The sequence below is a fragment of the Rhinolophus hipposideros genome (assembly GCF_964194185.1).
Source record: "Rhinolophus hipposideros genome assembly, chromosome: 7".
In the NCBI taxonomy this organism is placed as follows: domain Eukaryota; kingdom Metazoa; phylum Chordata; class Mammalia; order Chiroptera; family Rhinolophidae; genus Rhinolophus; species Rhinolophus hipposideros.
In genome coordinates this window covers 51468263-51540351 of record NC_138053.1, presented here as the reverse complement: position 1 = coordinate 51540351, position 72089 = coordinate 51468263, and the positions used below count along the sequence as shown (strand labels likewise).

Sequence of the window (72089 nt, the reverse complement as noted above, 5' to 3'; positions counted from 1 at the left end):
AGGATGGCCAAACGTGATGGTTAATTTTGTGTCAATTTGCTTAGGCCATGGTACCCAGGTATTTGGTCAAACACTTGTCGGTGGAGGTATGTTTTAGATAAGATTAACAACAGTAGACTTTGAGTAAAGCAGATTACTTTTCATAATGTGGGTGAGCCTCATTCAATCAGTTGAAGGTCTTAAGAGAAAAAGAGGTCCCCTGAGGAAGAGGGAACATCCCATTGGTTCTGTTTCTCTGGAGAACCTCGACTAACACATTAAATATTATTAACTTTTGTTTCTCCTGAAAATCTTTCCCTTGTCCCCAGCCATAATATGTTGTAACAAAGCTGTTGTGAAATCCTGTTTATCAATTGATTGTGCCTTTTCTTTCTCCACATAGTCCTATGTGACCTCCTGGTCACAGTCACACTGACTTTCATATACAGGAGCACAAAAGGGCAAAGGAATGGATGCCGACAGATTCATTAGCACCTTCCTATATATACTCAGTCTATTTACCAGAGAAGCAAGCACTGAATATGGTAAGGGCCAAAATAAAACTCAGTTCTCATCCAAAGAAACTAGCTCTGGAAAGAAAATTCAAAATAAAAATGGTTGTGAGATGTCATTGTCCCAATTTTGAGAGGAACTGTAGAAAGAACAGCCAACATTACACAGCAACTTCAGATGGTGCCTACGTAAATCCCAAGCAATATTCTATTTATAACCCATGCTAATTAAATGTTATCACTTAACATTCATGATTAACTAAGATTTTCTGGCTATTGTCAAATCACAAGTGAAAGGCTTTTAGCTTCCTTTAATTTTTCTCAATGAAACCAATTTGGAAGTCGCTTCAAAGCAATGTCTTTAATTGGAAAGTACTCATGCATGAATGAACAAGTTTCCTCATGTCATTGATAAAATGTGCTCTATCCAGGATGGCAGAAACATCTGGAATGTAACTGTGTAACAAGACAAGAGCAGAACATTATGGGGCTGCGGAAATACAGAAAATACATTTTTTTAAAAATGTAGTAAATTTAGGAAATGAACAAAAGAGCCAGTAAAATATATAGCTTCATGGATGGGTTCAACAGAAGATTGGACAAGCTGAGAAAAATCAGTTCTGAAAGAAGTGTGGAGGTATGGAGGATAGAATAAGATGCACTGACGTACATCTGAGAGGGCCACTGGATGTTAGACATTTTATTTCTCCTCATTGTAAAAGCTGAATATTTGCAGATTTTAAAAATAGTTCTCTTGAAAATTACTATCTCAAAAATGGTGTCCATAAAGATGCTATGAAGACCTGATCATTTCTGTTAATTAAATGAATGTAGGTGAAAAAATTATTAACTAAGGGTCCCCCTCTGCAATGGTCTAAATGCTTGTGTCCCCCCAGAATTCATATATTGAAATCCTAATCCCCAATGTGATGGCACTTTGAGGTGGGGCCTTTGGGAGGTGATTGGGATTAGTGCCCTAATAAAAGAGGACAAATAAATCTCCCTTACTTATTCCTTCTGCCATGTGAGGTTATGAAGAAAAGACAGCCATCTAGGAAGTGGGACCTTACCAGCAACCAAATGTGCTGGCACCATGATCTTGGATTTCTCAGCCTACAGAACTGTGAGAAAAAAATGTTTGTTGTTTGTAAGCCACGCAGTTTATGGTGTTTTGTTATAGCAGCCAAAACAAACCAAGACATTTTCCCAGGCCTGATCCATCTGTTAATTCCCCTTGTAGTCTCTTTTTTCAATTTTTATTATTCTTGAATAATAATCTAGTAAAGTACTTCTATTCCTCATTTCACTTCTTTTTGTATGTAGACTTTAATTGATACTCAAATATTTGGGTTAACACTTTCTTTTAGTCCCAGAATTGACTTCATCTTTATATAATAATAAATCTAAGATTTATTCAATGTTTACTATACACCAAACATTGTAAAATGGTTTACATATATCATCTCATTTAATCTTACAACAATCCAAAAAAAGAGGTAGTATTATTATCCTCATTTTACAAATTAAAGAACTGAAGAAGAAAGAGGTTAGGACAGGGATGGCCAGTTAGCTCAGTTGGTGCTAATAACACCAAGGTTGCCAGTTTGATCCCCACATGGGCCACGGTGAGCTGCGCCCTTCTTTAAAAAAAAAAAATTGATTAAAAAAGAAGAAAGAAAGGTAGGACACTTACCCAAGGTCATACATACAGCTACATTCATTATGAAAAACAATTTATATTCCTTTGTCAAGGTTAATTCATGGCAACAATAACTCATCTCATTCCTAATTATCAATCATTCTTCTATACCACCCTTTTTACAGATCTGTTTCTCCTCTTATTACCCCATTTGGCTCCATCCTCTCTACCCTCAAATAAACAGAGTGCAAAGTCTGGGAAAAAATATCTAGATAATTCAACAGGTTTGCTCTTATTGTTTGCCTTTTTAAAAAATTAATTATTTGCTTTTTAATGAAAGTATCTGGGTTATTTCCCACATTTTTCATTTCATAATTGTAAGACCTGGCTTGTGGTATTTCATGTCTGCTAGGAATGAAGGAAAGTCCTTTAAACTTGATGTTTTGGCTAGCAAATCATTTTCAGAATGATCCTTAGGTCAAGGTTTAGACGAGAAACTCATTGCTGTGACGAGTAAGAAGCAATGGCATGACCCTGTGTCCTGGCTAAGAGAGACAAAGCTTGCTTTTGAGCTTTTGTTTGGCAAAGTTCCCAGGCAGTATTTCTAGAACAAAAGCCTCCTCTGTTTGGTGCTGCTGGAACATGGTGCCTAATTCACAGACCAGAGTCTCTGACCTGACTGAGCGAGCTTAGAGACAGACAGACAGGTTTCCTAAACTATACAGGGCACAAGAAAAGCTTGGGAACCAAATACCTGGCACAGCCTGGAAACATTTTCTTATGACAAACTTCGCCTAAATTGCCAAGCTTTCCTCTCACTTCAGAAAACAATGACCATTTTCTACCTTGGCGGGGGGGGGGGGGGCAATCTTATCAGGCTACCAAGGCTAATGAAAAAAAGTGGTGTCTCAGAAGAGAAACCCTTAGTAGGCAGCTGCTGGTGGTGGTATAATTTAAACGCAAGTTTCTATTTGGCAGTGCTTCTTAAACTTCAATGTGAATGTGAATCTCCCAGGAATCTTGGCAAAGGTCAGGTTCTGATTCCGAGGTGGGAACTGAGATTCTGTATTTCTAACAGCTCCTAGACTATGCTGATGCTACTGGTCCATGAACATGAGGATATACAGACCTGTAAGAAGGAAGGAGATTAACTTTTAATATAAAAAGCCAATGGTTGGTTTGTTTGTTTTTGCTTTTCTTGAAGTCTTGTGCTAAATAATAAAATCTACCACACGTTCTTTCCAGCTTGTCACTTGTGCTTGGAGCAACACAACGGAAGGAGCAAGCTATAACTTGTGAAGAGCAGACACATTAATAAAAGAAAGCTCCAGAGGGAGGACCCTGCCTGTTGCCATGACACCAGATTAATGATACTGTGCTGGAAAAGCGATGTTCCCTGGAGTAGGTATCAGGTGACACCATCTTAATTACCCAAGAAAAGGGTGCCCCGTTTCTAGCAAACAATTATTTCCTGATCGGTACCCCTATCTTGTTAAGTACCCTTTCTGGCCATTTATAACCAAACATCTGATATACCTTCCCTGAGGAGAACCACATTCTCAGCTATCACTATTCATCAGCAGCCCCAACCCACACTACACACAAAAGCCTCTACCTTTAGCTATTCTGAAATGTTTGAAACTCCTCTTATTCGTTGTGCTTCAGTGACTTTTGATTATAGATGAAGAAATGAGAAGGGCACACAATTTCCCTTCTAGCAACTTGCTCTGTTTGTGGATAAGACCTCGACTTGGGGGAAGGGAAGAGGGTTGTCTTAAGACTGCTCTGAGGCATCTTTTTAACTTCATCTGCCTGCCACTCTCCACCGCTCACAGACTCTACTTGCTTCACTTTCGTTGTGGCCTAGAGAGCTCATGGACTGCTGCTCCATCTGACACCTGATGAGTTCTGGGTGAGGAGTACCATGCAGCTTTCACTTCCCCTCTGGGTTCTCTCTTTTACTTCCCTCCATAATATCACCACACTTAGCTGAAAATTTTTTCCATGAGTGCATCCCTTTCACCCATCATGCCTACTCAAAATGGGACCTTATTTGGAAATAGAATCTTTGCAGATGTAATTCGTTAAGACAAGGTCACACTGGATTAGGATGAGGCCTAAATTCAATTATTGGTGTTCTCATAAGGGAAAAGGCACGCAGATACCCAGCGAAGACCCACAGAGGAGAAGGGCCTGTGACAATGGAGGCAGAGATTGGAGTGATACAGTTATAAGCCAAAGAATGCCAAAGACTGCTGGCAATCACCAGAAGATAGGAAGAGACAAGGAAATATTCTCCCCTTTCACCAGCTGCCTGAAATTCCCAGTATTATTGTCAGTCCTTAAGGGTTTCTCTTTTAAGAAGTGGAGTGTTTTCAATGGGATGTATAGATGATGTAATACAGAATTGTACACCTGAAATCTACGTAATTTCACTAACAATTGTCACCCCAATAAATTAAAAAAAAAGTTAAGGGAAAGGAAACAAAGTATCAAAAAAAAAAAAAAGAAGTGGAGTGTTTCCGTTTAGCTAAGGCAGCATGTTGCTTGGGAGGTTAACAACTGGGTACCTAGTTCCTTGCTACTCAAAGTGGTGTCCCTACCAGCAGACCCTCAGGCCCAAACCCACACCTAAAGAATCAGAATCTGTATTTAAGTCAGATTTCCATATGATTCACATGCACTTTAAAGCTTAGAAAGGCAAATCTACAGGGAATTGTCCACCAAGTGGTAAGCTCCTCGTCTATCTTGTCCACTGTTATCACAGGAAAGACTTGCCGTAATCTATGTTGAATGATGGATTTGACTATCAAAGGAAGTGCAACATGTTATATAATATAAGTCATGTGAAATGAGTCAACAGGACTTTGGGTGCCACTGAGACAGGCAAAATCATATTATGCTTAATATTTTATTCAGCGTAGCGTGACATTTATATATGCTGTATTAGAATGACTTAGGTTGCTTGGCATATGCTATGATGTAATAGGTATAGTGATTTATTACTACGATTTGTATTTCTTTTAACAATTCCTAAAGGACTTTCATGTATCTTACTTCATTTAATCTCCGCAGTGTGCAAGGACTTTACTCTGTGAACCAGAAGAACCTGGGTATCTTCACTTCATACATGGGGAAAAACAAGATTGAAAGATTTATGGGAAGATTCGTAGTGAGTTAATGCCAAACTATAATGTGTACTCAAAACGCCCATGTTTCTAGACCACAGGCTAACCACTTACGACTGGAGGCTCATATTTAGATCTTAGCGTTGTCTACTGCCAATGATGCTTACATTTCTGCAGACGAACATAAAAAATTATAATATTATAATATTAAATAAAACTTTTTTCATTTAAAGGCATTTCCCTTAGTTTTATATACTATTACTTTTGGTTTTGAGTAATTAATTGATATCTGCCGTAAAACCCCCAAATAAAAATGGACAAAATAGACCTGTAAATATTTTATGAAATAATGTTTAAAATAAAATTAAACTGGGTATTCATCAGAGAGCTAATACAAAATTTCTCTTACAGCTCCATATCCTTGTGAGCCAGAGAGAGAACACATTCTATTTTATGGCACTGTCACTTTATTTTTCCATCAGAAAATAAACATTCATTTCTTTTGGATGACACCCAGAATAATCTCTGATCATGTAATTTACTTCTCAGTTCACCAGAAGATATTTGCAGCGACGTGAACCTCAGAGATGGATGTTTAGGATTTTATGACGTTAGAGGCAAAGTAGATAAGAGGCATTTGGTAGGAATTTATAACAATGTGATACTATTTTATAAATGATTTCTTCCTCATCTATTTTTATACAGGAATGTCATTAGATGCATTCCACTATCTTGTTTCATAGACTTTACTGTTTAAATCCAAGAGTGAGAACTGTTTCTTGATTGTCTTCACGTCCCTCAGAATTTTGTACGTGATACTGCCTTGCATTTGATATGAGTTCCACAAATATGTGTTTATAATTACTCAGTTATATTGTGAGACCCCCATGTTTACGTTCTCTAGATGAAGACCCCCCAAAACCTAAAGTAATAATGATAAACACTAACCTCAATCAAGATTCCAAAAACGATCTTCACACAGATTACAATGGGGTTGTTACCTGTTAATTTAACTTCTGCGAAGTCTGCCCTTAGAATGGACACCGTACATGGCCTCCCAGCACCATGTTCTCTCTGGAGTTTTTTTCATCCCTCCACTCTTGGTCAAAGTAGAAAGAATAAATTTGAATCTTGTGAGTGAATCATGCACCACAGATGTGGACGTGTGTTATTCTAGATATGAATGACAATGTAAGCAAAGTTTTACCTGAAGAAACCTGGAGAGAAAAAACAACGGCATCCATGTATTGAGAACTTGTAAGTGTCGGGTGCTGTCCTGAATTCTTTATAAATAACAAACTCCACAATTCCTGCCTCCTGTTGACAGATAAGGACAGGTGGGGAAACTGAGACAAAGAACTACCAAGTGACTCTCCCAAGCTAGGGAGTGACAAGGCTGGGACTTGAACTCAGGCTGTCTAGCTCCAGAGTCCTTACTCCCTATGACCATCTGCATTGGCATGGCTCCATGTTCAATCTGGGAACATTTTTACTCCTAGGACAAAGTGGCCTTGGAATATGGATTTTATGAAATGGTCTCAGCTCTCTTAAATCCAGATTAAAAAGCAAAACACCAATTCACCTCAGCAGATGGGGCTGAGATTCCTCTTGGGGTTTTTCTTGCTGAAGCGATTCCTCTTGGTGTTTTTCTTGCTGAAGCTGACTCCCCCCAGAGCCATTACATTATTACTCTGTCCTATCTTCTGTATCCTGTCTTTTTTCTTTCTGCTGTTAAACAGAGCTGACTATAATCGAATGCGCAGACAATAAATAGCCCTCCAGACTTCCAATCTGAAGTGTGATGGTCCCCAGTGCAATGGGAAGGAAACACTCAATGGCAACTGCTTTCAGAAATGTTGGCTAATTTTAACAATTGTGGACCCCTCTCCTGCTACAGTGATGCTCTTAACTGCTCCTGTTCGCCAAAGACTACAACGTTCTCCTTGGAACCTGCGATCTCTCTGGTGACCCACTCCAGACCAGCAAGCCAGGGACTGTCTTCTTAAACATGGAGGGAAATTGCTGAACTTGGAAGGAAATTGCTCGAGACACTGATTGTTTCACAGTATGTATAATGAATAGAAATTATAAAGTTGTTCTGTAAATTATTGCTGTCCTCCATTTTCCTGAATATCCTGTCTTCCACCCCTCAGTCTCTGAGCTCGTGGCTGAGCTGACTCACTGCAGCCACCACCCCATGTGAGTTCATTCCACTGCCTTCCAGGCTTCGTCACCCTCTCCCTGCTGTTTCCCTAGACAAGTTGGATCCCGTCTGGCTCTGCCAGGGAAAGAGCTTCTCAAAGTGCTTTCCAAGTGTGGTGCTTACCCAGTCTTAAGGTCTAGAAAATATGCACCGAGCCACTATTCCACTTGTCTGTCCCCACATCCTAGGGCAGTGGAGGGAGGTTGGGCATGGGAAAGTTCTCTTTCTTTCAGCAACTAGGGCCTACAGGATATGGCTCAGTGGAGGAAATTGTAACACTTCCCTCCCTTGCTGCTCTCTTTGGATCTGTCTGCTGTTACCCAGGGCAATAGGCAGTACCAAGTTCCTTTTACCTCTACTTACATCCATCATCTTAGGACTCATCCCTTAGGGCCTACTTCTTCTGTATGATAACCATGGGTAGTAGGTCTTAGGTGGGTCACCCGTGAAGTTACAATGGGAGTGAATATCAGCAAAACAGCCCCTTCTTTATTCTGATTATTGTCGAGCTAGGATTCTGAGATACAGACCACTTTGCAGTGGTGGGTCAGAGACATCAACATGTTCCCGGAGAGGCTGCTGCTTGTCAGGTGGTCTGAAAGAATCCTGTGTGAGCTGTAAGGCCCGCCTGGGTGGTTGTTTTTGAGCAAAAGGAACACCTGATACATCCGGGAGTAAGGCAAGTTTGTTTCTCTAACCTCAAGTATCTGGTAATAGGAATCATTTAGGCCAGTTTTCAGTTGTTCCTAGATGTACATTCTGAGGCTTCCTCATGGAATATTTTGATTCAGTAAGTCTGAGGTGGGACCTGGGAGTGTGCGTTTTTCACAAGCTTTCGGCCTCCCTTCCCCTGCTCCAGGTGATGGTTACCATCAGAGCAGTGGAGAAAATGTTGATTTCAACTAGTGGTTCTCAAACTACAGCTTGTATCAGAATGAGCTGGAGAGACCCTTAAAACACCCCTCCCCCCAGAAATTCTGATCTGGTAGGTCTGGGTGCGGCCTGAGAATCTGCATTTCTAACAGCTTCCCAGGTGACGTTGATGCTGCTGGTCCAGGCATCCCACTTTGAGGAGCACTGATTGAAACAACCCTGTCTGTCTAGGCCGACCCTTTGTGTTGGCAACCCTCTTACTGCTCCCAGAGGCCCGAGGGTGGGTTGCACTGTTTGGGCGCAGGGGGTTCAGAAGTTGTGCTATATTCCAAAGATGCACTCAGCAACATCTGGACATCCAGCCCTCTTGCCACAGCTCCCTCCCCTGAAGACTTGGAACCAAGCAAAGCCTGGCAATAGCTTCCTGGAGCCAGGGCAGGACTGGGCTCATGCAGCTGTGGCCTGAGCGTTTTCTGCCTGTGTGTGTTTCCTTTATTCTGCTGACTTCCACAGGACTCAGTTTTTCCCCCGTTACCAGCCTCATCATATTTGTGTTGCTCACAGTCGTTGGCTGTTCTCAACAGCATCTCCTTTGCAATACAAGAAAGATGGTTTAATAAAAGAGCTTTGAATAAGAGTCCTGACTTGCAAAGACCACTGCGGCAAAATCCCCCTTGAAATCAGAGCAGTAAATACATTTAAAACTAAATGTCTAAAATTTCCCACTATATTCAAGAATCTTACACATTGATTGCCTGAGGGAAGGGGAAGTCTTTAGCTAAGGTGGGAAGGCAGTTTTCCACCATATACTCATTTTCACTGTTTGAATTTTGAATGAAGTCTTAAGAAAATAAATTAATCTCAAAAAAACAACAAAAGCCTGATTGTCTGCCTGATTAGAGCTGATTGTCGGGCTAAGTATTATTTTCGGGGAAACACGGTATGTCATAGGACTCTTTCCATATCAGCATTAGATAGCTTCCTAATTGTTGTTGCAATTGCAGAGCATTTCATTTTCATGGGTGTTTCACATGTTATTTAGACATAACAGTGGACATTTGGGTTGTTTCCAAACTTTTGTAATTATTTGTTTCTTCTTAAAACATTGTTTTAAGTTGTATCAGTCTAATTCATTTGCTGACAAACATGAATGAGGTTTTCATGTGCCGGCTATTGTTCTAGGTGCTCACGGTGTGTCAGATTAACTGGGTCCCTGCTGTGTTATTCCACCAAACAGGCAGCAAGCACTCTTTTATCTCCTTCAGTTCCCCAACCACCTACTGAGGTAAGTACTTTTTGTATCTCCATTTTACAGATGAGAAAACTGAGGCTTGAAAAAGTCAAAGAACTTCTCCAAAGTCATTCATCTAGAAAATGGCAGAATCTGGATTTAAATCCTGGTTATGTGACTCCAGAGTGAGATCCTGGGAGAAAAATGTTAATTCAAATCTTACAATAAATACTCTTCTCCATTTGTATCCACACATTGTTTTTCCAGAAGAAAACAAGGTTCCAGTGCTAATTCATTATGACTCTAATCTCTAAATGCTAGGCAGGTTATAAATGTAACCCATTAAATTTTCTTAATTTCAAGAATAAATTGACTGTTAACTCCCTTGGTTAGAGACTGACTGACTCATCTTTGCTTCTCCCTTCTTCCCAGCCAGCGCCTGGGAGGACAGGCACTTAATGGGTTGCATGGTCACTTTCTTTCTGATTACCAGAAAACATTCATCTCCTTGCCTGCTCCACAATTGGAACTGTTTGTCCAGCACTTGGAGCACTTTAGAGGAAAATGTTACGGTGGCACCTAACCATTCTTACTTTCAAAGACATTTTTGGAGAGTGGAGGTATGATTTTGGTTTTTCGTTGTAGTTTACTTGTTTTTTTTTTTTGTTTGTTTTTTTTTAGAATAACAGTTGATTCACTTTGTATAGTGGTTGTGTTTACTAGATGAACAATACCAGCAACGTTTTCCCTGCATATCTAAATTTTCTTTGAAAAATATGTAGCCTTTTAAATGAAAGTTATTTCGCTGTTTTTTTCTCACTTTTAAAAGAAGGCATCTCACATGCTAAAAATCGAATCAAATCTGAAAAAGCATAAAATGCAAAGTTAAGGTTTCCTTTCCACCCACCTAGTCAATCTATGTCCTCCCGCCTACCAACTGCATCCTGTTTCTCCACCCGTGAACAGTTTCTTGGGTATCCTTTCAGAAATATTTTGTGTGTATTCAGAATAAATATGAAGAGCTGCAAAAATTACAGTGTTGGCTCTCCCAGAAATGGACTCTTAAATCAGTCACTCAGGAATCATCTGATTAGCGCTACTTAGGTAATCTGCCATCCCCAAAGACCAGTAACCTTGCAACAACCAGAACACTGTTTATTTTTGCCTCATATAACTTCTTTGTTCCCACTCCCTTTTGCCTATAAAAGTCTTTCAGCTCCTCAGAATTCCTTTCTGTTTGCTAGATTGGATGCTGCCCAATTCATGAGTTGAATATAGCCAATAAGATCTTTAAAGTTTACTCAGGTCAAGGTTGCATCTTAACAGTACTTTAAATGGCGTGTATGAAATTGATGCACAGGATGGATTGAAGCGGAGGAGAAACTCCTCCAAGAAGTTATTTATCAGGTTATTGCTATCATCCAAGTGAGGATATAAGAACCTAGATCAAAGCCATGGGAACAGAAAAGAAAGGGATTAGAGAAAAATTTGCTACCTTATGTGGCAAAAGAGACTTTGCAGATGTAATTACGGTTAAGGACCTTGAGATGGGAGAGTATCCTGGGTTGTTCAGGTGAGCCCAGTGTAATCAACAAGATGCTTAAAAACAGAGACGCTTTCCTGCTTGTGGAGAGAGGAAGAAGTGGCTATGGGGGATAGGTCAGAGAGATGCAATATTGCAATGTCGCTGGCTTTGAAGATGGAGGGAGGTGGCTACAAGCCAAGGAATGTGGGAGGCCTCTAGAAGCTGGAGAAGGTAAGGAAATAGATTGTACCCTTGAGTCTCCAGACAGGAACACATCCCTGTTGACACCTTGATTTTAATCCAGTGAGACCCATGTTGGATGTCTAACCTGCAGAATTGTAAGACAGTACATTTGTGCTATTTTAAGCCATTAAGTTTGTGGTAATTTGTTAAACCAGTATATGGAGTAAATCACTGCATATATTATAAGGTATTTCTATTTGCCAAACAATGCTTCCACCTCTAAGTAAGTCAGGTTCAGCAGTGACTCCAGATATGTTCCCAGGCTAGCCCACTGCTTAAAATGTCCTCCCTACTCCCTTTCATTTATTTAAATATTCTTTGTCATTCAAGTCAGCGGGAGACCTAGTTCTTTCAAATTACTCTAATCTCTTCCTTTTAAAGTACAGTCTGCACTTAATCATTACTTTCCTACTTTGTTTATCAATTGTTTAAGGTCCCTATGTCTTGCTTCCATAATTAGATTTTAGGTTATTTGAGAAGGGACCATATTTTACAGTTTTTGTTTTCTTCCCAGTAACAAGAAAACTGTATATTACATATACCACCTGCATTTAATAAATACTTTAGTGTTAGAATTTTTTTTCTAACTTTTATTTATTTTAAGTGTGTTTTTCCAGGACCCATCAGCTTTAGGTCAAGTAGTTGTTTCAATCTAGTTGTGGAGGGCACAGCTCACAGTGGCCCATGAAGGGATCGAACCGGCAACCTTGTTGTTAAGAGCTCCACGCTCTAACCAACTGAGCTAACTGGCCGCCCCAGAAAATTTTTTTAAGTTAAAGTTTTTAAAACCTAATAATTGTCAATTGAAAAATAATCATCGAACTCGATGAAATTATAATGCAATTCAGTGAGGAAACAATCCAACTGTCAACTTGTGCCAAGAAAATACCCACTATGTGAAGAAAGGTGTATCTGTGCATATGTTACAGCTTGGAAGCAAGTTAAGCTGTAACAGATAAGGATGAGCTAGCTCCAGCCGCAAAAGAGTTTTCCTTAACTCAGATGAATAGCAATACAATAACACTTACCCACCAGCTTGGGAAAGAGATTAGCCTTTTTGTTAGGTAGAACGGACAGGTTTATTGTTAGTGATTGAAAAGTTCTCAACACTTAAGGGCTGCACTTAGCCGCTCCTTTGTTCACATCTTCATTCAATTTAATTTCATTGCTTGGAACAGGAAAATCGAACCTTTAATAAATGGCTTCAATTGACATCCTACTAAGTATTGTGCATATCAGATAATGCTACCAGTCTTGATGTTTTGCCCCCAAATAGGTACAGGTATTCCCGCTTTTTGGACGTTGCTTTGAGCCACTTCACTGTTATGAACGGGCCACATTAGTAGTACCTGTTTTCACTAACCGAAAGAAATCCCAAGAGGACTTTCACTTTTACCAAAAAAGGTGAAAATTGAAACTAGCTTTTGTTTTGCAAAGCGCATAATTGAGGTGGTGTGTCCCCAGAGCAGTCAGCGTGGGCCCACCCAGCATCTTCCCTGGGGAACTACACTCAGCATCTTGAGCATGAAGCCTCGGAGCTCTGAGCTGGGCCTGAGCACCTGTGCTTTATCTCGATTTATTTTGTGTATCCGTTAGCAAGATGTGTCCCAAGGTCTCAGAAAAACCCAAGAGTGCTCATAAGGGTGTTGTGCTTAGTGTAAAATTGGATGTAATTAAGTTTCTTGATTGTGGTGAATGTAATAATGACATCGTACACTCTTTGAACTGGTTTGTGTCCACCACTCTTAATATTTACACGAAGAGAGAAAGAATCTTGAAAGCTGCCAGAGTTACTGGTGGTTCTGCTAGTAGCAAAGTGGTCTTTTTAAATTAGCATCCAGTAATAGTAATAGATGGAATAGTAATAGTAATAGATGGAAAGTCTATTGTTTGAGTGGAGTGATAGGTGTACAAAGTGTAGCGTTCGATTATCTTATACTTAAGGAGAAATCATTTTTTAATAAGTGAAACTACACTGCACATACATCATTTCTACTTTATACAGGCTATGTATTTACCATATCATTTTTTTGCTTTTTCAATTTACACCATTTTGATATATGAAAGGTATTATAGATACGCTCTACTCTCAGATAGTGGGGAAAACCTGTATAAATGTAGCATTGGTAAAAATGATAAAGATTGTTCTTGAGCCTTTTAACCAAGGAAAGCAGGATAAGCAATGAAAGAAGAATGAGGTGAGACAAGGATGAGATTATTTCATGTTCTTAAAACATTGTTGATATTCTGATACATTCATCTGCTAATTCCTTTAGTTATTTGTAAGAGAATATTCATCATTATAATCCTTTGGACTCCGACGATTTTGATAATTGTCAATTCCATTTGCATCCTCTTTTTACCCATGTAATTAAGTTTCAAGGACAGAGGAAAATTTGCAGCAGGGTCTGAAATTGAGTAGAAGAGGCTTATCTCCATATAAAACACTTGGATAAGCAGGGAGTAAACTACAGAATGTGTGCAATAAATAACAACTGGTCCACGGATAGAATGACTGTGGTGCATCGACAGACATCCATGGGTTACTCACTGTCCTTCTCTTAGTCCACTGGGCACCTAAACAGTTCAACCCAGATGGAGTCCCCAGAAAAAGAAGTTCATCCTCCTGCTTCTGCCCAATCAGTGACCAGGCTATATTGCCTCTAAATTAGTCTCCCATACATCTTTGCATCTTGTCTGCTAGCCATCATCCTACTGTTTTATGATAAGTTTCTCACCTTGGTTCAAGTAATGAGAAATATATTTTCATCCATTAAATGATGACATAGCTTCTGATATTTCTGATAAATATTTTCTGATAAATTCATGATATCAGATATTAGCAAGAGCTCTTGCTTGTTTTGATAGGTTGACACCTAAAACTGTTCAGGAGCCTGAGCATAAAGCTGGCAGTTGATTGAAGTGGAAGACAGGTCTTAGTTCTGCCATCAGAGATCCTCAGCTTGGTTTGGGTGTGGCACTGAAGACCACCCCCAAAGTATCTCCTAATAGGTGAGTGGGTCATCTTTTCATTCTGGTCCTCAGTGTCTCATCAGCAGTCGCTGACTCCATCCTCTGTCTTCCCAGAGCACCTTGTTTGTTCTTTTCCTGTGTCTTTCATTCTGCCTCTGGGTTAATTTTGGTTCTTTATGTGGGTGCCTCTACTACTACTACTAAGATTATGTCCTTGAAAGCAGAGAAGTTGTTACTCATATATAAGTGTGTCTCAAGACATACTCTTATGTCTGTTGGCCATTGGAATGTCTTCCTTAGAAAAACGTTTATTTAGATCCTCTGTCCATTTTTTAAATTGGATTATTTTTTATTTGCTATTGAGTTGTATGAGTTCTTTATATATTTTGGATATTAACCCCTTATCAGATATATGGTTTACAAATATTTTCTCGAATTCCATGGATTGCCTTTTTGCTTTGTTGATGGTTTTCTTTGCTGTGCAGAAACTTTTTTGTAGTCCCACTTGTTTATTTTTGTTGTTCTTTACCTTGCCTTTGGAATAAAGGTCATAAAAACTCACTGAGCCTGATGTCTAGAGCTTAGTGCCTCCATTTTCTTCTATGGATTTTATTATTTCAGATCTTACATTCAAGCCTTTAATCTATTTTGAGTTAATTTTTGTGTATGGTGTAAGATAGTAGTCTAGTTTTATTCTTTTGCATGTGGCTGTCCAGTTTTCCCAACACCATTTATTGAAGAGATTGTCCTTTCCCTATTGTGTATTCTTGACTCCTTTGTTATAAACCAGTTGCCTATATTTGTGTGTGTTTATTTCTGGGCTCTCAGTTCTGTTCCATTGGTCTGTGTGTCTGTTTTTCTGCCAGTACCATACTGTTTTGATTACTATAATCTTGTAGTATAGCTATGTCAATGAAAAAACATCCAGCCTAAGAGAAAACTTATAAGAGTTTATTTGAGCCAAACTGACGACAATTGCCAGGAAGCAAAATCTCAACAGATTGAGAAAATGCTCCGGAAAATGGCAGTTTTGCAATTTATTTTATACATTAGAATCAAAGGAAGAGGATTACATGAAGTCCATTGATGGTAGATTAAGATGGTGGGAGAAAGCAAAGCAGGGAAATCTCTGGGATTGGATAAAAAATTGGAGAGACAGATAATTCTCTTACATTGGTGGGTACAGGATAGTTAATAGCATTTTACAGCAAATGGAGATGGTAATCAGGGGACAAGAACAACTGAGGGATTCTGTAGTTTCCTGCTCTGGTGTGGTGGGTTGTGCCCTAGGGGGTCCGGAAAAAGGGATTACTCTGACATTCCAAGGTTATGTTATCTTAGATGAAAAAAACAGGCTAACTTAAGTAAAGATTGATCTTTGTCAAAGAAGCTACAGGCCGAGGATGTGACTACTGGCCGTGACCCGCTTTCAGTTAGGAATTTTTATGTTCAGACCATCCTATGTAATTAATTTCAGTCTCTGAGTTTGTAAGGCTTGCCATGCAGGCCTCCCTTGAGCTTGTCAGGTTTAGTATATGGCCCCTTTTTTGCCCACAGTTTGAAGTGAGGAGTCCTATACTTTTAACTGTGCTGCAGTTTAACTTTCAAGCACTGTAGTGTAATTGAATTTATTCACATATTTTCAGACCATATTGGAACTCAGAAACATTCTGTGAGTACCGTGAGTACTATGAGAACCATAATTTTATCTGAAGGTTATCTACAAGATCTGACAATTAAGTTTGCGAACTTAGTGCAATGATGTTGCTAACCTTTTTTGATATTAGAGGAATATTCATTATGAATTTGTACCAATTGGACAAACAGTTAACCAAGTTTACTATTTGCAAGTGCTAAAAGGCTGTATGAATAAGTTAGATGACCTGACCAACAATTCATGGCTCTTGCATCACGACAATGCACCAGCTCACACAGCACTGTCTGTGAGGGAATTTTTAGCCAGTAAACAAATAACTGTATTGGAACACGCTCCCTTCTCACCTGATCTGGCCCCCAATAACTTCTTTCTTTACCCACAGATAAAGGAAATATTGAAAGGAAGACATTTTGATGACATTCAGGACATCAAGGGTAATATGACTACAGCTCTGATGGCCATTCCAGAAAGAGTTCCAAAATTGCGTTGACGGATGGACTAGGTGCTGATGTCGGTGCATGGCTTCCCAAGGGGAGTACTTCGAAGGTGACTGTACTGATATTCAACAATGAGGTACGTAGCACTTTTTCTAGGATGAGTTCGTGAACTTAATTATCTGACCTCGTATGTTGAAGGGAGGTTGATAGTGCATGGGCTCCAGGTTGAAATCCCACTCTCACTTGCTGAACAACCTTAGGCAAGTTGCTTAACTTCTCCAGGCCCCTCATGTGCAATATGGGGATAATTATTGTATTGGCCTCGAGGGGGTTTTCTTCTAACTTTTTATTTTGAGATAATTGATTCACAAGAAGTTGCAAGAATAGTATAGTGAGGTACCATGAATCCATCACCTAGCTTACTCCAGTGGTGACATCTTACATCATTATAGCGTATTATCAAAATCAGGAAATTGACTAGCACAATACAATTAGCTAGACTACAGTTCTTACTTAAATTTCACCCATTTTTGCAGGTACTCATTTTTTGGGGGGGAGTAGGGCTTTGTGTATAATTCTGTGACATTTTACCACATGTACATATTCGTATAATCACCACTACATTCAAGATACAAATACATGGGTTATGTACAATTACGTACGTGCTTAGCACAAGAGATAGCATACAGCAGGAATTAATTAAATGTTACCTAGTATGGTTATTGGTTAAGTGAAATCAGATGATCTTGCTTATTCAGTGCTTTCTAATTTCATGAGGCACTTGGTTGGTTGACAAAAATGGTATTTTAGAAGCTAGAAGCAAAGGACTTTGTATTAATCATGTTTTAATTTTCCCCACACATTTTATGATGCTTTGACATCTTGGAACCTTGCAGACCTAGCGGGGTTGCCCCTCCCAGAGTTGGCTAATTTCTAGAGATAGCAAACAACTTGCCTGTGAGAATGCTTTTGATATGCAAACCATAACTCCATCTGCTTCCTTTCATCAAGCTCCTGGAGTAATTTTCCATCCACATCCCCACCTGCCTCGTCAGCTATAAACCCCATTTGTTCTTATGTTCATAGTTGAATCCAATTTCTCTCCTCTATTGCAATAGTCTTGATAGCTACACCGATCACCACAGTTCTGATAAAGGTTTCCTTACCGTGTTAACAAGTGTCAAAATAGGTTTTTCTTTAACAAACCCAGACCCAGTCTATTCTAGACAGCAACTAATGTGTACTTCCCAGAATTAAGGAGCCTTCTTCCTTGATTGCCAGGGGTGGAATGATTAGGGGACAAAACGAAATGGTATACCAATTTCTCCCAGTATTTTTGCCATTTCTTAGATGAGGAACAAAGAGAAGAAATCCCATTCTTAGATGCAGTAAAATTGGTACATGGAAAAACTTCATCAAATAGCTAAAGTAATAGGACCACTATACTCTTATGCCAGTAATCATTCCATTTATTCAATAAACTTAACTTAAATGAGAACTCTAAGATGGGGACATACTTTTCAGATAAATGACTGCTCCCGCAGCCCTGTGCTTTTCTGATGGCAGCACTTATCACAGTATGTCCCCATCACCTCTTATCTGAGCCTAGGCTCCTCCAGGGCAGGGATGGGGTGAGGGTAGGAGTTGTCTATAGAATCTGGATGATCAGAACGTCTACACAACAATATTTTGGCTCCTTGGATGTACACCACCTACCAGAAGTTAATCCTTCAACAGGGTTCCTTTTAGAAATATCAATGCTTTATTGCCACCTTCTGGTCAAAATGTGTTTTGCGTTACGTATTCCTGCCCTCACTTGGTTTCAGTGAAAAGAATTTGAGAGACGTCTCTACCTGTGATCAGCAATCCCACTTCCCAAGAGGCAACAAATGTGGACAGAATATAACTCTTGGGAAATTTTCCAAGGATATATACATATATATATATATATATATATATATATATATATATATATATATATATATATATATATATATATGCGCGCACACACACATACATATATATATCTTTATGTCATACACACAAATGAATAGAATCTGTTAGGGTCTAAAAGACAAATAATTATAACTTACATTTCTATAGTGTTTCATTAGTTTACAAAGTGCTTTCACATTTGGTCATTCTATTATTGACTTCAGAGACAAGTAAGGATGATTAATAGAATAATTTTTATAGCAATCCTGTACGAAGATGGGGAATTATTAATGGACTTGAATTTCCTTACCGATATTTCATCCTATTAATCTTTTTAACCTTCCTAGTTAGAATGATTCCATACATACTTTTATTCATTAAAAATTTCACTTTTGCACTTAAAATATAATTCTTACAAAAACGACACACATTTTATGGAAACATCTATTGTGTAGAAAAACCTTTAATAATAAATCAGCTAACAAATACATATAAACTTTAGTGCCTTGTGAATTGCCTTCCATTTGTGGTTCAAGATGACGATGATGATGGTAATGATGGTGATGATACTAACATGTGGAAGGGGAATGGCATACGGTTGTGAGCGCTGGCAGCAGATAGTCTGAATTGAAATCCCAGGTCTGACTCTTACTGGCTGTGTTATCTTAAAGAAGCTACTGAATCTCTGGGCTTCAATTTCCTTCTCTGTAAAATGGAGGTGATGATGGTAATAATAGTACCTATCCCACAGGATTGTGATGAGAATAATAGCATGTCAAGTCTTTTATAATGTAATTAGTACAATGCCTGGTACACAGCAAGCATTATGCAAGCTTTTATTAGATGAAACAATAATAATAGTTAATATTCACTAAAAACTTACCGTGTGCCAGGTTCTAAATTTAGCACTTTACACACATTATTGGTTTTCATCTTTCCACTATTCTATGTGAAGGTACTATTATTTAGTCTTCACTTTATAGATGAGGAACGAGACACAGATGCTTAAGGAACTTGCCCAAAGTCACACAGCTAGTACAACAGGTCCTCACATAATTTTTATTTCATTCAATACTGTTTTGTTATGTTAACGAGAAAAAAAAATTGATTGCTGGCTGGGGCCAGTGTCTGTGTGGAGTTGGCACGTTCTCCCCATGTCAGCATGGGTTTTCTCCAGGGACTCCAGTTTTCTCTCACACCCCAAAGATGCGCACGTGAGGTGAATTGGTGTGTCAGTGCCCCCAGGCTGAGTGAGCGTGGGTGTGAGTGTGCACTGTGATGAAAGGGCGTCTTGTCCTGGGTGGGTTCCCACCTTTCGCCCTGAGTTGCCAGAATGGGCTCTGCCCACTTGAAACCCTGAACTAGGATAAGCAGGTTGGAAAATCATTATCTTCCTTGTTTTTATTAATCCTTCTTAAATCTATGTATAGCTCACATTTGTTTCAATGTTTAATGTTAGAAGTGTTTTGGATCTTTATTTAGGAGTTTGGTGTCTTTATGACGAGAAATATGCCAGCAGAACGTAACTCATTTATATCAATTTGCCAATGGTAAAATTAACTTCATGTTGTTTCTCTTAAAGTTGCAGTTTCCAAGAATGTATCCACCACATTAACTGAAGACTTACTGTATGCAGCAGAGCTGAGATTTAGTTAATGTCTCTAATAAAAGTTATTTTATTACCCACACGTGTCCCAGTTGCATTTAAACCACTTCACTAACTTACCAAGTTAATTCTATACTATCTGATGTCCTCTGTAACCCTAATGAGCTACATAAACACCCAACTTTTGTCTTTCTCCTCTACGTTTTCCTCATATATTCGGATGAATCTTAATTTGTTTATAACTATTTAATAGATACATTTGATCCTATTTGATCCAAGCTAAATACTATGACTATGTTTAATAAATATGTTGATAATAAGTCATTAGGCTCATAAACATTTTGTCCTTTTTCTTCAGGAGACTGTTCCAACAAATTAATACCATTACTTTGGTGACTAAATCTTCGTTCATTGCAATCTCACGTTAAATCTTCATGAACAAAGCAAGAAGTACATATATTTCAATAAACAATAGGATCATGTCCAGTCCCTTCCTTGAAACAAGAAGGTAAATATGTATCCCTAGCATGCTAATGTTTCCTTTGGTTAATTCTTCCTTATATTCTTAGGTAATTTTATTATTAGAAGAGAACTGTCAATAACTATTGCTCTGTCTTGGGGAGAAGAGGGAAGGGAAGGAAGAAGGCTCCTCCAGCATCTAGATGGATTCATTCAGCAACCCCCACCTCAAGTATAGATGTGAGATGTTCCCCACACCACTCCATGGGGGGTCACATCCAGGTCCCCATCAGTCTTCTTTTTTCTTTGGCTTCATGGGTATCTTGGGAGTATTATATGCGCTGGGCAACAAAGTCAGGGAGAGGGGATGGTCTGCAAGTTCTCCTAGGCAATCAGTAGGGAAGGATGAAGTCCTCATAGACCCTAAGGGAGGGCAGTTACCAGAGTGCCCTGGTGAAGGGATAGAGATTTTCTCTTGAATGAAAGGACAAACTAGAGGTGATGGCTCAGTTTCTTGGGCCCTGCATAAATAAATAGCCATCGTGGTGGTCCTGTCTCAAATCTACCTGCCCAGCTCTTCTAGTGCAATGCGTGCTCTCTCTTCTTGAGCAACATTTCCTGGCTCCCAACCCAGCCTCTAGCCCCCTGCTTCCTCTATCCTCCACCTTCTTGTTTCCATCTGGTCTCCGATAAAACCTGTCTTTCTTTTTAGCTCTTTGCCTTCTCTAAGGATATTTCTTTCTCTTCCCCAATCCTAGTCTTGCGGTCCTTCATGATAGACCGCCCCCCTGCCCTGGGTGGGGAGCATAGGAAAATTTACAATACTATAGAAATTTTTTACTCATTATAGAATCATAAAATGAAGGTGAAAATATAAGTGTTCAGTTGGGGATAGAGAAGAGGGACCTGCCTAGTTTCCTTTGGCTTCCTTCCTTTACCATCAATCCAGTGTTTTAGTGTTACACTGGAGGATACACTTTAGTATCCTCCACTCATTTTTTCCTTGGGCCTCCAGGGGGAGGAAACAGGTAATGGTCAATTGACCAAAAGTAATATGGAGCAATAAATCAGAACTATTGAAATGCTATGACTCCCCAGATATTCTTGTGTGACATCAAACTGCAGGATCAGATTGGAGAGAGTTGGCTACCCATTGTATCCAACATAAATTGTTCCAGGTGAATGTTCATTAAATACAAAATTGATGATACTCTAAAAGAAATTGGATATAAATCAGGTTCTATTTAATTGACAATATTCTTCTGTTATGGAATATAGTAATATATTACTGTGTTTCCCCAAAAATAAGACCTAGCCAGACCATCAGCTCTAATGTGTCTTTTGGAGCAAAAATTAATGTAAGACCTGGTCTTATTTTAACGTAAGACTAGGTCTGATAATATAAGACTCGGGCTTATGTCATATAATATAAGACCAGGTCTTATAATAATTTTTCCTCCAAAAGACACATTAGAGCTGATGGTCGGCTAGGTCTTATTTTGGGGGAAACACAGTAGGTACTTGGACTCCAGCCTGAAATACACAGACTCCTGTAATGGCTCTAGATCAGGCTGAGTATCAGTCAGTTATTGCTACATACAAAACAACCCCAAACTCAGTGGCTTCCAACATACATTACTTATCATTTCTCCCAAGTCTGGGTGAGATGGGGGGCTGGCTGATTTCCACTGGGATTGCTAACTGTCTGACCATTTCCTGGGGCCTCTGCTTTAGGCTGGCTTAGCTGGAGTATCTTACCTAGAAGATACACAGTAACCTACGGGTTCCATGTGCCATTTATCCTTCTGAGACCAGCAGATATGCCTCGGTATGTCCTTCTCATGGAAATGGCAGGAATCCAAGAAAGCAAGCATAAATACTAAGGCCTCTTGAGACCTAGTCTAGGAACTGGTCCACTCTTCTGGCAACTCAACTGGCCAAAGCAAATCACATGGCCAAACCCAGATTCAAAGGTTGGCGAGAGATTCTGCCTCTTTAGTGAAGGGAACCACAAAGTTGCATGGCAAAGGATTTGGATACAAGGTAGATAAAGATTTGAGGGCATTAATGATTTCCATAGCATCTATTAGATATACTAATGCAAGAACTGAAAATTAAATTAGCCACAGGACTCAGTTAATTCATTACCTGGAAGAAAATATCTCTATTATTGATTAGTGATAAATAAACCACACACACACACATACACATATGGGGGTGGGGAAACTCAAACAAAATCATAAAATCAAGGGAAAAGAGAGAGGAAAAGAAAGAGACAAGTTAGAAAATAAAGATGCCACGTGCGGGGCAAAGATAGCAGTAGCAGTGATGGTAAAAATGAGAAGACACTGGAGCAGTACCTGAAGCACACATGTACAGTGAAGAGGATATAATGATGATGTCACAGAAATTATCTTTCTAATTTGAACCATTGTTTTTAAAGAGATTTCACATAAAAATCCAAATTTCTGGCTTTTCTTGAAAAATCAAAAGCTCCACAATACTGAGTGCACACTCTCACATGGTTCCACAGTTCTCCAGAACTCAGTAGTGGCTGTTCCACTGCTCTATCCATTCATTTACTTTATCTCCTTAGCCCTTGGGGCCATTTGTGGTTCTTTACACAGTACTAATCCTGCTAGGTTCTGTCTAAGCTTCAGATGAGCTTCTGCAATGCTCATTGCTTACTGAACATCGATAATGGATGTCTTGTAGCCACCTCAAACTAAATATTATCAACAAAATCAAAACTAAAACACCCCATGCTCCTCTATCCACATACTCTTCTCCAATAGTCCTTACCTCCTTTGACCAAACTAGAAACCTATCCATCACTTCAACTTATCTTTCTCTGTCAAATATATTAGAAAATATTACTTCATTCACAATAAAGCTATGAGTGCTTCAGAAATAATCTTAGAAAGAATGCCCAAGACCTCTTTCAGAAGTATGAAAACTCTGTTAAAGTACAAAAAAGAATGAATAAATGGAGAAAAAAAAATGTATGTGGATGGGACATTTTAACATCATAAAATTTTATGTTAATTCTCCCCAAATAAATCTAGACATTCAATGCAATCTTAATAAAAATTCCATTGAATTGTTCGAGGAACTCAAAAAATTCATTCTAACATTTATACGGAAAAATAAACGTTTATGAATAAGTCAATTTTGAAAAATAAAAGCAGAGGGAGAACTTGCTCTGCCAGATATTAAGACATAACAAAACCAAAGTGATGAAAATAGAATGGTTCTGCATGGGAACAGACTGATACACACAAACAGACCAGAATAGAGCACTCAGAAACAAGACCTATATACAGACGGTGCCAAAACATGTATACATATTTTAAGAAAAAAAAACTGTATTAAAATTGTAATACTCAATATATACCGATAACAAAAGATGTATACAAGTCACATTTGACTTCTGCAATTACAAGAGGTGCTCAAAGTGGTTACCATCAGCGTCCAGACACTTTCTGATTATGGCGAACTACTAAGTAATACATAGATAACATCTCTTAAAATGTGTATACACTTTTTGGCACCCCCTTATATATGTGTATATACTATATACTAGGGGTGTCAAAAAATGCATACAAGTGGACATGTTGGTCAACGTTGCTCAAGCAATGGTTCACTCAAGCAGTAGTTGCTCAAGCAGTAATATATATATATGTGATATGTATATACATATATATATATGATAAAGGTGGTACTATATATGATAAGTGGTACTTATCATATAAGGTGGTGCTATATATGACTTATCATATAAGGTGGTACTATATATGACTTATCATATAAGGTGGTACTATATATGACTACTATATATGATAAAGGTGGTACTTCAAAGCAATGTAAAGGGAATGGTTTTAAGAAAACTAGGTCAGTGGTGGCCGGTTAGCTCAGTTGGTTAAAGCATGGTGTCGGTGGCACCAAGGTTGCTGGTTCGACCCTGCATGGGCCACTGTGCACTGCACCTTCCCTAACCAAAAAAAATAAATAAATGAAAACTAGGTCATTATATGGAAAAATGTGTCTGAAACCCTCCAGTTGGAATAGAGAAATGTGAAAGTTAAAATTATAAAGTTAAAGAAAAAATATGACTCAAGGTGGGAAGACTTCATGAATAAGATTCAAAAGCCCAAACCATAAAACATGAAACAAATACATATACCTGGAATACTACGCAGCACTTAGATTTATATGTATAGCAATACATATAAATTTTAAAAACATCTTTTAGCCAAACGCTATTTATGTAAAAGGTGTGTGTGTGTGTGTGTGTGTGTGTGTGTGTTGAGGAGGGCGCAGCTCACAGTGGCCCACGCAGGGACCTAACCGGCAACCTTGGTGCCACCAGCACCACGACCTAACCATCTGAGTTACCGGCCAACCCCTACCTGAAACATATTTTAAAAGGATTTATAGTCCAGGGCATGTATATCAGACACGTGAGAGTAGGTGCCCGCATTGACAGAAAGGAGGTGATGGGCCTGAGGAACGGGGATACAGTAGAGCCCCAGTAAAACAAAAACCGAACCAAACCAAACCAAAACCCCTTCCAAAGAGAAGAGCTCTTCGTGGGCCAACGTTGGTGGTGTGCTGTGAGCGAAGGGGTATGATGATCATACGAAGCGAAGGGGCATGCTTCGTAAGGGCTCCAGGCTGAGCCCAGAGGCTGCGAGCCTCTCCGTCTCCCCAAGTCCCCCGGTGGCCCCTTCCCGCCACCCCACGTCCAGGACCCCCGCAGCGGCCGGGCAGTGCGCATGTGCGCCGGGAGGCCTTTCCGGCTTCCCGTCGCTTCCCTTTCGGCCTCGGCCCCACCCACGGCCGCCGCCAGCGTTTCCGGTCCGGTGCGGGAGCAGCCCGAGCGCTCGGGGCCCTGACTTCTCCGGCCCTGCCACTTCTGCCGCGCTCCTGCGGGTGTCTCGGTCGCTGGGGAAGGTAGTTACCAATAAAGTTTTTCTGTTTCAAAGCCGGGCCGCTCGGGCGGGGCGCCTTCCCCTTGCTGCTTGTCCGCAGTTCCTCGGGCGACCAGGCAGGGAGCTTCGGGGCGTCATGGCCAGGGGCCGCCGCGGCCGGGCGGGTGTGAGGCCGCCTGTCGCTGCCCGCGCGCTCCCGGGGCTGCAGGGCCCGCCCGCCTCTGCCTCAGTCTGAGCGCAGCGCCCCCGCCCACGGGCCGCCGCGCGCCGGACCCCATGGCCTCCGAGGCGCCGTCGCCCTCGTTGGCACCCTCGCCCCCCACCTCTCCCGCGTCGGAGCTGGCCCAGTTGAGGCGGAAGGTGGAGGAGTTGGAACACGAGCTGCGGAGCTGCAAGCGGCAGGTGCGGGAGATCGAGAGGCTGCTGCATCACACGGAGCGTCTGTACCAGAGCGCCGAGAGCAACAACCAGGAGCTCCGCACCCAGGTGCGCGGTCCGCCTGCTCGCAGCCCCGCGCCCCGCCCCGGACGAGGCCTTCGAGGCCTCTGATAGTGCTGGAAGGGCTCCCGGGCAGGGGCCCGGGACGACTCTGCAATTCATAGAGTCCTTGAAAGACGTAAAAGTTCAGCGCGATTCTAAGTCCGAGTACGTTTGGAGCACACCTGAAAGGTCGGGTTACTCGGTGTAGATAGAGGCGAGAGCAGAAGTTACGGCTCGTGCGCGTTGAACTTCAGTACCGTAGATGGCCTTCATTCTCACTTGTGACGTCCCATTGGCAGTAGGCACCTCGGTACTATTTCCAGGTCACTTTTGAGTTTGTTAAAACGCTGGACTCGAGTCAGAATCCCATCTTTGACTCACCAGATGTAGGAATTGATGCTGAGCCTCGGTTGCCCATAAAAGGAGAAGGCTCGTACTACTACACTGGTGAAGGTTAAATCAAATTAAATGGGAACACACTTGTGCAGTTTTACAAACTGTTGAACACAGTTTGTAAGGTGGTTACCCTGGGCGTGTATCATCTTGAGTTTTCTGGTGGAAACAGGGAAGATAAAACTTTGTCAGAGGCATTAAGCAGCTAACTTCATTTTTATCAAGTACAGTAGGGACAAAAATTTAAACTCGCTTTTTAAACTTTTAAACAGGAGCATAATTTTTTTTCCAACGTGATGTGTTGGACGGTTACACTGTCTCCTGACAAGTTAATTTCCACATAATCATTAATTTCAATTAAGCTGTTTAGTCTTTTGCAGTATATTGGTATCTGTCCTAAAACCACATTATATAGGCTGAACCCTAAAACGTCATCATACTTTGTTAGGCTTTTATCAAATGATCTATGAAAATATCTGATGAGTTGCAATGACTTGGTGTGTCCATTGTATAGAGTTATAGGAAATTTGAGTTTGTTTACTCAATAGTTCTTGACTACCTACAATATATATGGATTGTTAGGAGACTACAAATATTGTTAAAAGTATTTTGGGGGAAGGGGAGCATGACAGATAGCATTTTAAAACACCCTTTTATAACATAGCCCCGATTGTTCAAGTACTTGCTACATAGATTCTAAAAGAAAACAGTTTACTAATCGTTGAAGAGCCAGCATTTTGGTTATTAGTGTTAGTGGTCTAACGGGAAAACTGAAATGCACGAAAGCCTTGACTCCACTGGTGATAAGAACGCCTTACTCTCCTGGTCAGCTTCCCCTGGTGGTGCGTGGAGTTTGGTTGTTAACTGTCATCCAGAATTACTAAGTAGTATTTTATCTGGAACAGTAAAAAAATTGGCTTGAGAATCAAGGGTTAGAAAAACCCTCGATAAAATGTGCAAGCTTTGGAGGCAAGAAAAGCGTTTTGCCAGTTACTTTATCTCTTCAGATTTCTCACATGTAAAAGGGATTAGGACATCTAATTTGTAAGGTGGTTTAAGAATTAATAAGATGTTATCCAAATTACCACCAAGTATAGTGCCTAGCAGGTAGCAGATACTAAATACATGATCTAGTTCACAGAACTAGTGGTTAGTAGCAGACCCAGCACTAGGGCAAGGCAATCAGTAGTCTGGGGTGAAAAATTTAAGGGGGTACCCATTCTCAGAAGAGACCCTGTGCTTGGACGAAGCTGAGACTGGGTGCCTCCTTAAATTTGCTCCCTAGGTGCCTTGCTTGCTTCACCCTAGTTCCAGCCCTGGTTGTACCCGCAGATCTGATCACTGAGATAATCTGTATATAATGAGTCTTACCACCTTTTTCCTTTTAAGCACTGTGTATCATTAAAGAAATATTGAGAATCTTGTTTTTTAGTTAGTGTCACACTGAGGTCCTGTCTGACAGGGGCTGTTTCTCATCTGCTTTTGGATAGCTCCGCTCTGTCGCTCTGGTTTTGGCATTCATTGAGGCACAGGGAGGATAGATGCCCTTCTGAGGCAGTCCCTCTATTTTCTTCTGCTGCAGTTATTTAGTCATAAGACTACTAAAGAAAAAAGTATGTTAAAGTATATGAGTGGTATTAGTATATTTAAGTGAATAGTTAATTCCAGGTGGATGACACTGAATGACACTAGATAATTTAACACGTGGGAATGAATTTTTTTCTAATTCTCTAGGGAGAACTGCTGACTGATTAAAATATTAGTATAAAAACATTCTTATTTATTAGAAATAAAGCTTTCTGTTCACAAAGTCCTATTTGGTCAATCTGATTTTTGAGGGGATATTTTGAGGTTTAGCAATAGAGTGTAAGTATAAAAACATCTCCCTCTGCAAATGTAAAAGGTGAAAGAAAGTCAATTATAGGATTTTTTGTTTTTCTGAAAAGGAAACTAGCTGCTATTGGTATTTCTCTAAAACTTTTACCAAGAAAAATAAATATTGTAATTCCAGGAGAATGGTGTGTATATTATTGGATTGTTACGTGATTTATTTTTTCTAAAGCTTTGTTTTCTTTCAGGTAGAAGAGCTCAGTAAAATACTCCATTGTGGGAGAAATGAAGATAATAAAAAGTCTGATGTAGAAGTACAAACAGAGAACCACCCTCCTTGGTCAATCTCAGGTATTCAGTTGATAGTAGAGATAATCCTAATACTGTCACGTTCAAATCATGTTAACGGGAAGTTTTCTTTAAAACAGACAAAAATCTAGATAAAGGAGAACTGTTATCATGTTGTCTTCTCTCTAGATGATTGGGTGTTTGCAGATACTCCTGTTTGCTCTTCTGAGGGGAAAGTAGAAATGTATTGTCATTCCTATAAATACATAGTATCGTTACTATGTTTTCAGTGGCACATTCACTGAGTAATTTTTGTCGTGCTGTGAGCCATCTACTCTCATATCCGGTCTTTCTTGTGACCAGGGGCATATGTTTTCTTTTTTTTTAAATTGAAATGGTCTGTTTTAAAAAAAGTAATTTATTTTTCTTTCTTTTTTTAAAGTTTATTAGGGTGACAATGGTTAGTAAAGTTACATAGGTTTCAAGTGTACAATTCTGTAATACATCATCTGTATATCACATTGTGTGTTCACCACCCAGAGTTAGTTCTCCTATTTTTCAATTACAGTTGACATGCAATATTATATTAGGTTTTAGGTGTACAACATAGTGATTAGACAGTTACATAACTCTTCAAAGTGATCACCTCGGTATATCTAGTACCCATCAGACACCCTACATAGTTATTACAATATTATTGACTATGTTCCCTATGCTATACTTTACATGTCCATGACTAGTTTGTAACTACCAATTTATACTTCTTAATCCATTCCCCTTTCTCACCCATTCCCTCTACCCCCCACCCATCTGGCAACCATCAAAATGTTCTCTGTATCTATGAGTTTGTTTCTGTTTTGTTTGTTGGTTTATTTTATTTTATTTTTTTAGATTCCACATAGTATAAGTGAAATCATAGGGTGTTTGTCTTTCTCTGTCTGGCTTAACTTCACCTAGCGTGATATCCTCTAGGTTGATAGGTTGATCCATCTTGTTGCAGATGGCAAGATTTCATTTTCTTTTTTATGGCTGAGTAATATTCCGTGGTATTTATGTACCACTGCTTCTTTATCCATGGACTCTTAGGTTGTTTCCACATCTTAGCTATTGTAAATAATGCTGCCATGAACATATAGATGCATATGTCTTTTCAAATTAGTGTTTTGTGTTTCTTTGGATAAATACCCAGAAGTGGAATTACTGGGTCCTTCGTTGTCTCTTGTTATAGCCTTTGCTCTAAAGTCTATTTTGTCTGGTATAAGTATTGCTACTCCAGATTTTATTTTTCATTTTCATTTTCATGACATACCATTTTCCATCACTTTACTTTCAGTCTGTGTGTCTTTCAATCTGAAGTGAGTCTCTTGTAGGCAGCATATGTAAGGGTCTTGTTTTCTTAGCCATTCAGCCACCCTATGTCTTTTGACTGGAGCATTTAATCCATTTACATTTAAAATAATTTTGTTACATATATAGTTATTGCCATTTTATTCATATTTTTGATTTTTTTTTTTTTCTTAAAGAAGTTCCTTTAACATTTCTTATAATACTGGCTGGCTTGGTGATAATGAACCCTTTTTTTTGTTGTTCTTTTTTTTTTAATTAAAGTTTATTGGGGTGACAATTGTTAGTAAAATTACATAGCTTTCAGGTGTACAATTCTGTATTACATCATCTATAAATCACATTGCATGTTCACGATAATGAACTCTTTAGCCTTTTTCTTGTCTGAGAAGCTCTTTATCTGTCCTTCGATTCTAAACGATAGCTTTGCTGGGTAGAGCAATCTTGGTTGTAGGTTCTTGCTTTTCATCACTTTTTGTGCCAGTCCCTTTTGGCCTGCAAAGTTTCTGTTGAGAAATCAGCTGACAATCTTATGGAAGTTCTCTTGTAGGCAACTAACTGCTTTTCTCTTGCTGTTTTTAAGATTCTGTCTTTGTCGTTAAACTTTGGCATTTTTATTATGGTGAGTTTTCCTCTTCGGGTTCATTTTGTTTGGGACTCTCTGTGCTTCTTGGATTTGTATGTCTACTTAGGAAAATAAATAGACAGGTTAGGAAAGTTTTTAGTCATTATTTCTTCAAATAGGTTTTCAATTGCTTGCTCTCTTCTCCTTCTGGTTCCCATATAATGTGAATGTTAGTATGCTCAGTGTTGTCCCAGAGGCCCCTTAAACTATCCTCAATTTTTTGGATTCTTTTTTCTTTTTGCTGCTCAGATTGTTTCCTGCTATCTTTTTTTCCAAATTGCTGATTCGATCCTCTGCTTCATCTAACCTGTTGATTCCCTCTAATGTATTCTTCACTTCATGTATTGTAGTCTTTATTTCTGATTGGTTCTTTTTTATGTTTTTTTTAATCTCCATTATGTTTCCTATCCCTTTGTCGAAGTTCTCACTGAGCTCATTGAGCGTCTTTATAACCAGTGTTTAGAACTCTGCATCTGGTAGATTGCTTGTTTCCATTTTGTTTAGTTCTTTTTCTGGAGTTTTGTTCTGTTCTTTCATTTGGGACATGTTTGTCTCCCCATTTTGGCTGCCTCCCTGTGTTTGTTTCTCTGTATTAGGTAGAGCTGCTATGTCTCCTGGTCTTGATAGACTGGCCTTATTTAGTACTTGTCCTGTGGAGCCCAGTCTCCCTGGTCACCTGAGCCAGGTGCTACATGTGTGCCTTGTGTGGGTTGTACATACCTTCCTGTTGTAGTTGAGACTTGATTGCTGTTTGTACGTCAACGGGAGGGATTGACCCTCAGTCTGATTGATTGTGAGGACTGGCTCACGACCAGTGGAGCTGTTGTGCAGGGGCTGATCCCATGGAGCAAGATTCACTTTATTGGGGCTCTGGTGCCTGCCAATTCTGCCCTTTGGGTGTGTCGTTTGTGGAGGTGGTTGGGTGGTGCTCTGGTGTGGTTTGAAGCTGACCATGGGGTGTGTTGGTTCTAAGGGCCTCTGGGAGGGGCTCTGGTGCAGCCCAATGTCAGCCATTGCCTGTGCTCTGCCCAAGGCCACTTGATATGATCTACTAAGTGACCTACAGGTGGTTGCCACTTGTGCTGGGCTTGGAGGTGCCTGGGAGAGGCTAAGCTGTGAACTGAGCTCAGTTGCTGCTAATGCCAGGCTTGGGGCTGATTAGCAAGAGGTATGGGGCATGCCAAGGCCAGATGGTGCTTGTTTGAGATTTTCGAAACTTTGATAGATTTTAGGAAAGTCTGTAGCGTGTTTTAAGGCAGGCCATTTATATGGACAAGCCACTGGAAGCAGCTTGGTGGGCCCACTAGTTGGGTGGGGCAGTGTCTCAGGTAACCACCAGGACAGCGAACGATGTTAGCCTGGTTGACGGAGACTCACATGTGGTGCTGCATGTGCGGGCTGCGTGGGGAAGGAGGCTCGACAAAGGAAGAATGGCTTCTGCCAGCACTTCTGTCTGGGAGAAAGCTGCCCCCAGCACTTGTCCTGAGGCCATACTGTTCCGCCCCATATGTCCCTGGCACCTTTCGAGCCGCTGCCCCAGCGCAGGAGCTCAGAGTGAGTGAGTCCGTCAGTAAGGCCATGCATGGGCCCGGGGACTCCAGCAGCCCTCTGTCTCTTTCAGCCACAATCCTCGCTGATTTTCCCAGCCAGAAGATATGGGGATTTCTCTTCCCAACACTGGAATCCTGGGCTGGGGCACCTGGTGTGGGGCTGGGACCCTTTGTTTCTCAGGAGGGACCTCTGCAGCTAAGGTATCCCTCCTGACTTTTAACCACGATACATGGGTGTGGGACCAGCCTGTTCCACGTCTCCGCCCCTCCTACCAGTCTTGACATGACTTCTGTATATCCTTAGTTACACTATTGTTCAGCTATACTTGAGGCGATTTTAGTGATTGGTGTTCTGTAGTTTTGAGATTGTGTGGGGCGTGTGTTTTCTTGTTGATGCATTCCATTTAGCATTGTGTTCAATGCCAGTCTTCTTAGGTCTTTGTGGGATTTGTGAGCCCATGACCATGATCTCGTCAGTTGCATTATGTTGTGAGGTAAAATAACTGAGAAACTGAGTTTTAATAAGTAGGATCACAAGAAATGATCTTTCCCATTACATTTTGCCTTGTTTTATTTAGTACATAATTTAGCTAAATAGCTAAACATTGCAATAGTATTAACATTACATATCTGAATAATAGTATATCTTTTTTAAAGTTAGCATCGCGAGAGAAATTTGACAGAAAAATCAACCCTTGACCTGTTGTTTTTATTTCATTGTCATTTGATATATAATGATATTAAGGTATATGCTTAGAAATTATTTAGAGTTGCTATTTTTTTTTTTTTTTTTGACAGAACACAACTTATCTACCTGTTTTCACTTTTTACTCATGCTATGGAAAACCCAAATCTGCTTCCGGTTTATTTTTTCCTTTTTAGCTTGACAGCTAGAGTACTGAAAATGACATTAGAATTAAAGATATAGGCATCTGCAGATTTATCTGCACCATCAATTTTAATTTGTTAATATATATAATTGTAAAAATTTGTAATGTGTGCTGTCTTAGTTCAGTGCAATGTTTTGGAATTAATTCCTTTTTGTATACACTATTCTAATGTATCACTTACTTGTTTTTTCTACAGACTATTATTATCAGACGTACTATAATAAGGATATTAGTCTTCCAGACAAAGTGACTGAACTCTCTGTTCAGCAAGATCAGGATATTGAAGCTTCTACTTATAATTCTAAAGACCAGTCACAAGTAGAAAGTGATGCTTACATCAGTACTGATATAACGGAAAAGGTTGAATGTGGACAAGAGGACCATTTTGCCTCCAATTCACAGGTAATAAAGTGTTTAACGTGACACTGTTGATGCCCAAGAACTTGTCCTTCATTATTGTTAATATGCAGACAAATTGACTTCTCTGGTCCATCAAAATATATACCAGGGTTGTAAGTATTCTGCATATAATTGTACAGTGACTAGTACAGTTTTTAAGAAACATTAGAACTTGTTCATATGTGTAATTTTTTCCTACTCTGTGTGTTCCCAAAACTTAATGATGCAAATAAACTAAAACAAAGAAAATTTGTCGGTATATTTTGATTCAACCAAAAAATTGTGGACCACCACCACAATAATCATGTTCTCACCAGAAATTTTTCAGTGCTTTCTTTATGTCACATATCCAGCCACTGTTCAAATTTCCTTGAATGTTTTATAAATTTGTTTCTACAGTTTGTTTGAATCAGGATCCCAGTAATGTTCATACAGTGCAACTGTTTGATATTGTAATGTATCTCCTATAATCTATAGCTTTTTCTTCTCTCTTCTAAAAATATTTTCCCTTAGTACTTATAATTATTGAAGAATCTAGATCGTTTGCTTTGAGGAATACTTCAGAATTTGTATTTCGTGGATTGCTTCCCTATGGTATCAGGCATTTATTTTTGAGTAATAGTCACTCACCACTAGTGTCTTCAAAACTGGGTTAAAATTGAATTAACTGATACACTAGTAAATATTTTTTTAAATGGATCAAATTGTAATTGATGGGCCATTCCTTCCATTACAGAAATGAAAGTCTTATTATTTAAAATAGCTTTCAAGTCTATTTGTTTCGAATTCTGCTAACTTTTAAGTTGATATAAGGAAGTTTTTGTCTTATTTGATGTGAATGTATCTTACCTAGGAGCCAGCATCTGCATTAGCAACAGAAGATACATCTTTAGAAGGTTCATCACTAGCTGAAAGTTTGAGAGCTGCAGCAGAAGCTGCTGTATCACAGACTGGATTTAGTTATGATGAGAATACTGGACTGTATTTTGACCACAGCACTGGTTTCTATTATGATTCTGTAAGTATTTCAGACCTTTTAATCCTGTATGGTTCTATATTTAGCTGCTTGATACCAAATTTTAAACCCTAAGCTGAATTAGGAAAAGCAAGAAGCTACATTTGAAAATCATGTTTGATTAAAAGCTATTTGATAAAAGAATTATAAAATAGCTTATGATGCTACACTTCTAGGTTTTTAATTAAATAAGTTAATTGTGATTACTGTAGATTATTTGAGAGAGGTCTAATCTTTTATACATAAAGTAACATACAAAAATGTTAGAGCGCTTATTAATAAAAGCAGACAATTAACTACATTGTTGTAAAGTGTTTAATAACCTAACCTAACATTTTTTTCATAGCCTTTGTGAGAAAGTGACATTGTTAATTCTAGGCTTGGGGTAAGGTTTTTTTGTTTGTTTTAAATACTTCATGAATCCACAGAGGGAATCTTTTTCTTGAATTTTCAATAGCATGTTTATTATTAGTCAGTGTTTTATATTCTGTGACATTTAAACATTTCACTTTTAAAAATCAATCTGTTAACAGTGAGAACTAGGTAATTAGTGTGGAATCAGAAATGTAATGGACCACTGACGAGGACAGAACCAGAAAATTAAGTTCTTGATTTATCATACAGTGTTATGACCGTTGAAGTCTGGTTCTTAATTGGATTTTATTCGTGATTTGATGACAATGATGACAGAACTCACATACCCACATACCTCAACCTTCATGGTCTAGGCATGTGATCTGGTCTTCAGGAATTACAGAATGTAGTGTCCAAAAGTGAAGCAGATGTTCACCATTCCCATTCCTGGAACTATTGTTAACCTTGTAAATCCTTTGTAAAGAGAGGGTTTTCTTTTAAAGGAATAGGCTAATTGACAATGCTAGTTAATCCTCAGAAAATTAGTGTTTAAACTCTTCATTACCAAAGAGAGTAGCTAGTACTTATCTGGTTTCTAGAAGAATACAGAGTGTCCAAGTATATAACATTACTCTTTGTCATTCTTCTACCTTCCTTTCTGTATCTTTCCTACCAACATCTGTTCTGTATATGGTTAGTTACATTCTGCAGGTTATATGCCTCAGTAAATTAGGGACTTTATTGTTTTACCATTTTTATTGTGCTAGTTTTCATTTTATTTTAATTAAATAAAATTTAAAACATTTTGAAACTATATTTTGGGCTGAAAGAACAGATTAAAAAGATTTGAATTATAAAAGTTCTGTTGTCACTAGAAATAAAGATTAGAATGCTTCCTTTTGGTTTTTAGTTAAGGAAAAGAGATAAAATTCAAAATATTTTTGCAGGAGATCTACAAAATGGATTAAAGACAATAAATTGCAATAATATTAACAATTAGAAAAATAAATTACTCTTTTTCAATAAGTTTTAGTTGCTTAATCTCAGTACATCATAAGATGTTTCCAGGTCTGATCTGCGGATTTATGATGTAAAGAAAATACAGACTTTCCATTAACTCTTGATTATAGAGTACTGGCCAATATCTAATAAATGCAGATGACAACATAATTTTATCCTTCTAGACTTTTCCATAATTTTCCAAAATTCATTTTTGCATGGCTGATTCACTTGTAAGCCCTGTTACTGTAGAATTGATGAAGGTGATTTTTTAAATCGATTTCTTTATGTAGAATGTTATGTTGTATTTATGAAGTTAACCCTATTTTCAAATTTTTCTTTAGAACTTTTCGTCATGAACATTAAAAGGCAGATTTTTGTTTTATGACATTGAGAGAAGTGTTTGGGGGTTTATACTGCTGAACCATTATCATGTAATGAGGATAATGAGTCTGGAATTGCTTTTATGATGGATACCTTAGTTTTCATAACTCCTAAAATATTTCTTGTTATTATTGTTAATTAATGTATTAAGTTGAACCATATGAAATTGCTGTTTCTGTAAGTTAAAAAATGGTCAAATGTTGGCAGTTTCATGATTTAATTTAATATTTAAATGTACTCATTTTTCACACGATGAAAATTAGAGCAGATACTGAATGGTAAAGTATTTCGGAAAATTATAAGCTGTTTTCATTCTGATATTTTTATTCATTATCTTAAAAGAAACAACATTCACTGTATTTGAATATATTTGATATTTCTATTGTTTTTCTATTTTATTTCATCTTATATAAATAGAACTTACTGTTTTCTTGATTTTTGAAAGGAAAATCAACTGTATTATGACCCTTCCACTGGAATTTATTACTACTGTGATGTGGAAAGTGGTCGATACCAATTTCATTCTCGAGTAGATCTGCAGCCTTACCAGACTTCTGGCACAAAACAAAGTAAAGATAAAAAGTTGAAGAAGAGAAGAAAGGATCCAGATTCCTCTACAACAAATGAGGAAAAGGTATTCTTCATAATTTTTTAAATTTACATACTGGTGATATAATTAAGCCAAAATTTTTTGGTGAAATGAAAATCATTCATTAACTCTGTATTTCAAACATATCCATTAAGATAATAAGATGTCAGAATGTATTAACCAGGAGGCAGTCACGTGGGCCAAATGGACTTTTTCAGAAATTCTGTTACTAGAAGTTAAAGGAATTTCTTAAAAGTTTGAAAGAGGTAGATTTAACGCAGATAAAATACTCTTGTATTACATAATTTGGAAGAACTTTCAGATCCTCAACTGATAAGTTGATGTCAATGTACAATTCACAAGAAAAGAAAAACAGTTTGTAAGTAGACGTAAATAAAAGTTCAACTTTCTTAGTCGTTTTGAGCAATTTCTTACCTGCTATGTTAGCAAAAATCCATTTCTGGCAAATATAGAGGAGGTAAATATTTATTAGTGTAAATTGGTATTTTTTTTGAAAATTGGCTATTTGTATAAATAACCATAAAAATGTTGCTATTTTTTAATTGGAAAATCTCATTTCTGGTAATTATTTTTTTAAATCCAAAGAAATAAAAGTGCCTTTGTATAATTATGTAGCAATATTTATAAGAACAGAAAAAAATTAAGAGTTCGAATGGTCCACAGATCTTGGTTAAAAAAATGGTAGAACATTTAATTTAAAAAGCATTACTTAGCCCTTAAAATGGTAGTTATAAAGACTGGGGAATTTAGAAAACGCTTATGATATAATTTAAATTGAAAGAAGGAAAATATAAAAAATGTTATTGATGCTTTTATTTCTACTCACTCCATGGACAAGGTTGGTGGTTTATAGGCAGGCATGAAGGCTTATTTGTTGTATTGGCATTTTATGAATTGTGTCAACTATTTGATACTTTAGTCTTAAAATTCTGTCTCATGTTTTTCTCTTCTTAACCAAAGAAAAAAGTTTTTAAATGTATAATACTAAAGTTCAAATATGGAGTTGAGATTCTGTTGGGATTTATTTTCTATTCTCTATTTGATTTGTTTTTATTATTTTCACTGAAAATACCTAGGAATAGAAGAGTATGTGACATAAAATACTAAAAATGGTTTTTCTGTTTGCTTTCAAGAATGCTGTTTTATGACTCCGACCTGTTACTAATGGTTGAACTATTTGAAAGGATAGGTTGTGAAAGTACTTCTCCCCAGCAGTGAGAAAAGAACATGTAGGGGTCATCAAATGGCCCTTCCTGACAAACTAGAGAATGAAATTTGAAAGCATTCTGTGAGGTTTTCGTTTCGTTTAGCTCCCATAACTGCTCATCTTTACTGTCCTTCTTTGAGAATATGTAAACTCCAAGACAGGCACTTTAGGAAAAAATCCTGATGGAATTTCGAGAGTTCTTTCCAGATTCTAAAACGTAGCTGTGAAGCCTGGGAGATGAGTTAAGATTCATCTTTTCTTTATTTTTTAAGATACTCTGAACCTCACTCTTTGTAGGTGGTGGGTATGTGGAAGGAAAGGAGGACAGTGAGCAGATTGGAGTAAGTAACTTGAAATATGTACATATGCCTCAGTGCCCATATGTAGGCCCCCTTTCTTTTCTATTAATGGATATTTAACATTCTGCACTGGCAAATAGTTTTTAAAAAGTAGCACCACTGACAATTTCATTCATTTTTATTTTGCATATGTTGTCTTACAAGCAGTAATAATAATAAAATATACAAGACTGGAAACTGCCTTTTTTAAAAGTAAATATAGATAGGGAAATTTTTTGCTGTGTAATTCACAATGGCCTTTAAAGCTCATAGTTGTTTAGCTCCTTGCCCTTGTTCTTGTCCTTGGTGAGTTTGTATTGCTGGAAGTGTATATAGTTTGTCACACTGTGTTTAGCCAGTCTAAACTGAATTTATGTCGCTATTAAAAATACGTGTTTCAGATGCTCCCATATTTTATAAAATGATACTAGAACATAATGAATTCATTTCATCATGTGGCTCTAAAGTAGAAAGAAAATTTAGTTTGCTAGAAACCAAAGAAAAAAAGAGGAAAATAACTCTCTGCTTCTTCTAAGGTTAAAATAATAGATTTGTTCATTTGTTGTGAGACATACCCAATATAATTGTATAATAAATAATAAAAGGCTCAGGCCAGGTTAGTTGGAATTTTGTATAAGAGATTGTAACTGATTCATCGATACTTTAAACTGTTGGGTATTAACAAACCAACTCAATAAAGTACTGCATTTTCCTAAAACTACTGTTGTACTACTTTAGGTACATTAGGATCTTTAAGTCTCTGCTGTAATCAGTGCCAGTTCTGTATTTTATGTGTTGACTTGATAAATGGTTCAAAGTTCAAAAAGAAAGTTTAGGGTACATGTATTCTCTCCGCCTGCACTGTCTAATAAGGTAGCCAACTAGCTACATGTATCTATTGAGCACTGGAAATGTAACTGGTCCTAATTAAGATGTGTTGTAATTGTAAACTACTCCCAATTTTGAAGACAGTACAAAAAGTCCATGTAAAATTTTTCATTGGTAATTTCTGTATTCATTAAATGTTAACATATATTAAATGAAGATATTTTGTAAATACTGGGTTAAAGTAATAAAATGAATTTCATATGCTTTTTAAAACCTTTTTAATGTGACTATTAGAAAATTTTAAATTATAAATATGGCTTGCATTATATTTTTATTGGGCAGCATTGGTCTGTAGACTGTCACCTGGTCCAAGCAATAAGTGATTAATGAAGGCCTGGACTGGGACAGTTGAGGACATTGAGAATAGATAAGAGAGAATTGGGATAAATTGTAAACATAGTCTATAGTGCTTCCGTGTTCCCCCGAAAATAAGACCTAGCTGGACCATCAGCTCTAATGTGTCTTTTGGAGCAAAAATTAATATAAGACCCACTCTTATTTTATTATAAGACCGGGTATAGTCTAATCTAATCGAATATCGGGTCTTATATTAATTTTTGCTCTAAAAGATGCATTAGAGCTGATGATCCAGCTAGGTCTGATTTTCGGGAAACACGGTTGGTAATTGATTTCACGTACTGGTTTGGGGATGTCAAAGGTAACTGTAAGAGTTTTGATTTGGATGACAAGTGGATGGTATTGTCACTAACCAAGAAGGGGAACACGAGCAGAAGAGGGGGTAAAGATTGTAACCGTTGTTATTTCACTGTATATATCTTCACTAATTCATTGAAATAGTTAGCATTAAACATTATAAGATGGTTATATTTAAGATTATTCTGTTTCTACCTGTTTCTACCTCCCCACCCACCTCTTGCCAGGATTTGAATTCAGAAGATCAAAAACCATCCAGTGTGGAACATATAAGCTGCAGAGAGGGAGATGATTTTACAAATGTGAAAAAGAAGGCCAAAATAGACATTTATTGCAAAAATAGTTCCTCTAAATTCACTGTTCCAGTTAGTGGAAAGACTATAGAATCTCCTCTTAATGAAAACTTCTATAATTCGACTTCATTTAAAGATGAGAAAATCATGGAGACTGATAGTGAGCCGGAAGAAGGTGAAATTACAGACTCTCAGACGGAGGACAGTTATGATGAAGACATTACCAGTGGTGACAGTGTAACTGCAGAAGACACTGAGGATGAAGGTAAGTAAATAACCATGATTTAATCTTACAGAAATTACCCAGTGTGGTCATTGTAAAAGAGCAACACAGTTGAAGATGTTAGCAACTCATGTAAATATCTGCCAAAAAGGAAACTGATTGTTTTAAACTGATTATTTGAATGACATTACTAAAAATTATGTGGGCTGCCACTTGGTTATTTTTAGAGAGTAGGATGTGAATAAATGGCTAGTACTTGGACCTTAAAGTTTCATTGCATTGAATGGCCTAGTCAGTAGGACACAAAACCAAGTTACCTATGTTCTAATCCTAAAATATGTATTCAGTCTATTTTAGTGGGTTACATATTTGTAATCTACTTTTATAATTGAGGGGGAAGAAGCAAATTGCCTTTAAAAAAGTGTAGCCCATGAATTCAGCTACATAGGTATTAGAGTAAATCTAATATTTTTGTACTTGAGGATATAAAGGCGTACTTTTAAAACCCAGGATTTCATATTAGGGTATATGAACTTTTTTTGTTCTTAATGGAATTTTTTACTTTTTTTAAAAAAGGGTAGACTCAATTTTTTTAACTTAATATAAAAAGCCTTGTTTGCAATATTTTCAAATTCCCAGACCTTAAAACAGAGTTATTTTATAATTGTGATAAATGCTGAATTTGCTGAATACCTTTAGGTTGATCACTTTAAGTTGGTATGTTGTGCAGCAGGATTTAAGAAGGTTGTTTTAAATAGAATTAAGATTTTTGATCAATACATTTGTATTTTATGGATGCCTCCTACTATCCCTAGACATTTTTAATAATTTTTTTCCATAGCTTTTGAATTACTATTTACCCACTTGTTTCTTTGGCAGATGAAGAAAAAATTTGGCCCCCATGTATTCGAGTAATTGTTATTAGATCACCAGTGTTGCAGACAGGATCACTTTTTATCATTACAGCTGTAAACCCTGCTACAATTGGAAGGTAAAGTGTTTAATATTATAGTTGTATACTTGTCTTATTCTAGTGGATTGTACATTTCTTGAGCAGTTAATGAAATTTGCATGGTACTTGTTGAATAGGCAAAAGAATGACATCCATGCACCTCCCTCTATAAATATTGCATTTTAACATTATCTTTTTTTAAACATTATTTTATAAAACAAACAAAAAAAATCTTAAAAATTCTTTCCATGTCACTATTGCTGCATTTATGTATGCTTGAAAAATTATTAAAGACATTTTCCTTAACTCTGCAGAGAGAAAGATATGGAGCATACTCTCCGAATACCTGAAGTTGGTGTCAGTAAGGTAAGCTCTTTGATTTTTTTCAGATACACACCCCAGATGTAATTTTATAAATCATTATTATGGCAAAAAGCTTAGAGTTTTCCCCATTTAATAGGAAGGTTAATAGCTACTGTAGTAATGGTAAGGAAAGCAATGCAGATTTGTATTCCACTGCTTTTGAAAATAAAATTTTTTTATCAATTTGGATTAACTAAATCATGTTTAATTTTTAACAGGAGTAGAAAATGTGGATTAATTTAAGTATTAAAATAATACCCATTTAATAGATATTTATTGAATGAAATAAATATACTAGATATTATGGCAGTTCAAAAATGAATCAGACCTGGATTCAGGCTACTGTAGTAAATGGTTACTTTGAGTTCAGAGTATATTATAATCCGGGAACAATCTATCCTCTTCTACCGAGGCTCTCTGTTTATAGCTTTTCCTAGTTGAACTTAAAATGGTTTCAGGGTTTCAGGAAAAAGAACAGTTGGGGTTTTAAAACATACTGTATGGAAAGATTTGCAACTTAAATTATAAGTAAAAAAAAAAAAAAATCAAAAGGTTTAGCTACTGAGACTGTATACTTCATATTTATATTTTTCTTTACTGTATTTTCTGTAGTTTTTCCCCCTCCCTTCCATGGTTGTTATCTTTGTTTTTTCTTGTATATTTTGACCTTTCATCATAACTGTTTTGTTTCTGTTTAATGTACTATGTAATATGGATCTAAAGTATATAGTGTATGTGAGTTTTGTCTTTTTGGAATGAAATTTGTTTCTCATCATTAGATTGAAAGACTAATCATTTTCATTATGTTTGGATTTATTCAGAGGGGAGTGAAACCTCATTATCTTAACTCTGACAAAATTGTCTTGCTTTTTTACTTTCCTACGACCCTTTATTATTTTGCCCCTGAAGAAAACCCAGTCTGTAACTTAAACAGCAAAGAGGTCCTTCCCCAACTCCAATCTAAAATATAGTAGTTCTCCGGTAACATTTCTGCTTTTTCTTTTTCTCTTGTAAACTAATGTGTCCACGGGTAGGGTAGATAATTTGTCAAGTAGATGAAAAAAATTAAAAACCCTACACATTTCATATTAATATTGTGGGAAAAAACAAACAAATATTTCACCACTGGATAGGAGAAGACCTTCTAAGTTAAAAAAAAATCACAGAGGAGAAAATAATTTTGAATAATTTAAGTTTGAAGTTCTTTATGTGTTAAGTAAGTTTAAAAGGCTGACTAGGATAGTCACACAAATAAGACAAAATGTACAGAGGGTGCCAAAAAAATGTATGGACATTTTAAGAAAGGCAAAAACTGTATTAAAATTGTAATGTGATGCACTAGCATTCATTTAATGAACACCATCTTTGAGCAAACGTTATACTACACATTGCTACAGTAATTCAACTCAACTTTGAAAAGTAATACATAGATAACATCTCTTAAAATGTGTACATTATTTTTGGCACGCCCGATATATCCTTTACGTTTTAAAAGCTAATGCAAATTCACTTTTTCCAAACACTACTGTGACACAAATAGGTAAATTAATGAAGGACATAAATAAGCAATGCAAAATAGAGGATATAATCATGGTTAACATGTGAAAACCATTCAATCTGTCTGGTAATTTAAGAAATATAAATGAAGAAACCAAGGTGTCAGTTGTCATTCATCATATTTATTAAATATCACTCCTGTTGGGAGCATAATTTAGAATAGCTCTTTGGAATAAGATTTCAAGTCAACAGACTTTAAATAGTTTCAATAGTTTCATTCTAAACAACCTGACTGAATAAAATGTATAGACATGAAGAGAAAATTTGCAGAAGAGGAAACCCAAACACCTAATAAATATAAGAAAAGATTTCAGCCTCAGTAGTAATCAAGGAAATGCAAATTAAAATCATGAGATTTAATTTCACATCTATTAAGCTTGCAAAATTAAAAATTCTGACAATACCAAGGGTTGGTTATATAGGATATATAGAGAAGAATTATATATAAGGATATATATAGAGGAATTAAGAATTCTTGTAGACTGCTGTTGGAAATATAAATTGGTACAACCGCTTTGGTAAACAGTATGGCAGTAATCTAATAAAGTTTAAGATTTGCATATACATAGTTTAGCAATTTCATTCCTAAGTATATATCTAAGAGAAATGCTTTCATTGTCCACAAGAAAGCTGCATGTATAAGAACATTAATAGAAACTTAAAAAAAAAGTAAAATCTTGGGAAAAACCTGGATGTCCAACATCAGAAGAATATGTGGATTGTGGTACATCCATATAATGGATTACCATTCAGAAAAATGGCACAACTGTTCACAACAACTGGATTAAGTTAAAGATGTAAAATAAAAGAAATACATAACAGTAGCATACATTTGTCAGAATCCATCAAACTATACATTGAAGACCTGTGAATTTCCTATATCTAAATTATATCTCAATAAAACATTCATATAGTATGATTCTCATTTATATCAAGTTCCAAACCAGGCAAAACATACATTGTTTATAGATACATACATAGATGGTAAAAATATAAAGAGATGTATCATGAATGAATAAACATCAAACCTCTGAAAAGGAAAGTTGGGTGATGGACAGTGGTACACATCAATGTATAATTTATTTTAAGTATCTGAAGCAAATATGGCAAAATTTATTAAAGCTGCGTCACGAGTAGGCAGATTCGGTATATTCTTTTTGTGTTTGAAACATTTTATAATTTATGTTTATGAAATCTTTAAAGAACAACGTTATTGAGATATAGTCCACATACCATATACAATTTACCCATTGAAAGTATATAATTCAAAGGATTTTAGTGTATTCATAGAGTTGTGCAACCATCACCACATAAATTTTAGAACTTTTTCATCACCATAAAAACAAACATATTCAATAGTAGTCATTCCTCATGTCCTTCCAACTCCCATTGCCCTAGTCAACCACCAGTCTACTTTCTGTCTTCGTGGATTTGCCTATTTTGCACATTTCATATAAATGGAATCATATAACATGTAATCTTTTGTAATTAGCTTTTTCACTTAGCATGTCTTTAAGATTCATCCATGTTGTAGCATATGTCAGTACTTCATTTCTTTTTATTGCCAAATTAATATTTCATTGAATGGATATACTACATTTTGTTTTATTCATCAATTGATGGACATTTGAATTGTTTCCACTATTAAGAGTAATGCTATTAAGAATAATGCGTCTATGAACATTTGTGTACAAGTTTTTGTTTGGATGTATGTTTTTATTTCTCTTGATATATATACCTAGGAGTAGAATTGTTGGATCATATGGTAACTCTCTTTAACCTTTTGAGGAAGTGTTAGATCCCTCCAAAGCTGCTGCACCATTTTACATTCCCATCATAGTGTATTCTATATGACATTTTAAATTAAAGATTTCTGCAGCTCTTTATCCAGTTAAAAAGACATGTATTGAGTACATGTCCAGTATACGTGAGGCGGTGTATTATGTACTGAGAGGTAAGCAAAAATGTAAACTAATGTAAGCAGTAATTGTAAGCAGTACAGTGACATTACATATGCAGTAATTTCGTGTAAGGTAAGTGTCATATAAACAAAGTGCTGTGGAGCAAGGAAAAAGGAATAGTCCTGAGTATTGAAAAACTGGAAAACTTTGAGAAGTTGACCTTGAATGTTTCAAATCATTTTTTGTATTAAGAATTTTTAATGATACAGAAAAATACTTACCACTTACCTTAGGTGAAAAAATAATTTCAAATTGTTTATATAGTATAGTCTCAACTATGTTATAGAAGTAGAAAAGGTAGGACACATGTTAAATTATTAATGATGGTTATAGGTGGAATTATGTGTATTTTCTTCTATGACATCCACATTTCTACTAGAAGCATTATAATACTTCTGTGTTCAGAAAAAGTATTAAAAGATAAAAAGTTAAATTATCCAAGACTCAAATCCATTGTATCCTATCATAGAAAAATTGTTATCTATGGTTAAAAAAAAGTATACTACTTGTAATTAACCTGGTTTCTTTTTAAGTTTCATGCAGAAATTTATTTTGACCATGACTTACAAAGTTATGTCCTTGTGGATCAAGGCAGTCAAAATGGTACAGTTGTTAATGGAAAACAGATTCTTCAGGTGAGTGTTTATTAATTAATTACTTGTACATTAGTTTTAAAAACTGAACTGAAATTTTTTTTTTGAACTGAAATTTTTTATTCCTAAAGGCCATAGTTATTATACATATCATTTGGTCTCGATAATTGTTCAAGTCCAAATGTATTATGTGGAAGGGAATTCCTGGAAAGGGCTGAAAAAAGTATATAAGTAGGTATTTGATTATTGGGTTTTGACTTCTAATTATGTATCTGTGCCTTATTTTTAGAAATAAATGCATTTTAAAACTATTCAGAGTAAATGTCCTTACCTTTAGGGGCCCTTCTTTTTGTGGTTTTTAAAAAAAATTGTTTTAATGAAAATATTGTTAAACTGGAAACTCCTTGAAGGCAGGGGCTACGTCTGTCCAGTTAACTCTTCTATCCCCAACATGTAGCAAAGCGTTTGGCACTGGAAGGGGAGAGAGGGAGACCTTGTTCTTAGTATATAAGAATCAAAAATGAAATAAAACTGAATTATCAAAAGAAAAGAAGGGAAAAGGGGAAATATGATTCACTTACCCCTTAACACTTCATCTTTTTGACCATGATTCATTATGGTAATAGACTGGTTGAAGTTTGGGTTAGGTATTTCTCTGAGAGGATTGGGCATGCAGATTGGGAGATTGTGGATTTTGATAATATAAAAATTAGAAATTCCTCAGTTCAGATATCTTCTCCGCTAGCAGAACATTATGCATCATCCTCAAGTTGTGGAAATATGTGCCTGTGTTTATGTCATTGAGAACCATCTCAAGTATTTTTTTGTTATAATCAGACATAACTACAGTAGATATAAAATAATCATATGTAACGCACCTGGATTTTTGTTTTGTAATTTTCCCCCTCAGCCTAAAACTAAATGTGACCCTTATGTACTTGAGCATGGAGATGAAGTGAAAATTGGAGAGACGGTGTTGTCCTTTCATATTCACCCTGGCAGTGACACCTGCGATGGCTGCGAACCAGGGCAGGTTAGAGCTCACCTTCGTCTTGATAAGAAAGATGAATCTCTTGGTATGTCAAACATATGTGGGCATGATAACTTTTTAATTCACTGGAGTGTTCTAAAAAAGAATCAGTTGGCTAACAGCTTCATATCAAATTGATATAATGCTGTTTTAAGATATATGTACATTTCAGTAAATATTACCAAATGAGACTGAGAAATGTCACGTATTTGAAATTTGCTAATAGACCTAGGCTAATAGATTATGATTGTAGTTGATTTTTCTATGTAATAATTTAGTTGTGCTATTGCAGCATTAGGTTACTTTCTCACCAGGAGATAATCATTAGCTCTGTTTTTGCTAATCTAATTTAGTATACTTTTGAAGCAGCTCTGCAATGGTAGCTAAATGTCCTTCAAAAGAGTAATTGTGACATAATTACGTAATATAAAGATAGGTTTCCTTTTAACATCTATTTATTGATATGAAAAAGTCATCCACAGCTTAACTCTGACATATAATAGTATCATAGAAAATAATAGGCCAACGTAGTAAGAGTTATTGGTTGACATGTTTGCTTTCCTACTTACATTTTCTTGCTGTATCACCTGTGTGTATACCATTATTTACTATAGTAAATAACACTGTAGGAATGTGCTACCTTGCTTTAAGTCTATTCATCTAAGACTTTGAAATTTAAATAGATACTTTGAACTGGTGAGAACTAATTTTTTTCACATCCGTTTTTCCCCTAAATGCCAACTCTGCATAGTCATTGTATATATTTTCTTTTTTGATACTTGATTATGAAAATAAGTATTATTTTACAGTACACAATTATACAAATTTTACAGTAACATTATACAGTAACATTATACAGTAACATGAATTTTGGGTTCTGTGAGTTTTCTTTTGCACATGCCTGTGTTCCTTTGGAAAATTCACAGTATTTCTGCATTTGGGATTCTATTATAGTAATCATATCAAAAAAATTACCATGTTTGGTATTTCTTTTAGTATCTATACTGTAATATTCCTATAGTCTTTGGGTTTTGGTTTATTTTCCAAGTAGACTTAGTTGTCAAAATGCTGAAAGGATATCATCATAACCCAAGATTTTTTTATATTAATGTTTATTTGAACTTTTGATCAATCTGCAGATGGGCTACTAATACTAGTAATTAGTGTTTTATTATTAAATAAGAGTATTAATTTTATGTAGCATCTATCAGATTTAGTGAGTTTTTCTTTTTAAATCAAACTCTTTCCTTTTAGTTGGTCCAACACTAAGTAAGGAGGAAAAAGAGTTGGAAAGGAGAAAAGAATTAAAGAAAATACGAGTAAAATATGGTTTGCAGGTAAGGATGCTAAATAGTTACATGAGTTAAATTGTGCACCTGGTTTTGAGTAAAAATGCCTTTAGATATGCATAGTCCATTTTATATATAGAAAGTTACTCAGAATGATTTCGAGATTTACTATGTGATTTCTTCTAGTTGTTTACTGTTGTTTCAAAAACTATGGAAGTTAGAGTAGAAAAATGATAATAATACTCTATATATTAGAGTAGAAAAATGGTAATAATGCCCTAGTCATTTGTGGTTTTTGAAATTTGCATTAAAATGTTATCAATGAAGAACATCGTTGGAGGATTAAAGCTGCCGATTTCAAGGCTCGTTATAATCTATGTAATTAAGACAGTATAGTATTGGCATAAATAGGTCGGTGGGACAGAAAGGTGAGTCCAGAAATAGACCCATGTAGATAGGTGTATGTATGTGTATGGTTTCAACAAAAGTGTGAAGGCAATTTGGTGGAGAAAGGATGGTCTTTTTCAACAAACGATGCTGGATTAATTGGATCACCATATGCAAAAACAACAATAACAAAAGGGACTTTGATCCATACCTTATAACATATATAAAAATGAACCCACAAGGGATCATAGAAATGAATTTAAAACCTAAAACTATAAAACTTTAGAAGCAAACCTTTAAAAAGTAAAATTAGGCAAAGATTTTTTTCAGCAACACACTCTAACCAGCTGAGCTAACTAGCTACCCCGAGGCAAAGATTTTTTAGATATCTAATATCAAAAGCATAACCCATAAAAGAACAGATTAATAAATTGCACTTTCTCCAAAACTTCTGTTCTTCTAAAGACACTGATAAGAGAATGAAAAGATAAGCCACAGATTGGGAAAAATATTTGCAAATCTTATGTCTGAAAAAATCATATATCTTATATCTAGAATATATAATGAACTCTCAAAACTCAGTAAGAAAACAACTCAATTAAAAAATGAGCAAAAGATTTGAATAGATGCTTCAAGCAGATGTACAGATGGCAAATAAACACATGAAAAGATGTTCAGTATCAATAGTCATTAGGGAAATGCAAATTAAAACCAATGAAAAATACTGACCATACCAAGTGTTGGTGGGCATGTGGAGGAACTAGAACTCTCATGTGCTTCTGGTGAGAATGTAAAATGGTGTGATTGCTTTGGAAAACAGTTTAGTGGTTTCTTTAAAATTTAAGTATACACCTATTGTCTGATTCACCATTCTGGTTCAAGAGAAAAGAAAGCATATGTTCCTATAAAGACTAGAAAACAAATGTTCATAACAGCTTTTTTTTCTAATAGTGAAAACTGGAAAATATCATGTGTTCATCTGAATGGATAAACTATGGTGTGTCTATATGGTCAAATACTATTTAGCAATAAAAAAAGCATGAGCTATTGATAAGGTAACAATATGGATGAATCTCAGTTATGCTGAATGAGAGAAGCCAGACAAAACGAGTACATAGTATATACTTCTATTTACATAAAATTCTAGGAAAGCAAACTAATACATGACAGAAAGATCAGTGGTTGTTTGGATACCTCAGAGGAAGGATGCACAGGGAGGGACTGGAGGCATGGATTACAACAAAGGACAAGGATACTTTTGTGGGAGATGGATACATTTATTACTTTGATTGTGGTGATGGTTTCATAAGTGTATACCTATCTCAAAAGTGTCTTTTAGTATATGTGCTGCCGAAGCGAGCACTCGAAAGTGTCTTAATTGTACACTTCATGTGTAATTTATTGTAGGATAATATACCTCAATAAGGCTGTAAAAAAATGTTACCACTTAATCCTACAAGTAGACCAGAAAGGTAATTAGTATTTTCAGTTTACATTTGAGAAATTAAGCTAAGGGTCACCCAACTACTAAATGACAGAGCTAGATACAGAATCTAGGTCTTTAGTGTATTTGTCCAGTGCTTTTTACACTTCGTGAAGAGGTGAGAAAAGATGCTGCCAAAATAATATATGTTCTGCAAAACTGTATTTGTATTGTTACTGTTGTACTAAGGGAGAGAAATCATAATAGAAAAAATGTCAAGGGGCTAATTTGGGAGGAAAATAGAAGATATATAAAGAGAAAAAATGTTTTCTCAAAAGTTTTAACTCAATTTCTGTGTCTTCTGGGGGGAGAAAGCCATTAGGGTTAGTGATTCTGTTTTTTTTTCCTCTGGTTAAAAACAAAATTAAGTAAAAACTTCTGTGGTACTTTCCTTGAATTGCTTTAGCAGCCCCTAGCATCTCTGTGGATGACTATTGTACTCTTTATATAAAGATCAGCAAGTAATAACAAAGGGTGCAGAGAAGGCTTCTCTGAAGCCCCAAGCTGAATTGACTGCCTCCTCTTTTGTGTCACTGCCACATCTTACGTATACCTTTACTGTTGAACCAGTTATACCGTAGCATGCTAAAGATTATGTGTGTCTGCCCTCTGGGATTATAAATCTCTTCGCATTCCATCACCTAGCATGGAGTTTAACACACTGTTTACTCAGTAAATATTTGTTGAGTGACTGATTAATCATATAAATAGAACTATATTAAAGCAAAAAATTATTATTGCCAGAGTAAAAGAGTACTTGCTTTTTATCCATTTTTTTAAAAGACTTTCTTCATTTTTCTTTCCAAGGCACAGTGATCAAACTGTTTTAGGTCCTTTGGTACTTTCAATTCCTTAGAGAAAAGGAGAAATAGATTTTATTTCCAACCCCAGTGGTTCTACATATTTTTCCCCCTTCTCTGCCTCCCGTCCCCCCAACTCCCCCCACTCCGGTTCGAGTGGTTGTTTCTCAGTCTAGTTGTATAGGACACAGCTCCCTGGCCCATGCTCCCCACCCCCACCCATGGCTGAGGCACTTGGTCTCTGGCAGCCCAGCTCCAGGGAGAGCCGTTGTTCACAATCTTAGCTGTAGAGGGCGCAGTTCACTGGCCCAGGTGGCAATCGAATTGGCGACCTCTGCATTAGGAGCCCAGTGCTCCAACCACCTGAGCCTATGGGCAGGCCCCTACATATTTTTTTGAATACTGGTGGTTCATATGAGATAGGAGTATACAGCATTAAGTCAAAATATACTGTATTTCACTATATTATCTTATGATTACATATTACAATACATGTATGATTTATATTTTCTGTACAATTTGTGTTGTAATACAACTTGGAATAATATAAACATTTTAAAGAACATGGAATAAGGATAGCATATTCAATAATATAACTGTCTTAATTTACATCATGGCTTGTTTTAATTCTTTAATAGAGACATTACATTACATTTTTATTTATCAGCTTTGTTTTTTTCAATAAATATTTTGTGTTTGTAAAGAATACAGACTATGAAGATGAAAAGGCATTGAAGAATCCAAAATATAAAGATAGAGCTGGGAAACGTAGGGAGCAGATTGGAAGTGAAGGAACTTTCCAAAGAGATGATGCTCCTGCATCTGTTCATTCGTAAGTATTAACTTTAATTGCTTGAAACAATTCTTTGTTCCGAATCATAAGATAATTTGATTTATAGGTCCATATAGTCTGATTGGTAGCTTTTAAAAGAATGGTTCAGAACAAGATGGAAACATTACATCTATTTACATTTCCCTCTAATATTAGAATTCCATTATTCCCTAGAAAAATACTGAGCATATGTGTGAGTACACATACTTAAAAACACATATATATGCAAAGCTAAAATGCTAGCCACCCAACTGAGTGAGTATACTTTTATACACTAGGTATCCAGAGGCTCAAAATGTAATTTTGAAGCCTACAATGTGACCATATTTCTGCATTTAATCATAAATTAGCTATATGTTTTTTCGCAGAGTATAAATTCTGAGTTTAGTTAAAATTTAAATCTTTTGTGTGGAACTGACAACTCATTACAAAATTTTGACTAAATATCATAGTTTATTGATTCTAAGGTATACTGCTTGGATAGAGTTTTACAGTTATACATGCCAGCAGTTTTTCTTAATGCTTTATAAAATAACAGCGCATCTTACAATTTATGGAGTCAGATATGATAAAATATAGTATTATGAATTAGATATACATACTGTATTTTGCTGTGTACAGTGTACTCCCATGTATAATGCACGTCCATGGTTTTGGACCAAACTTTCAGGGAAAAAAAATCTTTCGTTTTAATTTTTTTACTCAAATTTTTATTTGTCTACATTTGAGTACTTGTTTTTTGCATTGTAAAAGAATTTTAGTATCTATTTTTTTAACATATTATGGTACAAGAAATTTTCTGTAACAAATAATTGCAAAACACAAGAACAGATAACAAGGTACAAGAAATTTTATGTACCGGTAACAAATTTACAATATTTACACATCATAAAAGGCCAAGAACTGTTCGTCGTTGCAAGTTTGTCTGTCGTAAGTTCAACAAAACCGATTATTGTATTCCAGGGTATTATTTTGCATATGTATATCGTTTTTGATTTCTGGAGTTACAGTTTTAACTCCAGTTTTAATAGATAGGAGAATTAAAAACACTTATATAGAGGGGTGGCCAGTTAGCTCAGTTGGTTAGAGTGAGGTGCTCTTGACAACAAGGTTGCAGGTCCGATCCCCACATGGGCTGCGCCCTCAACTAGATTGAAACAACTGCTTGACTTGGAGCTGATGGGTCCTGGAAAAACACACTTAAATAAATAAAAGTTTAAAAGAAAAACAAAAAACAAACACATAGATATGGAATTAGTACTACCCATGTATAATGTGCACCTTTATTTTTCCCTCACAAATTGGGCAAAAAAGTGTGCATTATACGTGGCAAACTATGGCACTAAGCAACATGGCAAATATTTTTAAAATGTTAATAATTTTGAAATAATTACTGAAGAATATGAAGATTACATTAGAGTTAAATTAGAAGGCAGAAATAAAAAAATGAAGTACATTGGTATGACATTGCTTGGTTAATTATTATTGAAGAGCTAATTTAACATATTTTTGTAGAACTGAAAAGACAATGTGATAGAACATAAAATTAAAATAACCCTAAATTATTGCAAAATGTAAAATAGAAGAAATGCAAATAGTGAAGGATAGATTTTTCATTTTATTTTAACTTTTTTATTGATGTTATGACATACACAGAAAAGTACACAAAGGTAAGTATTAACATCCATATATTATATAATTAACACATTGTAAAATACATGTTTTTTGGTCAAGAAATAGGAAATTATCAGTAACCCCAGAAACCTACCCTCCTAATCACTATTATTCTTTCTTTTTCAACAGCAACAGATTAATTTCACTTATTTTTGAATTTGAAATTTACTAATTCATTATTTATTTTGTGTTTATATTTTTTTGGTCCAACATTATTTGGTTAGGTATATTTTATTTTCATTGCTCTGTGATATTCTCTTGTATGAGTATGCCACAATTTATCCATTTTATCATTGATCTGGGACATCGGGGTTGTTTCTGATTTGTGGTTATTGTTAGATTTGCTGCATAAACGTTTTTGTACATGTCTTATTTGTGCACCATGTACATGTTTTTCTGTTAAGTAGTGTATGTAGGATTAGAATTTGTGTATCTTCAACTTTATTAGATAACGCCAGTTTTCTAAACTAGTTGTACCAATTATTTTTAATACATTCATTTATTATAAATGTTACCTAGATGGTCTTTTAGAAATCAACTGTCTTAATTTTCTTTAAAGTGAAATTACTGACAGCAACAAAGGTCGGAAGATGTTAGAGAAGATGGGTTGGAAAAAAGGAGAGGGCCTAGGGAAGGACGGTGGAGGAATGAAAACTCCGGTAAGACTTGCGCTTTCTTTCATTCTTTATTTTTACAGCAGATATATTTATTGTCTACCTAATATGTGCCAGGCTTTACCTTAGGTGCTAGGAGTATGGTAGCAAGCAAAATCAGACATGATTACTGCCTTTGTGGCACGGATGATTACCGAACATACATACCTATATATACACACATGTATATCTATATAGATATAGATATGCATTGTTTGATTTCGTTTTTAGGAAGCCTCTTAGAGTTTTTTCCTTCATTGAAGCTAGGATAGTAAGTATTATTTTCTGTGTTTTTTAGTTGTATTTAATGACTTCCTTACTATTCCTGGTATACTATTCCAGTGTTACTTTACAAACAAGCAGATTCTGTATTAGCTGGAAAATCTGTTTTGGGTTCAAGAATCTGAGCATGTAACAAACATGCAATGGAGAGAATAATATTTGAAAAATGATACAATGATTTAATTCTGCAATCCCATGGTTCATCGGGGTTTGGATGATCTTACAAAGTAACATGACTAAAGAACTTTCTTGATAATTAGTTGGTACCTAAATAAATAATGAATGGATCACTGTGAGTTTAATGTAAATGTTCTCATTTTATTGAGATACGATCCGAAGAACATGAGTTTTATATAGTCAGACCTAGGTTAGAATATGTGTTCTGTCACTTACTATTTGTGGGACTTAGGGCAAGTTTGGACTTCAGTTTTCATGTAAAAATGAGGATAATAAGAACTCTTTTTCAGGATGTCATGAAGATAAAGCCCCTACCATGGTGCCTGTCAGACATTAGGCACTCAGTAGTTGGTAGCTTTTAATGGTTCTCGAAATAATGAGAAGTCCTCCCCTCCTTTTATGAAAATAAGCAAGAGTTCTTTTTATGACTCTTAATGTTTAACCTACGCGTTCATTTACTTAGGTGAGGCTAGGACAGTGGGTTTAAATAAATCTCTTGCCTTTACTTTTGGTTAGAGTGGGATGACAGATTCTGCAGCATTTCAGTGCAATTTGGTGATTACTATTTAGGGAACACTCTATTTTTTGTGGAGTCAGCTGTACTTATTGACAGGCAAGACAATGTAGAAAAATGAGTTTCAGTTCCATATATGATCATGTATGTGTTCCTGTGTGTAGTTGTTGCATTTGACAGGTTTTTCTTGTGCATCAGTCTTTCCTAAATCAAAGAGTTATAGTTAAAATACCAAGTTGGACGCAGCACATTTCAATGTGCTTTGACTGTACAATAAGTCCTCTGCTCAACTTTTGGTAACAGATCCAGCTTCAGCTTCGGCGAGCACATGCAGGCTTGGGGACAGGCAAACCATCCTCAATCGAAGATATTCACCTTCTCCAAAACAAGAGCAAAAAGAACTGGGAAAAAGCACGAGAGAGGTTTGCTGAAAACTTCCCAGAAACTAAACCTCAAAAAGATGCACCAGGGACCGTGCCTTGGGTCAAAGGGACTGTAGAATGAAGGTCAGTCATAGTACACAATTCAAGCTTTTTTATGAGAGAGTCTGGAAACTCTTTTATTTTATTGCAGAACTTTTCCCTTCAAAAGAGCCAGTGGCATGAGGGAACTGGATCACAATTTACCCCCTCATGATTCAGAAGTGTATAATAAAGTGTGGTTTGCAGCTTTTAAAAAAACATTTTTTAAAACTAATAAATAGTGACTGAGTCAAGTTATTTGGTGAGTGGATTCAAGTTCACAGGGCATGGATGAGCTTAACAAACTTTGTTTTTTTTATCTTGTCATTTACAAGACCCACATAAGTAACTAATCATATAGGCAAAATTCATATACCCACTAATGACTTAAATGTGCATTTGTCCTTGTTTCCATGTATTCATTATTGTAAGGTGTGCAACAAGAAAACATCAAAAGTTTATAAAAACAATTCTGACCATATACATTCTTGTTTCATGCCCTTTAGAACTTAGATAAAAATGTTGAGAAAACATGGATAGTGGTGCATAAATTTTATTATCCTTGAACTAACGTAAGTAATATTATTGAAGAACTAATGAACCTGGTGTAGAAAATTAGTCTTTCATTGTTTTCTTCTGTGAAGAATCTGTTGACTTGTACTATGTATTAAGCATTTACCTTTGGTTTGTTTCATAGCTGAAATATTTAGGTAATGAACAATTGAGTAAAATATTGAAATATTCAATGTGCTGGCATTTGTAATTTTGATAAATCCCATTGCTGGCAATGGAATTGTGCCAGATAAATCTGATTTCTACTGCAGATTACCTAGCCAAGGCCTCAAACTCAAGATATTTATTGAAAATGTCCTCACATGCAGAGTGATTCAGTGAACATACTGGTCTGCTTTTAACTCATGACCAGCCAGAATTTTCTTTTTTAAATTGACAGAGCAATAACAAAAGGAAAACCTCAAATACTGAAGAACTGCAGTGCAGTGTTCTGCATGCAGGTGTCACTGCTCTTTGCCAGTTGTCACTATTCTTTCCTTGTCTGTTTAATTTTGCTCTCAGCTTTTTGCTGGGACTGATCCTTTTCTGGCAGTGACTGTAAGCTATAGCTCCCTCATCTACTATAAAGAAAAATCTTCAAGATTTAGAACAGGAAAGGAAACTTCTGAAAAAAAATCAGACAGTAGGGAAGATAATTTAGAAAGAAAGGCTACCTGTTAGAATTTCTAGTCTAAATGGTACAGGGTACCTTGAGAGAATAGGGAGTGGGGAAAGAAAAAGAAATTTATTACTGAAGATGAGACATCTGACCAAATTGTCATGTCCCTGCAGGCCTGAGCTGGGATAATCAGAGGTCCTAGAACTCCAGATCTGGATAAAGTATTTTTCTGTATCCTTCCTGGCCCTAACCCATGTACGTTAGACTTGGAGGCAACAGGAGTTTCCTGCATTATTTTATCCAAAATAGGAAAAATGATCTAAATGTGGTTTTGGTACTGGTGCTCTCTATATAGGTAACGATGTAGGACTCCCAAAGTTGACTTCGCTTCTGGTAGACTTCGCTTCTCACTCACTGGGTTGGTACACTGTCTGTCCCATTTTTATTATTGGATTGTAGAAAACTTTTTCATTGTTTTCTTTTGTTAAGAAAACGGAAACTTGAATATGGTGATAAAAATTGGAATATATGTGATATTTGCATTATTAAAACCCTTTGCAAATCTAAGGTCTCAGGGCTACACTATATAGTGGTTAAAGCACTGAATAATGTCTGGGTCTATTCTCAACTGTGAAATAAGAATAATATTTATCTCACATGTCTGTCTTGAATGGAAAATGAGAAAATGTATATAAAAAGCACTTGGTAAACTGTAAAAGTAGTACAAATGTGAGCTTCTATTTGTTTAGAAGCATAGATGTGAATTATGTACAGTTTGGATTACACATAAAATTGTTTTGTGTCAATGTTTTAAATTATAGTTTATTCACATAGTATAAATTTATTAATTTAATAACCTTTAAGTGTGTGTTTTAAGTGGAGCTACAAGTTGTTGAATTTGAGAAATCTAACATCTTACATTTTTGCCAGAATATGAGAAGCTGGAAAAATTAAGAACAGAAGAAACCATCAGCATTAGAATAAAATAACAAAAATTGTTTTCTGGAATTAAATAGCCAGGAAGCACTTTTTCTCAGAGAGATTTTTTTTCCTGCTTTTAAAACAATTTTTACTTCTGATGTTTCATTTCTTTCTATTCTAGTCGTGAACTTAAGGAAAGTAATGGCTCACCCAAATCAAATACCTTCCCACTTTTCATGTAAAGAGTATTTCTAGTTTGGTACATTTTCAAATTGCAGGCAAAAGAAGATAGAAATCTCAAACGAGGGAAAGCAAGAGGTGTCAGAGATTTTGTACAAAGGCCATCTTGTCAAGTTGCAGGATAGAGGGCTGTGCTTGGCAGGGAGCCAGGGAGGCATTTCTGGACCCAACACGTAAAGGTGTTCTCAGCAACAGTTGAAAGTATTTTTCTCTATCATCTTATTCTAAATGTGCTTCTTATTTTTGTTTTTGTAGGGCGTCCCTTATGTCTGTGTTCTGAATCTTTGATTCAAAACATTTCATTTTGCTTTTTCAGACTTTAACGTTGGAAATACATTTGGATTCTTTAAAATGAGTTGGTGTTCATGTGTGTATGTCTATGCGTGTTAGCCCAGGCTTTCTCTCTGCCTTTCTGCTTTACTGTTCTTAGTGTTGGCTTATGGCTTTGTACTTGCAAAATGGCATTTGGCACTCCAGTTATCACATTTATGTCCAAGACAGAAACAAAGGGGAAAGAGAGCAGTATTCATGTTAGTTCTCTTTTGTCAGGAAAGAAAAAGCTTGCTCAGAAGCTCTCACAGCAGACTTCTTCTTACGGTCTCGCCAGAGCCTGATACCATGACTACCCATAGCTGCAAGGGAATTGAAAGGTGGGCAACAGGATGCTCAGTTGGCTTAAGCCAGCCATAAACCATCACTTGGGGCTGAACACGTTGCTGTTGTAACAGAATCAGGGTTCAGTGAGCAAGGCAGAAGGGGTATAGTGAGTACTGAAGGGGCAGGTAACTGTCTGCCAGATAATCCAACTATCTAGCAGTGGGGACTGGAGACTTAAATTGTGATAATACTTTGTAGCCCTTCAAATGAGTAAGATAGAACTATACCGTGATACAGAAGACTATTCTCACTACATTGCTGATTTTAAAAAACAGATTATAGAAAAGTATGTATAGCATAATCCCATTTCTTATAAAAAATATAAGGGTACGGATGGAATTGTTAATATTAATTACCCAAGGAGTGAATAGACTTTCCCTTTTTATTTTATGATTTCTGTGTTTGGACTTTAAAGCAGGTATAATTGTGTAGTTAACTATGTGCAGTTGTACACATTTATGGTTAGTAGGACTGTAACACCAGGAAATGGGGATGCCTTCAGGACCCAACCCCAGGCATTTGCCTCGCCTTCATATGCCCAGTTTCATTTGCCCTCTATACCCATGACTTCCAGGTTGTTTGAGCCAGGATATATACCCAACTCAAAATGACCATAAATGCAACTTACCCATGATTGAACCCAATAGTCTTCAAACCTGGTCTCTCCCAGTTTACTCTCTCAGCTGGCAGCACCCTCTTGCCAGTTGTGTAAGCCAGAACCTAGGAGTCAGCCTCTGGTTCACTACCACCACCTTTTCTCCCCTAATTTCCAAAATACTAAATCAATTCATCGTCAGCCCTCACCTGGACTATTCCAGTAGTCTCCTACCTGGCCTCCCTGCAGTCACTCCTTCCTCCCTCCAGCCCCTACTGCAGACGTAGTATCTTCACAAGTTCTATTTCATCGTCTCCAATGGCTTCCCATTACTCTGAGGTCAGAAAACAAAACCCTAAGACCCTACCTGGTCTAGCCACTGCTAACTTCCAGTCCTGTCTTGTATCTCTCTCCCACTTGTTCTCTGGGCTCTGGCATGCTGGCCTCTTTTCCAGTTCCTCTCTCCTCTCAGGGCTGCCATGCCCTCTCATCCCAGGGCTGCCTCTATTCTGCTGTGTCTGGAATGCTGTTCTTCCCCACTTTTATCTAGGTAACCGACATATTCTTTAGATCTCTGCTAGTTGATTTTTCTTCAGGCATGTCTCCCTTGTTCCCTAAATTATCTTTGATAAATTTTCTTGAAAATCCATATTCTATTTACACTCCTTATTTTGGTTCACAGTTATATATTAATTAGTGTGACAAGTAGTATGATACTTGTCTAGCTAGATTCTTAAGGGCCATGTGGGCAAGACCTTGGTTTTTCTCACTATTGCATTCCTACTGCCTGGCACCGGGCTTGGCTTATACACTCACAGGCATAGAAGTGGAAGAGCAAGGTGGGTTTGGGGAACTGCAAGTGGCTTGCTAGGGATGGAGTTTTATGTGACTGAGGAAACATGGAAGGAACTGAAAGCAGTGGCTTTCAAACCATTCTGACCATGATCCACAGTACGAAATACAATTTATTACCACAGTTTAGTAAGTGAATGTTTGTGTGTGCGTATGTAACAGGTTTTATATATATATACCAATACTTAGCCATTACTTCATGTAATGAAATGCACTCTTACTTTTTTTCCAAGTCACTGATTCCAAACACTAAATAGATTTCATAATTTACTAATGGGTTGTGTCCTGCAGTTAGAAAAACATTGATCTATAGTTTGGTTTTCAAACTGTTTGACAGAACCTATGGCGTTGCCTTAGGAGCTGCAGCTGTGTATGTGTGTGCATGCTTGATGAGGGTGAAAGGGGTTAGGATGCCAAACTTAGAACTCCAGTTCTAATGCCATTAACCAGAATACATCTTCATTGATCTGGTTTTCAATTCAAGATTCCAGATAGATTCCATATGAACAAAGGTTTTCATTGCCTAAAAAGAAGGGTATGGGGTGCGGTGGGGCAGGGAGCCACTTACCTATAACCGTTCTACCATGTTGTGTTAAGAAATTTGGATTTTTTTTTTTTTTTAACAATGTGGAATTCCCTGAAGGATTTTAAGCAGGGAAGATTGCTTTATAATGGAATAACTGGCTGATTGAAGAGGTAGAGTGGAGGCTGGCAGGCCTCCTGGAGGGCTTGTTCCATCTATCACATGTTTATTTAGAACCCACCAGGTGCTGTACAGACCTGTGAAGGCAGGGACCTGGTTTGTCTTGTTCACAGCTATGTCTTCAATACCTACGTCAGGATTGGATGCTAGGAGGTACTCAGTAAGTGCTTGGTGGGATGGATGGAATACACACTTACGGTATGTTAGGCACTTCACATACATTATCTTCTTTATTCCTGACAGTATTTCATGAATTAGAAAACTGAGGCTTAGAGAGATTTTTGTTTTGCTCAAGGTCAAAAAGCCTGGTGACAGAACTGGGATTTAAATCTTCATTCTTTTCATCCCAGTGGTTAAGAGCACCGGGTAAAGAGTCTCACTGTCCTGGGTTCAAATCACACATCTGCCAGTCCTGACCTGAGTTTAAAAATGTATTTAAACATTTGTGCCTTAGTGTCTTCATGGGTTTGCTGGGAAGTTTAAGTGAGATAATAAGGCCTGTGTGGCACTGAGTACAGTGTTTGGTACCTAATAACCCTTCATGTATTAGCAGTTATTAGTATAATTGTGCCATGCTACCAATACCACGGGCGTGGTTGTAGAATCCTGGAGTGGAAATGGTGGTTATCGAAGCCAGGAGGTTGGGGGATGAGGTGAGTAAGTGGACAGGCCATCTTCATTCCTCGAGGTGATGATGGGAGAAAGGTGTGGACAAGAACACTGAGTCAGGAGCTGGATTTCTTCATGAGTATTGGAGCATGAGCAGGGGGTTGGTAATGAGAAAGAGAGAAAGGGCAGCAGCAACTGTAGATGACCCTCGTCATCCTTAAGGAAGGGGTGGATTCTGCATGACTTTGGAAAAGGAAGTATCTGTAGAATGATAGATCTAGCAGGTCCACGCTGGCTCTCACTGCCCTGTGGGAGCAGGGGAGCTGCAAGGAGAGCTCCAGGAAAAACTGGATTTCAGATACTCTTATATGAAGATCTTTCGACAGTGTGCATTCATTCAGCAGATAGCCATGAGGCGCTTTGTACAGGCTAGACACAGTTCTAAGCACTTGGGATGCAGCAGTAAACAAACCGGATAAAACTCCCTGCATTTTGGGGGTTTACATTTATTTCCTAGATAGTATTTGGTAGAATGTAAAGGTCAAGTAGTCACGTGAAGGCCTTGATAGTCCCCCAAAGAGTATTAATCCAAAACAGTTTTTTGTTCATTGAAAAATTTCAAAAGCCAAAGTTCTTAGGGTGGAGGGGGAAAGAGCAATTTATTTTTGTTGTTGTTTTAATGTTTTCAGATCTGTTTCCAAACTAGACCTTTTTTTCGGATAATTTATAAACTCTGCCTTCAAAAAAATTTTAGTCATGTTTTTGAGGGTTTAGGATATGTGGACAACAGTAAAACCTTACTGAGGCTGCTGCCCCTCATTTAATTATTTCCTCTAATTACCTGAGAATAATAGTAACTCTGCCTGCTCAGACATTTGGGTTTTGTGATTCTAAATCTGAACAATAGATCACTGAAGTACATTAGAAGCAAAACAAAGCAGCATGAATCAGATCACTGGAATCGGAGAACATGTAGATCAGAAAGTGCCTGGAGGATGAGCAGCAGACTGGCTGGGGAAGTTAATGTGACGGGAGGCCAACAGCATCTTCTGCTTGTGGAGAAAGAATGACTTCAGAAATTCTTCCAGTAAAGTTAGCTTTCTTCATCTGTGTGGAAATGCCATGGTATTTCAGTGCCCAGAAACCAAAAGACATGGAGAAGTTAGTGGAATATTATTAAATGTATTTTAACATGTGACAGTGTGTTACTTAGCTTCCAATTACTAGGAGATTTCAGAGGCCAGGAAGGTTGCCAGCTCATTCATCTGATCATTACTTATCTTGACCAAAGGCCCAGGAGAATATATACTGAAATAATAAAGCTTTCATTAGCATTTAATGCTTTTCCTTAAAGCCTTCATTTTAGCACTATGAAATCAGATTCCAGAGAATGTCATAATTAAGATTTTCATAAAAAGAAACATTTAAAACTATTTGAATATGTAATGACTCCCAGTACTACCTGAATTCATTCACATCATAAACCTACTAAAATGGGCTTTAATCTCTACTATGACCATGCTACCTTTACTTAACCTTAATATACAACACTATCAAGGCCAATTTATGAGCCACGCAAAAATAATTATCATTGCTTTATTATAATCACACCTTATTATCCAGAAAAGTTAATCTGGTTAATTATCTACCATATTCACCAGACTGGGCTCTGAATAACTGGCAGCTCTTTTTAAAAATCAAATTTTTCCTGGAACGATGAATATTTGCCAACTTAAGGATGTTTTAAAGAATGTGCCAGCAACTACATGAACTACCCCAAAAGAGGAGTTCTGGAAATGTTTTAAGCATGGAAGTAGTTTTGCAATAACTGTATCTTCCAAGGTGACTTCTTTGAAGGAAAAGTAGATGGATCAGTTTTGATATATTTACTTGTGAAATTATTTTGTAGTCACAAGTCATACTGAGTGTTGACTAGATTAACTCATTTGGCAAATAAGGTCTGAAATTTATGTTTTGATAAAAAAAGTAGTTCTATCATGTAGGAAAATGACTTGGCAAAGCTTTGTGACTTGTGTGTAGCTGTTCTCAGGAATCATCCCAGAAAACATGCTCTTTCTGAGGTCCTTGCAGAATGGTTTTGAGCTCCCATTCAGATCCTTGCAGCACATTTGGTCCCATCCAAAATGTCCACAGAAACATTTGGTCCCTGCCAAAAGGTCCTTGATATTTGGTCCTGTACCAGAATATCCATGGAGACATTTGGCCCACACCAACCCATCTGCTTAACCCTATGTGCTATGTACGAGCATATGACCAGCTAGGCTACTGAGACAAGGGTTATTGGTAATATAGCCACCACACAATTATTGGGCCAACAAAACATTATGGTATTTTTTACATATTATTAACTCTGTATAAATAAACATTATGGGCTATTTGAACCCAGGGATGTCTTCTAAGCGTGGACATTTTGACAGGACCAAATATCAAGGACCATTTGGCATGAACCAAATATACTCATGGATGTTTTTGATAGGACTAAATTGCAATGACCTTTGGATGTGAGCCAACTATTTTCATGGACATTTTGAACAGGACCAAATGTCCATTAATCATTCAGATAAGAGAAATAGAAGTCATTGTTACTGAGTAAAATAAGACCGGGATATTATTATATTATATTATATATTATATTAGACCCGGTCTTATAGTAAAATAAGACTGGGTCTTATATTTTTTGCTCCAAAAGATGCATTAGAGCTGATTGTCCGGCTAGATCTTATTTTTGGGGAAACACAGTAGCTGTGTGATCCTCAGCAGGTCATTTCACCTTGTTGAAGTGTGGGGTCCTCATTTGTGAAACATGGACATTTATACCTGGCCTGCCTATAGGGTGTTCTGAGTACAAAAGGAGTATAGTACATGGGAGCATGCTGGTAGTTAAGCTAAGAGTTAGTAGCTCAGTACTGTGGAAGAAGAAACTTGGTACACTATTATTTTTAATAGTAAGCATACGTAGGTGGTTTTCAACGTTTTCTTCTAAATCTGCAGTTAAGAAGAAAATACAATGAAAGCGAGCAACTAATTCACTCAAAGGTGGATATGTGTTTTGCTGTATTTCATGTAATAACATAATTGAGTCAAAGGGGACCTTAATGATCACCTCATCCATTTTCCCAACAAAGGAGCAGATTCAGGTTGTAGAAAAGTAGAGAAGTTCAAACCTTTAGAATCAGAATTCCTTGATGAGTCCACGGCAACAAGACAAAACAAAAGCCCAGTATTTCTGAATCTCTTCTGAAACATTAAAGACTCGAAACCTTAGAAACCCAGCCCAAACCAAGCTAAACGCTTCTCTTCTTCGGCCCCAAAGATGACAACTTAGGTGCCTAAAGGGCCATTGCTGTTTCAAGCTTGGTCATTACCCTTCTTTATCCATACTCCCTTCTCCCTGCCAAATTTCAACTTAAGGAAGCGACTGATCCCTTTACATCGTAGCAGTTCAGGAGTTGGGTTCGGGGCAGTCCGTGTCCCAGTTCCAGCCGTTCACCGCGCTAGTGCAATGCATGCATTGCGCTCAGAGGCAGCACCTGTGCTGCTATTAGCAAATCCAGGTACAAAAATCAGGGAAGCCCTACTGATACAGGTGAGGTGTATTACTGTCAGCCACCACTTGTGACAACTCAGTGATCAGGCTGTGTCACAACCACAGAGGATGAAGCAATCCCTGGAACCCACCCGTGCACTCTCCACTCCCCACTGTTTAGCTGACATCAAGATGCCAGCTCCGCTGGTTGGTCCTGATAGCCCGTGTGCTTTGCCAGGAGAGCCAGCAGAGCACTGAAGGCCAAGGAAGTGGACTATCTGTTGAGGAGGCTGAAGTTATGTGAGCCATCATAGCCACTATCTCCCGATAGTGGACAAGCCACTCGGATTCATTTTTCTCCTGTCAAATGATGGACTTGGACTGGACAAGGGCTACATTTCTTTCAAGGCTTTTCTGGAAGTGGGGATTATGTCAGCCCTTGTGGTAGAGGTTTTGTTAATTTTAAATTAAGGAAGCTGAATGCTGATGGTAATTTGCAAAAAGTAATTTTTTATTATAAAAGTAATTCATGTTTGGTATAAAAAATTACAACCATGCAATAGTATATAAAGCAGAAAGTAAAACGTCTTCCCTTAACTCCCCAAACCAGCATCAGTCATCAGTCAGGCTAACTGTTCTCCCGGGCCCTGAACAGACTATTCGGGCTTCCATTAGCCATCTTTCTTGAGGGAGCAGTTAAGATTCTAAAAGTAAATCATTGCTTATTTTAATTGTTCTAACAATTGGTGAAATAGAAGAGTAACGTTTGTAAAATAGTTTTTCTTCTAAAATGTGCAAATTCGGATCTTACAGCCCAACTTACAAATCGACATGAAGTTAAATGTTAGTACTTGAGAGATAACTTATACTATTATTAGAGAAATGTAAAAAATGCAAAAGATAGACAAACAAAATACATTAAAATATTACTAGAACTTTTACCAAAGTGTCAGGACTGTGTGTGGGGGGGTATTTTTTCCTGCTGTTCTTCAGATTGGGGCATTGCATTTGTGTTACTTGTGTAATGAAAAAAATAGTTTTAAGAAAAACATTCCGGATAATGACATGCTAGTTGATTAGATTCAAATCAAACAGCCCAATAACTGACACTTATTAAATCTTTATTGACTAAAGAGCTTTAAAAATTATTACTGCAATTTCCTTATAGGCTATTATTTTTGTTATGAATTCTACTCAGAATTAAAGATAAATGAATAGTTGTATTAATAATTATGAGAAGACTAACTTGTAAAAATCTTAAACACATTGAGTGGGTTTGGTGCCTCAAATATTTATTAAGCAGTTTTATGCAAGGCATTGTGGGAGTAGGATGAGTGAACTCCATCCCTAACCCCAAGGCCTGAAGGTCTGGCAAGAGAGATGAGACAAGAACTCACATAGCCATATGCTAGATGGCTTGTTCTAAGTTGTGAGATACAAAATGATATGAGAGTCCAGAGAAGTAAGTAATCATCTCTAAATGAGGAGGAACCAAAGGAAAGCTTCATGCAGGTAGTCCAATTTGGGCATGGTCTTAGAAAAATGAGTAGAGTTTTTCATACTCAGAGATTGAAGGAAATTTTTAAGTGGAGGAAGAAGATGAACAGAGGCATAGAGGCGCCAAGACCAGGGCATGTCAGGAGAAATAAGGAGTCTAATTTGTCTGGAGAATGCATCATATGTGGGGAGGGGACAACTAAGACTAGCGCTAGGGTGGGGGGCGTGGATGTTAGGCCACAAAGTCGAAGCTTTTAGATGGGGGACTTTTGAGCAGGAAAAGTGACATAATCAACCTTGGCTCAGGACGATTCTTTTGGCCAAGTTGAGTGTCAGGTAGGGGACAGTGGGGCAAACAAAGATGGTAAGATGAACCAAAGATGAATTATAAATGGGGCCTGAGCTCGATAGGTGGCATGTGTAGGAAGACGGGTGTGATATTTTTTAGAAATAGACTCAGTAGATCAGGGGCCTAGGGTAGGATTCAGTGACACTGGAGTTCAAATCCCACTCTGCTTCTTAGTAGTTGTGTGACCCTGAAGACATTACTTAGCTCCCATGAGCCTGTCTCTTGATCTACAACATGAGCGTAAGAGCGCTTATGTCATGGGGTAGTTGCATGGTAGGCAGTTATTCTTGTAAAGCATTTACCATGGCTCTGGCACATGGTGAATGCTTAGTGTGTGTTAATGTCACTGATGGTTCTACCTGGAATTGGAGTTAGGAAGGAAACCTGTCAGCCAGGTGACCTGAGTAACAAGGGAGACTGTACAGCACTAGGAGCCTGGCATTTGGAGGCAGAGACTGGATTTGTATCTCAATTCTATTTACCAGCTGTGATCTTATACAAGCTACTAAACTCCTATGTCAGTTTTCTTAGCTGTAAAGTTTGCATAGTATTAATGCCTCCCCATGGAGCTACTATGAGAATAAAGTCAGGTAATACATGTAAAGTGTATATGTACCTGATACATTTTAAAAGTCTAGTAAAGGTTAGGGGTGGTGATAGAGTTGAAGATTTGCCCCTTCCACCAGTAGTGAGAGGATATGCGCGCAGAGGGAGAAACATGCATCAGAAGATCAGAAGATTGGATATGGACAGACCTCAGGGGTGGGAGGGAGAACACTCAAGGCTGGAAGTATTCAGGAGTTGCTGGGACAGAGGTGATTATTGCATCTGTACAGGTAGATAAGTGCAGAAATTGGCCTAAGGAAACAATCAGACAAATACAGATATAGGACATTATAAGACAGATGGCTGGGACTCTTCAATAAGTAAGTGTCATGGGAAAAAAATAGTAAGGGGGCTGTTCTAAAGGATTATAATCAAAAGCAATATACCTGTGTTAACTTTGGACCCTGTTTTTAAAGATAAAATGATTCTTGGGACAATTGAGGAATTTTGATGAAGGAAATTGTATTTTTAGGTATGATAACTGCATTGTAATCATGTAGAACGATGTCTTTATTTTTAGGAGATGCATGCTGAAATACTTAGGGATGAAATGTCATGTGTGTATGGAGTGGTGGGAAGAAAACGTACATATGGAAAAATGTTAACTCCAGTCCAGGTGGATGGTATATGTGAATATACATTGTACTAGCCTTTCAACTTTTTCTGGATGCTTGAAATTTTTCAATATATAAAAAATGAGAAAAAACAGACCTGAAGAAAAATCATTTGGGAACCAGTGTACATAAGGAAAAGGCATTCTCTGGAGGAAAAGCAAGTTCCACCTACCACAGGAGAAATTTCAAGAAGTGAGAGATTAAGCAAAATGAAGGCTGAAATAAGTCATCATATTTGGCCAGATTGTGGTGGCTTCTTAAGAATCCAGTGTAGCATGGAAAACTGCAGGAGTCAAGACTGGGGAGGGAGTACAGGCAGCAAAGGACTACTTGATCCTCCTTGGGTGGCGGTTCACACGAGAGCTTCCAGGCTGGGGAGACTAGGATACGGGGCATTTCTAAGAGGAAGTCTGGGGAGATGGAGGGAATGAGACAGAGGCAAGGAAGTACACAAGCAAAGACCCATGGATGAAAACATGGGGAGGTTGTCTCTGGTAAGGGGGAAGCCTTCTTTGACCCAGAAGTGAAGAGGACGCAGAAGGGGAAGGAAGAGCCCTTCCTAGCAATGAAGGATGAGGTCATGTGTTGCTAATAAGGAGGCAAGTGTGAGGCAAAAGTGGGAAGACTGACCACAGCTTCCCCTGGGTCTGAAACTAGAGAAGAGGCTGAGGTGAGAGAGGGTGTACTCGGTATCGTGGTGCCAGCTGGGAGCAGACGGGCTCTAGGATTGTCCTGCCGAGGCACTAGAGAGGACGGGGGTAAAGGGCAGCTGTGGAAACCAAGTGGCCGCCTTTTCAGAACTTGATGCTGGGCAAAGACGGCTCATCGAAGATTTACTCATTAGGAAACGAGTAAAACTCTTTTGGGTAAAATGCTTTATCCTCATTTCCATGGGCGCTCTTCCCTGGGTTGCCACGGCTGGTGTACAGACATGTGCTGTGGTAATCTCTGGTGTCTACGGAAGCGTCCGTCCTTTCAGTCACTAGGGACACGGCTCCGAATAATCTAGGTTCCAGGCGCTGCCGGCGCTCTCCTTTTCCAAGGCAGTCGGAGGAAAACCGCCCCCTGCACGGACGCCCACTAACGGCCAGCAGCTTGCGCCGCAGGCACCCCAGGCAGCCGCGGAGTGGAAGTGATTTCCGGTTCTGCTCTGGCTCCCACAGTGTTTTGTCACGGCCCGTATTTAAGATTCGTGTTTAGCAAGGGGCAGCGCCTGAGATCCACCTTCCAGGTGAGGCTGAAGACGCTGGTCCGCGCGCGGCCCACACCTGAAGGAGCGCTGCCCTGGGGCCGGGGGAGCGGCCAAAACCTACAGGAAGACTTTGGTGATAATGCAGCCGTCCCTCTCCCCCTCGGGCTCCTCTTTGAGCGCAGTCTGCAGCGGGGTAGCGGCGAAGGCCAAGGCATCTTCACGGCGGGTCACTTCCCGCAGCCGCGCCTGCAGCGCCTCCCTCTCGGCCTGCAGCTCCCGCCGCACCAGGGCGGCCGCGCGCTCCTCCTCCTGCAGGGCCCTGCGCCTCCGCTCCAGGGAGCGCTCGCCCTGCTCCACCGCCGCCTCGCGCCGCGCCAGCTCGCGCTCGCGCAGGCTTCCACGTACGGCCAGCGCGCCCATCTGCTCCAGGAGGCGCGCCCAGTCGCCCTCGGCGGCTGCAGCAGCGGCCGCGGCGGGGCCGGGGGCCGGCGGCGGCGAGCGGCCGGCGGCGCTCTTCTCTAGCTCTCGCCGGTGCACGCTCTTCAGGTGCCTCCACAGCGCCGGGGTGCAGGCGTGGAAGCCCGGGCCCCGGCTCACCTGCTCCCCGCACAGCCGGCAGGTGGCCCAGTGGCCCGACCCCTGTCCCGGGCGTGCGGGGGCCAGATGAAAGTACCCCCAGGCCTCGGAGTATGGCGCCCCCAGGCGGCCGGGAGGCGCCGGCGTCAGGCCCGGACACGGGCCACCCTGCGCTTCAGCGTCGTCAGGCCCACGGGTCTCTTCCATGGTCACTGCCAGCTCCTCGCTTCTCATCCTCTCTGCAGCGTCTGCATACCGAGGGGAAAAAAGGTAAGAACAACAAAATTTTATGTACATAGATACACACACACACTCAAACACAACTTCTATGACTATCGTCGGCCTGTGAAGAAACACCATGCCTCCCTTTTATTGCAGAAACAGTCCCATGGTTAGTCTGGTAGACACCTGGGTTTCTTTTTCAGTATTGTTAACTGTTGATTCCTAGGAAAAGTGTTAAAAATGTCTAGCCCTCTTTTCTTAACTAGGAATTCTCTTAGAAATCAAATGGTACGTGTACTAAAGATGGGAAGCCAAGCTTCTTAAATGTAAAGCACTAGCTATGTAAGTGCTGTATCTATATTATTTTTTTAATTTGTTTTTTATTTTTCAAATACAGTTGACATACAATATTATATTAGTTGCAGGTGTACAATATAGTGATTAGATATTTATAGGAGTTTGGAAGTGATCACCCTGCTAAATCTAGTACTGATCTGACACCATACATAGTTATACTGTTATTAACTATATTACCTATGTGGTACTTTACATCACCATGGAGATTTTTATAACTGGCAATTTGTATGTCTTAGTCCCTTCATATTTTTCACCCATTCCCCCCAAACCGCCTCCCATTTGGCATCCATCAGTTTGTTCTCTGTACTGTGAGTATTTGTTTTGTTTATTTTGTTTTTCAGATTACACATATAAGTGAAATCATATGATCTTTGTCTTTCTCTGTCTTATTTCACTTAGCCTAACACTCTCTAGGTCCATCCATGTAGTCACGGATATCAACATTTCATTCTTTTTCATGGCTGAGTAATATTCCACTGTATATACTATGTACGACCTCTTCATTATACGTTTGTCCATTGATGGACACTTAGGTTGCTTCCATATCTTGGCTGTTGTAAATAATGCTGCATTGAGCAGAGGGGTGCATATATCTTTTCAAGTTAGTGTTTTGGATTTCTTTGGATAAATACCCAGAAGTGGAATTGCTGGGTCATACGGTAGTTCTATTTTTACTTTCTTGAGGAACCTCCATTCTGTTTTGCGTAGTGGCTGAATCAATTTACAATCCCTTTTGTGGTTCCATATAAACCCAGCAGTTCACGAGGGTTCCCTTTTCTCCACATCCTTGCAAACACTTGTTGTTTGTTAATTTATTAATGAAAACCATTCTGACAGGTGTGAGGTGAAAACTCACTGTAGTTTTAATTTGCATTTCCCTGATGTTTAGTACTCTTGAGCATGTTTTCATATGTCTGTTGGCCATCTGTATGTCTTCTTTGGAGAAATGTCTATTCAGGTCCTTTGCTCATTTTAATTGGATTGTTTGTTATTTTGGTGTTAAGTTGTATGAGTTTCTTATATATTTTAGATATTAACCCTTATTGGATGTATCATTGATGCATATCTTCTCCCATTTAGTAGGTTGTCTTTTTGTTTTGTTGATGGTTTCCTTTAATACACAAAAAAAACTTCTTAGTTTGATGTAGTCCCACTTATTTTTCTTTTGTTTCCCTTGCCTGAGGAGACATATAAGAGCAATGTCAAAGAGTTTACCCCTATGTTCTCTTTTAGGAGTTTTATGGTTTCAGGTCTTACATTTAAGTCTTTAATCCATTTTGAGTTTATTCTTGTATATGGTGTAAGAAAGAAATCCAGTTTCATTCTTTTGCATATATCTGTCCAGTTTTCTCAACACCATGTATTAGAGAGAGTGTTTGTACCCTACTGTATATTCTTGCCTCTTTTGTCATAGATTAATTGACCGTATAGGCATGGGTTTATTTCTGGGTTCTCTATTCTGTTCCATTGATCTACCTGTCTGTTTTTTGCCAGTACCATGCTGTTTTGAGTATTATAGCCTTGTGGTGTAGTTTGATATCAAATAGCATGATGCCTCCAACTTTGTTCTTCTTTGTCAAGATTGCTTTGGCTATTCAGGATCTTTTGTGATTCTATGTGAATTTTAGGATTACTTGTTCTAGTTCAGTGGAGAATGCTATTGGTATTTTGATAGGGTTGTATTGAATCTGTAGATTGCTTGGGGTAGATGGACATTTTAACAGTGTTAATGCTTCCTATCCATGAGCACTGTATATCCATCTATTTATTTGTATCTTCTTCAGTGTCTTACTGTTTTTTCAGTACAGGTCTTTAACCTCCTTGTTTAAATTTATTCTTAGGTATTTTATTCTTTTTGATGCAATTGTGAATGGGATTGTTTCCTTAATTTTTCTTTCTGACAGTTCATTATGGGTGTATAAAAATGCAACCAAATTCAAAATATTAATTTTGTATCCTGCTACTTTAATGAATTCATTTATTAGTTCTAATAGATTTTTGGTGGAATATTTAGGGTTCTCTGTACATAGTATTACATCATCTGCAAATGGCAGTTTTATTTCATCCTTTCCAACTTGGATGCCTTTTAATTTTCTTGTCTGACTGATGTGCCTAGGAATTCCAATACTATGTTGAATAAAAGTGGACATTCTTGTCTTGTTCCTGATCTTAAGGAAAAAGCTGTCAGCTTTTCACCATTGAGTAGATGTCAGTTGTGGGTTTGTCATACATGGCCTTTATTATGTTGAGGTATATTCCTTCTATACCCACTTTGCTG

At 37.6% G+C, this 72089-nt stretch overlaps 2 protein-coding genes across 4 annotated transcripts in view; one reads left to right on the top strand and one right to left on the bottom strand.

Annotated features, from left to right (window-relative positions):
• The first annotated feature begins 25237 nt into the window (after positions 1-25237).
• Positions 25238-57783, top strand: AGGF1 (angiogenic factor with G-patch and FHA domains 1). 2 transcript variants are annotated; one of them, XM_081053515.1, is made up of 15 exons: positions 25238-25817; positions 28283-28385; positions 32928-33133; positions 33984-34148; positions 36328-36516; positions 39807-40137; positions 40975-41086; positions 41362-41413; positions 45462-45563; positions 46432-46597; positions 47806-47888; positions 51215-51342; positions 53576-53675; positions 54946-55148; positions 56448-57783. In XM_081053515.1, the coding sequence occupies exons 1-14, from the start codon at positions 25608-25610 to the stop codon at positions 55144-55146; spliced, it is 2148 nt and encodes a 715-aa protein (XP_080909641.1). In that variant the 5' UTR covers positions 25238-25607; the 3' UTR covers positions 55147-55148; positions 56448-57783. The 2 variants fall into 2 exon arrangements, with proteins under 2 accessions (XP_080909641.1, XP_080909640.1); XM_081053514.1 differs by having other exon boundaries at positions 54946-57783.
• A 7104-nt stretch (positions 57784-64887) lies between these two features.
• Positions 64888-72089, bottom strand: part of ZBED3 (zinc finger BED-type containing 3) — a 19317-nt gene continuing 12115 nt past the window's right edge. Inside the window, exon 5 of one of the 2 annotated variants that reach the window (XM_081053517.1) lies at positions 64888-69480. In XM_081053517.1, the coding sequence (XP_080909643.1) occupies positions 68774-69466 (693 nt within the window). In that variant the 5' untranslated portion in view covers positions 69467-69480 and the 3' untranslated portion in view covers positions 64888-68773. The remainder of the gene's footprint in view (positions 69481-72089) is intronic. The other variant, XM_081053516.1, reaches the window with a different exon arrangement.

Excerpts from the sequence above, each read along its gene's own strand:
- AGGF1 (XM_081053515.1), top strand. The coding sequence starts at position 25,608 with ATGGCCTCCGAGGCGCCGTCGCCCTCGTTGGCACCCTCGCCCCCCACC. Across the intron at positions 25,818-28,282 it reads ACCAGGAGCTCCGCACCCAG|GTAGAAGAGCTCAGTAAAAT; the intron begins GTGCGCGGTCCG and ends GTTTTCTTTCAG. Across the intron at positions 36,517-39,806 it reads CTACAACAAATGAGGAAAAG|GATTTGAATTCAGAAGATCA; the intron begins GTATTCTTCATA and ends ACCTCTTGCCAG.